The sequence below is a fragment of the Pseudophryne corroboree genome, chromosome 4 (assembly GCF_028390025.1).
Source record: "Pseudophryne corroboree isolate aPseCor3 chromosome 4, aPseCor3.hap2, whole genome shotgun sequence".
Lineage (NCBI taxonomy): Eukaryota > Metazoa > Chordata > Amphibia > Anura > Myobatrachidae > Pseudophryne > Pseudophryne corroboree.
In genome coordinates this window covers 457304922-457377010 of record NC_086447.1, presented here as the reverse complement: position 1 = coordinate 457377010, position 72089 = coordinate 457304922, and positions in this window count along the sequence as shown.

Here is a 72089-nt window from a genome sequence, read left to right as displayed (position 1 = left end):
GAATTGTATTATTTATTATTATATACCTACCACCTAACCGTGGTTTTTTTTTCATTCTTTATACCGTCATAGTGTCATCCTAATTGTTACGAGTATACTACTATCTCTTTATCAACCAGTGTACAGTGCGGTAGTTCACGGCTGTGGCTACCTCTGTGTCGGCACACGGCAGGCAGTCCGTCCGACCAGAATTGTATTATTTATTATTATATACCTACCACCTAACCGTGGTTTTTTTTTTCATTCTTTATACCGTCATAGTGTCATCCTAATTGTTACGAGTATACTACTATCTCTTTATCAACCAGTGTACAGTGCGGTAGTTCACGGCTGTGGCTACCTCTGTGTCGGCACACGGCAGGCAGTCCGTCCGACCAGAATTGTATTATTTATTATTATATACCTACCACCTAACCGTGGTTTTTTTTTCATTCTTTATACCGTCATAGTGTCATCCTAATTGTTACGAGTATACTACTATCTCTTTATCAACCAGTGTACAGTGCGGTAGTTCACGGCTGTGGCTACCTCTGTGTCGGCACACGGCAGGCAGTCCGTCCGACCAGAATTGTATTATTTATTATTATATACCTACCACCTAACCGTGGTTTTTTTTTCATTCTTTATACCGTCATAGTGTCATCCTAATTGTTACGAGTATACTACTATCTCTTTATCAACCAGTGTACAGTGCGGTAGTTCACGGCTGTGGCTACCTCTGTGTCGGCACACGGCAGGCAGTCCGTCCGACCAGAATTGTATTATTTATTATTATATACCTACCACCTAACCGTGGTTTTTTTTTCATTCTTTATACCGTCATAGTGTCATCCTAATTGTTACGAGTATACTACTATCTCTTTATCAACCAGTGTACAGTGCGGTAGTTCACGGCTGTGGCTACCTCTGTGTCGGCAGTCGGCAGGCAGTCCGTCCATCCATAATTGTATTATTATTATAATATATACCACCTAACCGTGGTTTTTTTTTCATTCTTTATACCGTCATAGTGTCATACTAGTTGTTACGAGTATACTACTATCTCTTTATCAACCAGTGTACAGTGCGGTAGTTCACGGCTGTGGCTACCTCTGTGTCGGCAGTCGGCAGGCAGTCCGTCCATCCATAATTGTATTATTATTATAATATATACCACCTAACCGTGGTTTTTTTTCATTCTTTATACCGTCGTCATAGTGTCATACTAGTTGTTACGAGTATACTACTATCTCTTTATCAACCAGTGTACAGTGCGGTAGTTCACGGCTGTGGCTACCTCTGTGTCGGCAGTCGGCAGGCAGTCCGTCCATCCATAATTGTATTATTATTATAATATATACCACCTAACCGTGGTTTTTTTTTCATTCTTTATACCGTCGTCATAGTGTCATACTAGTTGTTACGAGTATACTACTATCTCTTTATCAACCAGTGTACAGTGCGGTAGTTCACGGCTGTGGCTACCTCTGTGTCGGCAGTCGGCAGGCAGTCCGTCCATCCATAATTGTATTATTATTATTATAATATATACCACCTAACCGTGGTATTTTTTTTTCTTTCTTTATACCGTCATAGTGTCATACTAGTTGTTACGAGTATACTACTATCTCTTTATCAACCAGTGTACAGTGCGGTAGTTCACGGCTGTGGCTACCTCTGTGTCGGAACTCGGCAGGCAGTCCGTCCATCCATAATTGTATTATTATTATAATATATACCACCTAACCGTGGTTTTTTTATTGCGCCTCATTGCACCTCTTTTTTTCTTTGCGTCATGTGCTGTTTGGGGAGGGTTTTTTGGAAGGGCCATCCTGCGTGACACTGCAGTGCCACTCCTAGATGGGCCCGGTGTTTGTGTCGGCCACTAGGGTCGCTAATCTTACTCACACAGCTACCTCATTGCGCCTCTTTTTTTCTTTGCGTCATGTGCTGTTTGGGGAGGGTTTTTTGGAAGGGACATCCTGCGTGACACTGCAGTGCCACTCCTAGATGGGCCCGGTGTTTGTGTCGGCCACTAGGGTCGCTTATCTTACTCACACAGCGACCTCGGTGCAAATTTTAGGACTAAAAATAATATTGTGAGGTGTGATGTGTTCAGAATAGGCTGAAAATGAGTGTAAATTATGTTTTTTGAGGTTAATAATACTTTGGGATCAAAATTACCCCCAAATTCTATGATTTAAGCTGTTTTTTAGGGTTTTTTGAAAAAAACACCCGAATCCAAAACACACCCGAATCCGACAAAAAAAATTCGGTGAGGTTTTGCCAAAACGCGTTCGAACCCAAAACACGGCCGCGGAACCGAACCCAAAACCAAAACACAAAACCCGAAAAATTTCAGGCGCTCATCTCTAAATGCTGCAGGAGTGTCTCATTAGGCAATCTAAAATATACCACGACTATGGGTGGGGATACAGTAGGGAAGTTCTGTCACCATAAGCTGTCTGCTGTGTATAGCATATTTCCATCTGAGATGCATTTGTGTGTTTGTAATAAGAAAAAAACATTTTACTGTACATTTAGTGGATACAGTATTTCTCCCCCATAATGACGTATCATACTGTACAGGTACCCTCATGTACTGTACCGTACCATACTGTAAAATTGAATATTTATTGGAAAAACATCAATATTAATGTAAAAATAAAGTATTACAACATCCGATTCCATGTACTGCACTGATCAAAATGTACAGTACTCTTATTCAGGACTTATAAAACTGAAAATAACTGTTCATACAGTACACATCAATAACATTACTACTGTATAATATTCTACATTAGTTTATGCAATAATCAGACAAAGGCAATTTTATCATTTTTTTTAATAATGCACCAATTTAAAATTTTAAACAGAAAATACAGAACTACATATTTGTGGCTTGACCATTTCTTTCAACTACAACAGGTAATACTTTATACAGGTGATTTATATAATTATTACAATGTTCAGGTGTGAGTACTTCTAGCCAAAATTTCTTTATCCCATCCACCAGTTGCTGTTTTGTTGTTGGCTTTGCAACACTCCTAACGTACCTCTTCAATTGAGCCCACACTAATTCGATTGGGTTCATGTCTGGTGATCTATATAAAAATAAAAAAAAAGCGTATAGAAAAAATTAATTACATTACAGTAAATAGAGAAAATTAAACATACAATATTGTACTGTTTATTAAACAAAATTTTTTTTTACAGTACTAGAGTGCTATCCAAAATTTTACTTGTACACTGTTGAAAGAATACTCACTCTGGTGGTGTGCGTTCCCAATTCATACCTTTCTCTTCCATAAATTTGGCTGAGGCGGAGTGTTTAGGATCATTGTCTTGGAATATCCTATGGTGAGTTGGGTAATATTTATTCACAAATGGCACCATACATTTCTCTACTATTGTTTCTTGGAAATATTTCTTATCCATGATTCCTACAGAAATCAAAAAATGTTGTTCATTAATAAGCAACTCCTTTTATTGTGCAGTTACACGTACTCTACAGTACAACATGTATTTTTACAGAACACAGGCACAGAATAAAGTATAGTACTGTACCTTCGAAAAATAATAGGGGACCAGCTCCTAATCGTGATATGCCTCCCCATACATGGACTTTCAATGGATGCTTTGGGCGTGGTTTTAAAGAGATATGGTTACGTTTCCTGAATGACATTCTGGAGAACCGCTCAAGGGCAACAGACGATTCATCTGTGAAAATGACATCATCAAATGTTTCACCACTCTCAATCCATCGCCGTGCCTGTTCCACTCTCTTTTCTTTATTCACATCTCTTATCATTGGAGATATCCTGTGAAGAGCCAAAAATAATGAAATCAGATACAGTTATGAAATTACAGATTTACAGATTACTGTATATACAGTAGACTGTATGTGCAGTATACTGTATTATATACCTACTGTATACATTAAACTGTACATACAGTACATTAAGTTACATACAGAGTAATATATATATATACATACCTGTACTGTACATACACACAAACACACACACACAGTATACAGTATGTAATCATCACAATAAGCCGGCAATGCTTCATTGCTGTCTCTGAGTGCCTATACAGTAGGTATCTCTTTTGGGATAGAATATATACAGTATATACACACACACATACTGTATATAGTATAAAGTACACACTCTATATAATGATTTATGGCATTATTATATCACGTATCAAGGGATTATTAACAGTGCATTTACTGTATGGTTTATACTGCTTTCAGTATTTTACCTTGTTGCGCCAAAGGTCCATCCCATTTTCCGTCGCATCCTTCTGATGCTGGTGGCCGATATGTCCAGGTCATACTTGGAATGGAGAATTCGTTTTATTTGCAGAGCAGTACGCTCATCATCCTCACGAGTTAGTTCCTCCACAATTTGTTGCACTCTCCTACAGTACAATACAGTATGAAAAATATGAATTCATGAACAGCACAATCACAGTTACAATTGATGAAGTTTTTATTTTATTTCAAAAAAATTGTTTATGGTATAAAGCAAGTCATTTAAACATTACAGTAGTGTACAGTACGTACCATGTGCATTTTGTAGGAAATACAAATCTGGGCGTTGTTCTCTCGAATGCATGATAGCGCACCGTTTCTAAAGTGACTATAATGCCACTTTCCTTGAGCCATGCATGGATCTCTTTGATGGTTTTATTTTCTTTTTTCATGTTGGCGATTATCTTGCTCATCGTTTTGTTGATAGTTACTGGCATGTTGTCCAACTATAATTCCTGTATGGAGAGAAAACATTTGTGAATACTGTAGTCTAAAATTTACACATCTGAAAATGCATAAGAGTTTTATGATAGAAGTTAATACTGTACATGTTTACTATCCAGTACCTGATGTTCAAATTTAAGTATTGTATACTGTACAGTACTGAAAATACAACTTCAGTGTTATGGACTGCAATTAGTTTCCTGTATGAAACAGATACAGTACAGTAAATAACCCTCCTTGGAAGTGCATGGGCCCTGTGAGACTTACAGTAGTGTACAGCATAAGGGTCGACTGACATGATGTACAAGCATTACATACAGTACATGTCAGTACTGTATGTAAATTCTTCAATTATTGCCTAACAACAATGCTGCTTACTGTATATTAAATACTGTAGGCCTAGAAATGTGCATCTCAATATAGTAGTTAAAAACACAGGGGCCTATGTGGATAAGCGAGTTCTATGCACACTAAAAATGGCCACCGACCGTGAACCCCCAGCACGTGGCAGCGCTCGTATATGTAGTGAGATACAGTATGGCATACATTTCACAGTTCAGGGGGCAATGCTGAAGGAGCGTCACAATCCCCTAGCTCAATTACATTGGGATAAGCGAGGTCTATGCACATTACGGTATACCGAACTGGATCGCTTAGCAACCTGACAAAATGGCCGCCGACCGTGAACTCCCAGCACGTGGCAGCGCTCGGATATGTAGTGAGATACAATATGGCATACATTTCACAGTTCAGGGGGCAATGCTGAAGGAGCGTCACAATCCCCTAGCTCAATTACATTGGGATAAGCGAGGTCTATGCACATTACGGTATACCGAGCTGGATCGCTTAGCAACCTGACAACATGGCCGCCGACCGTGAACTCCCAGCACGTGGCAGCGCTCGGATATGTAGTGAGATACAATATGGCATACATTTCACAGTTCAGGGGGCAATGCTGAAGGAGCGTCACAATCCCCTAGCTCAATTACATTGGGATAAGCGAGGTCTATGCACATTACGGTATACCGAGCTGGATCGCTTAGCAACCTGACAAAATGGCCGCCGACCGTGAACTCCCAGCACGTGGCAGCGCTCGGATATGGAGTGAGAGATGGTATACATTTTAAAATACACCGGGATAAGTTGTATAGGCCATGGAGCAATGCACAGGGACATTCATCATTTACGTACAGTATATAAATAATTGTAAACCGTAAATGAAAGAATTACCGGTCAAATACTGTATGACGAAACTGTGTCAATGAGCTGGAACAGTATGGCCTGTGAAGAAGTTTTCGAAGGCAGAAACGGAGAGCAAATTATCAGGAGATTTCTGAAAGGTCGGAGAAGATCCACACAGCAAGTCTGCTTACGAGGAAACAGCTTTGCAAAGTGGGTAGCGGGGCGGTGACTGAGACGCTCTTTTATTCACATTCACACAAAAGGAATTCTTACCGCTGTGATTGGTGCCAATATAGGCGCATTCATCCTTACACCAATCACAGAGCATACTGTACTTTTGAATGTGAATAAAAGAGCGTCTCAGTCACCGCCCGCTACCCACTTTGCAAATCTGTTTCCTCGTAGGCAGACTTGCTGTGTGGATCTTCTCCGACCTTTCAGAAATCTCCTGATAATTTGCTCTCCGTTTCTGCCTTCGAAAACTTCTTCACAGGCCATACTGTTCCAGCGCATTGACACAGTTTCGTCATACAGTATTTGACCGGTAATTCTTTCATTTACGGTTTACAATTATTTATATACTGTACGTAAATGATGAATGTCCCTGTGCATTGCTCCATGGCCTGTACAACTTATCCCGGTGTATTTTAAAATGTATACCATCTCTCACTCCATATCCGAGCGCTGCCACGTGCTGGGAGTTCACGGTCGGCGGCCATTTTGTCAGGTTGCTAAGCGATCCAGCTCGGTATACCGTAATGTGCATAGACCTCGCTTATCCCAATGTAATTGAGCTAGGGGATTGTGACGCTCCTTCAGCATTGCCCCCTGAACTGTGAAATGTATGCCATATTGTATCTCACTACATATCCGAGCGCTGCCACGTGCTCGGAGTTCACGGTCGGCGGCCATTTTGTCAGGTTGCTAAGCGATCCAGCTCGGTATACCGTAATGTGCATAGACCTCGCTTATCCCAATGTAATTGAGCTAGGGGATTGTGACGCTCCTTCAGCATTGCCCCCTGAACTGTGAAATGTATGCCATATTGTATCTCACTCCATATCCGAGCGCTGCCACGTGCTGGGAGTTCACGGTCGGCGGCCATTTTGTCAGGTTGCTAAGCGATCCAGCTCGGTATACCGTAATGTGCATAGACCTCGCTTATCCCAATGTAATTGAGCTAGGGGATTGTGACGCTCCTTCAGCATTGCCCCCTGAACTGTGAAATGTATGCCATATTGTATCTCACTCCATATCCGAGCGCTGCCACGTGCTGGGAGTTCACGGTCGGCGGCCATTTTGTCAGGTTGCTAAGCGATCCAGCTCGGTATACCATAATGTGCATAGACCTCGCTTATCCCAATGTAATTGAGCTAGGGGATTGTGACGCTCCTTCAGCATTGCCCCCTGAACTGTGAAATGTATGCCATATTGTATCTCACTACATATCCGAGCGCTGCCACGTGCTGGGAGTTCACGGTCGGCGGCCATTTTGTCAGGTTGCTAAGCGATCCAGCTCGGTATACCGTAATGTGCATAGACCTCGCTTATCCCAATGTAATTGAGCTAGGGGATTGTGACGCTCCTTCAGCATTGCCCCCTGAACTGTGAAATGTATGCCATATTGTATCTCACTCCATATCCGAGCGCTGCCACGTGCTGGGAGTTCACGGTCGGCGGCCATTTTGTCAGGTTGCTAAGCGATCCAGCTCGGTATACCGTAATGTGCATAGACCTCGCTTATCCCAATGTAATTGAGCTAGGGGATTGTGACGCTCCTTCAGCATTGCCCCCTGAACTGTGAAATGTATGCCATACTGTATCTCACTACATATACGAGCGCTGCCACGTGCTGGGGGTTCACGGTCGGTGGCCATTTTTAGTGTGCATAGAACTCGCTTATCCACATAGGCCCCTGTGTTTTTAACTACTATATTGAGATGCACATTTCTAGGCCTACAGTATTTAATATACAGTAAGCAGCATTGTTGTTAGGCAATAATTGAAGAATTTACATACAGTACTGACATGTACTGTATGTAATGCTTGTACATCATGTCAGTCGACCCTTATGCTGTACACTACTGTAAGTCTCACAGGGCCCATGCACTTCCAAGGAGGGTTATTTACTGTACTGTATCTGTTTCATACAGGAAACTAATTGCAGTCCATAACACTAATATTAAGCCCACTCCATTATCCACTCCTCCCCTGTGTATTAAACACCCCCTACCACCCTGGAAGTCATGTACCAGGGCCCCTTCATTCAGCACAATGCCCCCTTCTACAGTTTAGTGTTCTCCTTCCTGCCCCATCTGTGCAGTAAAGGAATAATTAGCAGAAATTATTTCTCCAGGTCCTACTGTACATACTGAGCGAAAGATAGAACCCCCCCTATCCCCCGCGGAGCATCAAAGCTGCCGCTGATAGCTCCCCCCACCCCTTCCGCTGGTGAGTGGGTAGGGGCCCCAGTGCATTGCTGTGTCCAGGGGCCCACACTGCTGTTAAGATGGCTCTAGTAATTGAGCTAGGGGATTGTGACGCTCCTTCAGCATTGCCCCTGGACTGTACCATACTGTATCTCACTCCATATCCAAGCGCTGCCACGTGCTGGGAGTTCACGGTCGGTGGCCATTTTGTCAGGTTGCTAAGCGATCCAGCTCGGTATAACGTAATGTACATAGACCTTGCTTATCCCGGTGTACTACAGGTATGTGCAGTAGTACTGAATGATTGCTATCACTTGTGGTGAAACACCTATCTTATCAAATACAGTAACTACTGTACAGTATAGTTGTTCGCACAGGTGATGGTAATCATACTGTATATTTAAACTGAAGTCCGTAACAGAGCATTCTGTCCCTCCTGCAGAGGTTCTTGTTGGGAGGCACAGGGAAAAAAGGCAAATACTGTACAGTATTTGCACTTTACTGTTGTGCACTTTATTTGAAAATGTACAGTTGTTTGCTATTTTTAGCATGCTGTGCTTTACATGTTTTCTTATTGTGGTTTTTATATTTTTAGACAAAAGACAAAGAATGCAGACTACCAGATTTTACGGGAGTGCCAAAACCCACCCATCAGTGGCACAGAAACTTGCTGCATTAGTCCCACAAAAGAAGAAGAAAACTGCCAAGGCGGCTCAGAAAGAAAATGTGGTGAAACCACGAAAAAATGCCAAGGCAAAGAATAATACGTTGGAGATGATATGTGGTGTGGCAAATGATGTAATTGTTCCATCTCCTGCAGATCACAGTGTTCAGCCAATGAATCTGGAAATACCGGTGCTAGAGGACGTGACAAACACGCTGCATCAGGAAGCTTCTTTTTTGGACCATGTAGCCACCCCTGGACAAGAAGACATGACACATTCACCACGAAGAAGGTTGCATTTCACAGATGTGAACACCAAAGTGCAGGACTGCCAGTGTACCTGTCCTGTTTTACTAAAGGAGCTACTCAGTAAGGTGACCAATATGGAGTCAGAAGTTGGTGGACAGGTCAATCAGCTGCAGACCGATGTGGCTGGCCTTAAAGAAGGCATAAAGGAACAGATGGTAGAAGCCATGAAGAAAGTCATTGAACAAACGAGGGAAGAATGGCAAGTTGGAGTTTGCCGCACCATCATTGCAACACACCACCAAGCGGTTCAAGTCAGCGGCCTGGACGACCGAGGCCTGGAGGACCGCAGAGGAGGCCTGGAGGACCGCAGAGGAGGCCTGGAGGACCGCAGAGGAGGCCTGGAGGACCGCAGCGGACTGGACGAAGTCAGCGGCATGGACGACCACAGAGGAGGCCTGGAGGACCGCAGAGGAGGCCTGGAGGACCGCAGAGGAGGCCTGGACGACCGCAGAGGAGGCCTGGACGACCGCAGAGGAGGCCTGGACGACCGCAGAGGAGGCCTGGACGACCGCAGAGGAGGCCTGGACGACCGTAGAGGAGGCCTGGGGGACCGCAGCAGCGGACTGGACGAAGTCAGCGACTTGGACGACCGCAGAGGAGGCCTGGAGGACCGCAGAGGAGGCCTGGAGGACCGCAGAGGAGGCCTGGACGACCGCAGAGGAGGCCTGGACGACCGCAGAGGAGGCCTGGACGACCGCAGAGGAGGCCTGGGGGACCGCAGCAGCGGACTGGACGAAGTCAGCGACTTGGACGACCGCAGAGGAGGCCTGGAGGACCGCAGAAGAGACCTGGATGACCGCAGAGGAGGCCTGGACGACCGCAGAGGAGGCCTGGACGACCGCAGAGGAGGCCTGGACGACCGTAGAGGAGGCCTGGGGGACCGCAGCAGCGGACTGGACGAAGTCAGCGACTTGGACGACCGCAGAGGAGGCCTGGAGGACCGCAGAGGAGGCCTGGAGGACCGCAGAGGAGGCCTGGAGGACCGCAGAGGAGGCCTGGAGGACCGCAGAGGAGGCCTGGACCACAGCAGCGGACTGGACGAAGTCAGCGACTTGGACGACCGCAGAGGAGGCCTGGAGGACCGCAGAAGAGACCTGGAGGACCGCAGAAGAGACCTGGAGGACCGCAGAAGAGACCTGGAGGACCGCAGAGGAGGCCTGGAGGACCGCAGAGGAGGCCTGGAGGACCGCAGAGGAGGCCTGGACGACCGCAGAGGGCTGGACGACCGCAGAGGCCTGGATTCAAGTGTGCTGTTGCCAGGAACACCAATGATGACCAGCACACCTGCTCACAGGCCACTTCGCAATACATTCGGAGGCTCTCTGAACAATATTGCCCTGGCTGTCATCTCAACTTCCCTGGACGACCATCTGTACAGAGCTTCAAATGGACATATTCAGAAATATGCATATTCTCTGTTCCAGCACCATGTACGGTACGACAAATACTTGACGTGGGCCAATCGTGTGAACTTTGATGGTTCCAAGGGCAAACTTCCGCTGCCCAAAAATCTGGTACATGACATCATGGCTAGGTGTGAACGCCGCGTGAGGATTGGTGATCCAGAAAAGAGGAAGATAAGGGATACCATAAACTCTGTGCTGAGAACGAAGAGGAAAATGACTTGGAAGCTCGACTATGATGAAACCAGATCATTACCTACCTCCTAGCTTCAGCACATCAGCTTCACACAGCTGAAGCTAAAAAATTGTGTCAATGTACCTGTATGACCTGTACATTTTCTGGGGCTGCATGCACTGTGCTGAATCCACTTGGAGCAGCTTGGTTACTCAAAGGGGAGTGCATGAACTTGGCTCACCACATTCCTGGTAATGTAAGGGCCTGTTACAAGTTGCCCCTTTTATTCCTGTTGATTTTTTGGGCGCTGCTGTATCTATCCAGTAGCAGCCGAGTCCATTGTGCTGTGTCCATCTGGGGCCTTGGGCTGCGTTTCCATCCAGGGGCTGCTGTTGTCAGTCCTCTATTCTGGTGTCCGTATGCGACAGTGTTAAAAAGCAAAAGACAAAAACGAAAAATAATTCAAAAAAGCAAAACCTAAAAATAAAGTACAAAAACCATTACCCCGCACCACCACCACAAAAAAATAAATTATAAAAATGTTAAAGTTGATATTGTTACTGTATTTGTGCTGTTACCTTTTGATTAAAGTACCGTACAGTATGTGTGATGTTGGCTTTATTACAATACAGTACAGTATGTGTGATGTTACATGTTCCAAATGATTTTGTCCGTAAATAAAGTGTTTCTTAAAATAAACATGACGTGGTTTCCAATGTTTGTATTCCCAACTTCCTGTACTGTATAAATTAGTACTACTGTACTGTATGATGGGAATTCAATTAAGAGTGGTATACTGTATGTAAAACAACTTGGTTAGGCATCTTGCATTTCATATTTTAATAAAAACCACAGGAAACTTCTATTTTTAAAAGTTTATTGAAGAAAAAAAAGGTGTTTTTTTTTAAATAAAGTTTGAAAGTTAATTAAAACAAAAAAGTAGTTTGTTCTTCGTTACATTCTTTTCTTGTGTATATAGATATCTGTGGGGAAAAAAAAAAAAAAGTATTAAAGTAAAGACACTCATGCTGGGCTGTGTGGTTCCACAAAAGGCATGCGGTCCAAAGTGAAATAGTGGTGTCAGTGGTCAGCACTTTGACACGCTAACATTTGTGGAACCACACAGCCCAGCAATAAGTCATGCTGGGCTGTGTGGTTCCACAAAAGGCATGCGGTCCAAAGTGAAATAGTGGTGTCAGTGGTCAGCACTTTGACACGCTAACATTTGTGGAACCACACAGCCCAGCAATAAGTCATGCTGGGCTGTGTGGTTCCACAAAAGGCATGCGGTCCAAAGTGAAATAGTGGTGTCAGTGGTCAGCACTTTGACACACTAACATTTGTGGAACCACACAGCAATGCCTGACACACATAAAATGCCTGACACACACAAAATGCCTGACACACACAAAATGCCTGACACACACATGCTGGAGGGAAAACACATGTTTGCCAAACAGTCGACAGCACATGTCGGCCAGATGGCCGACCAAACTTGCTCCAAATCACCCCAAACTGGACAGAAAGCACGCCAGCACACTCAGGAGGTACACCACAGCTAAATTACGAGAGAATTTCATTACAAACAGCCAGATCTTGCAGATTATCTGCCAGATAATTGTATGGTGTACAGTATGCCTATCTTATACAGTAGAAAAAGATACTATACAATGGAGTACAATAACAAACATTTATTAAAAAAAAAAAAAACATTTAAAATGATCTTAACAACAAATTAAAAAAGTGGTCCACTAAGAGGTGGACCACCACCCGCAGGAGCAGAACGGCACGCTGCAACTGTTCTGTGGGAAAAAAAGGACAGTATTACAAAACAAATACTGAATACTTTACAGTGTAGTAATGGCAATACAGTACTTTACTCTATATTAGACAATCTTGTTATTTACAATGTACAGTACTGTATTGTCAGTACAGTAAATCAAACACTACTGTATGCTGTCGAGGTAATTTAAACATTGCTTTAGTTTACCTCTTGTATAAGTGGGCTGCTGCCTGCCCGCTTCTGGGCCAGCCCACCTATCTTGCCCCTGTCTGGGGCCCCCATAAATCATTGGCACTATATTGGAGAAAAAAAAACATTTAGTCACATTCAAATACTATACAATTATTACTGTATACTGTAGGTACAGTATTATACTGTATTGCTGGTATTCAAAATATAAAGTACTGTACAAGAGTTTAGCTTCAATAGGTCATAAACAAATTGTCAAAGGAATAAAACACCACAGTACAAATACTGTAGACATTTACTGTATGTATTAGCAGTCATGACATTTCATGACCGCTTCAGAAAAAAGAGGGTTACAGTACTGTAGGTGGTGTTGTAGGGAGTACTATCAATAATAGTGGACTGTACTCAGAGCCAGCCATAAATATTATGATTCCCTAGTCAAGTTTTTGGATGCTGCCCCCTTGCACAGACGCTATTTCCGCCTCTGATCCTGTACCCCTTTCCCAGCACCATCACCCCTCAACCATAGCAGTCCTCATTTTGGTGCTCCTCCAACCTACAGTACTGTATGTTTAAAATAGCAACAGTGTGCACATTCGATGTGCATCCCAAAACGGTGCATGTTCTTGCTGGGAAGGGGCATGGACACACAGTAATTCCCCAATCTGAAATGACGCCACACAGTACTGCAACTTTATTCACAACATATCATGCAATAGTGTCTCTTATTCTCGTTATGCTTGCTTCGCTCGCCATGCGGTGGGCACGGTGCCTCGCTACGCTCTGCACACTATTATATCAGTAGTCAGGAAAGGCAGCATGCATTTGTGGAGTGAAGAGGGTGAAAAAAGAGAGAAAGTACAGTATGTACTGTAAGGTTATGTCAGAGGGTGTGAAGATGATCAGCTCAGTGTTATACATGTTACAGTAAGTTAGAATACAGTACAGTGCATTATGTATTTATATTTTATTACCAGGTGTCTCCTCCACTGGTTGGCGACGGACTGTAAAAAGATAAAATACAGTTAGTCATATCAGTTTGACTTAAAATAATGTTGGAGAAAAAAAATACTGTAATTACAGTACCAACTATTGCTACTGTACAGTATATTTACCAAAAATGTATTCTGGCTCGTCGTCTGTGGGTAAAAGAGAAGAATATTATAAGATACAGTATACAGTAAAAAGTATAGTAATAGTACACTAGTGTCCAGGCCCAGTGTCAGGTGGGTAAAAAAAGGTATGCTTGTGACAGGCATGGTGATTCCAAGGGACCCCACCGAGACCATCAGAAAATTTGTGAGTGACCCGTATGCCGGTGATTATGACTAGAATAAGGTAGCAACTCTTTTTTCTTTTGAATTATGTATACTGTACAGTACTGTATGTGCATATTGTACAGTACACTTAAAATATTTAGCAGTTACTGTAGTGGTCATTTTTGGGATGACAGTATTAGCATACTGTAAGCATCCAACTGAGGCCCCCAAACAGATGCCGCCACTAGGTACAGTACGTGCCTCTCGTGCCTAATGGGAAATTCATCACTGACAGTATCTAGAGAGATGAATGGAGAGACAGTGACAAGGGGTGAGAGAGAGAGAGAGAGAGAGAGAGAGAAATTGAGTAAGATGGGTGTTTTTTTTAGAACAGGATGTTGTCCATACAGTAGCAACCAATCAAATATTACCTACTGTACTGTATTATCGTCTGTAAGTGTAACTAGATACTGTAAATGTTAATGTGGGATGTGATCGGTTGCTACTGTATGGGCAATATCACCAGTTCAAACAAAAACAATTTTCATCCGATTTCTACGCATTTGCCAGAAAAATCTGATGAAAAGTGCTACTCTGATGGCATCAGATCAATGTCAGTAATAATTCTTACCACTAAATGCAGCAGCATCATCATCATCATCATCCTCCTCCTCCTCCATGGCCTGTTCCAGTGTAGGGCCTGTGAAAAAAAACATTAATGTGAAAAAAAAAAAGGTTCATTCCAGGAAATACACATACCCTCCAACATGACCCGCCCCACTAGGTACAAAATGCTCTGGTTCTGGACTTCCCTCTTAATTTATTATTGCCATCACCTGTGAAGAAACAGCTTTCTTATCATATAACTAGTTCAACACAGGTGATGGAAATCATAAATTAAGAGGGAAGTCTAGAAACAGAGCAGTGCGGCGGGTCATGTTGGAGGGTCTGCATACAGAAACATAGAATTTGATGACAAATACTGTAAGAACCACTTTGGCCATCTAATCTGCCTCTTTTTTTTAACCTTTTTTTTACATCAAACCTTATTTGATCCTTATTTCTTTGTAAGGATATCCTTATGTATGTCTCTTCCATGCATGTTTAAATACTGTAGCTCTACTGTTTTAGGCTCTATCACCTCTGATGGGAGGCTATTCCACTTGTCCACTGCACTTTCTGTGAAGTAATTTTTCTTAAAATTCCCCCTGAACCTCGCCCCCCTCCAGTCTCCGTGCACATCCTCGTGTCCTATTGTGTTTGCTTTTGGATTCGGACTTGTTTTGGATCCTGGTGCTTTTTTCCAAAAGCCTCTCAAAAACAGCTTAAATCGTAGAATTTGGGGGTATTTTTGATCCTACTGTATAGTGTTATTAACCTCAATGACCATAATTTCCACTCATTTCCAGTCTATTCTGAACACCTCACAATATTATTTGTAGTCCTAAAATTTTCACCGAGGTCACTGGATGACTAAGCTAAGCGACCCAAGTGGCCGGCACAAACACCTGGCCCATTTAGGAGTGGCAGTGCAGTGGCAGACAGGATGTCACTTATAACAATTTTCCCCAAACATCACATGATGCAAAGATAAATAAATAAAAAAAGAGGTGCAAGATGGAATTGTGATTGGGCCCTCCCAACCACCCTTATGTTATATAAACAGGGTCTGCCACACGACTGTGGCTGAAATGACTGGTTGGTTTGGGCCCCCACCAAAAAAAGAAGCAATCAATCTCTCCTTGCTCAAACTGGCTCTACAGAGGCAAGATGTACCGGACTGGACTTACTTAATGGGTGCAGTGAGGTGATGGACATAGAGTCCTCCGCCACCGCCTGTGACAGTGTAGGGCCTGTGAAAGCAAAAATTCCATGAAATATACTTTTGTATTCTGTGTTGAATACAGTAAAGCAAAAATTCAGTCAGGAATTGGAGGAGGAGAGTAGATTTCGCACACAGAGACGAGAATGTCGAGGCCAGAATCAGGGGGTAGTGGAGGAGGGTTAGGATACCGTACCTCACCCTGTTGGGATTGCTGCAATCAGGATGCATCAGGATCACCCTGCTGGTCATGCAAACCCAACCCATTGGTTTAACACAATGTACAGTACAGTACAATACTTTAGTTTACTTACCAAGTTGGGGAGAGGGCTTTTTCTCCCCTTCCTCATCACTGTCAATAATTACTGAGTGGAAAATAAAAAAATATTATAAACAAAATACAGTAGAGTACAGTTACTACAAAATTGCACAGTAGTACAGTGCTACAGGAGGCAGAGATATATTCATAATACAGTAGGAGCAGAATGACTGTCCAGTGGTAGGGGACATACAGTACTGTACTGTGCCTGTATTTAACTCGTGTTGGAGGAGAGGCGATTTCGCACACAGAGGCGAAAAGGGGTCTTCACAGTGAGGGAAATACTGTACAGTACATGTTTGGAATTCCCTGCCTGAAAAGTAATAAAAGTGGACTTGGTCAATACTTTTAAGAATGGGCTTGAGAAAATCCTACTGTACTTACTATACTGTGGCGGCTCCTCCGACGACTCAGAGTCCACGTAAGTGACATCTGTGTTGAATATAAAAAAAACAAAAAGAAAAGTCAATGGGATTTCTGCAATCAGGATACCGCTGTCGGTCACTTGACTGCTGGAATCCTGACCACTGGTCACGCAAACCCAAGCCATTGGTACTGTTAATAAATCAATGAATGTAGAATGTAGAGTACTGTACAGTAGATTACAATTCTTACCAGGCTGGCCTGAAGGCTCCCCCATTTCCTCCTCCTCGGTATCAATAACGAGGCGGTCTGTGTGTACAAGATAACAAGTATTGTAAAATAAAAAAATTACAGTAATACTGTAGGAAACTAGTGTGTCTGTAACAAAAATAATGATTACCACTTCCAGAGCTCTGCTGGTCAGACGGTGTTGGTGGTGGTGGTGGTGGTGGTGGTACTGTGAGAAAAAACAACAGTGCTGTAAGTGAAGCTGTCAATTTGTAACATGTACTATACAGTATCCAGGACACATGTACAGTAGTGTAACAACGATGACAGTCACACCAGAATTCTCGTTACACAATACCTGGCAGCGCAGCAGGTGGTGGTGGTGGTGGTGGTGGTGTTGTTGGTACTGTGGGAAAAAAAATAACAGTACTGTAAGTGAAGCTGTCAATTGGAAACATGTACTGTACAGTATCCAGGACACATGTACAGTAGTGTAACGATGACAGTCACACCAGAATTCTCGTTACACAATACCTGGCAGCGCAGCAGGTGGTGGTGGTGGTGGTGTTGTTGGTACTGTGGGAAAAAAAATAACAGTACTGTAAGTGAAGCTGTCAATTTGAAACATGTACTGTACAGTATCCAGGACACATGTACAGTAGTGTAACGATGACAGTCACACCAGAATTCTCGTTACACAATACCTGGCAGCGCAGCAGGTGGTGGTGGTGGTGGTGGTGGTGGTGGTGTTGGTACTGTGGGAAAAAAAATAACAGTACTGTAAGTGAAGCTGTCAATTGGAAACATGTACTGTACAGTATCCAGGACACATGTACAGTAGTGTAACGATGACAGTCACACCAGAATTCTCGTTACACAATACCTGGCAGCGCAGCAGGTGGTGGTGGTGGTGGTGGTGGTGTTGTTGGTACTGTGGGAAAAAAAATAACAGTACTGTAAGTGAAGCTGTCAATTGGAAACATGTACTGTACAGTATCCAGGACACATGTACAGTAGTGTAACGATGACAGTCACACCAGAATTCTCGTTACACAATACCTGGCAGCGCAGCAGGTGGTGGTGGTGGTGGTGTTGTTGGTACTGTGGGAAAAAAAATAACAGTACTGTAAGTGAAGCTGTCAATTTGAAACATGTACTGTACAGTATCCAGGACACATGTACAGTAGTGTAACAACGATGACAGTAGCACCAGAATTCTCGTTACACAATACCTGGCAGCGCAGCAGGTGGTGGTGGTGGTGGTGGTGGTGGTGGTGTTGGTACTGTGGGAAAAAAAATAACAGTACTGTAAGTGAAGCTGTCAATTGGAAACATGTACTGTACAGTATCCAGGACACATGTACAGTAGTGTAACGATGACAGTCACACCAGAATTCTCGTTACACAATACCTGGCAGCGCAGCAGGTGGTGGTGGTGGTGGTGGTGGTGTTGTTGGTACTGTGGGAAAAAAAATAACAGTACTGTAAGTGAAGCTGTCAATTGGAAACATGTACTGTACAGTATCCAGGACACATGTACAGTAGTGTAACAACGATGACAGTAGCACCAGAATTCTCGTTACACAATACCTGGCAGCGCAGCAGGTGGTGGTGGTGGTGGTGGTGGTGGTGGTACTGTGGGAAAAAAAATAACAGTACTGTAAGTGAAGCTGTCAATTTGAAACATGTACTGTACAGTATCCAGGACCAAAAAGGGGTCCGGCCAATAAACAATCTGCATCAGAGAAGCAAGATACAGTATGCTTAAAGTATACAGTACTATATACTAGATCGCCAACAAACGTAAATTAACAAACAACTATCACTGGAATTTACCATCCTCATCCCGTAGCGAAGCACGGGTATTCAGCTATCTACAATGTTATTTATACTTTGTGTTTAATATTTACATTTAGTTTTGTAAACAGACATTCTTAACATTAACGGATTGCAGCGAGTTATCTGTGATGGTCAGGACAGGGGGTTGGGACTATAGAAATCACTATGTACTGTACACTACTGTATTTGACAATACTTACCAGCTTGGCGGCGCCTGTCCCGCCTCCTGTGACGTCGTGCTACCAGCCCTGTAAAAATATATATACAGTATAATGGCAGCATACTGTACAGCCAATGAAATTTAACATTGACAGCATCTTTATGACATCACAATAAATGGAATTGTTCATTCTAGTACCCTGCACCTAATCACTCAGGAGGGCATAGTGTACTGTACTGTCTTCAAAACTTAAGGGGCACATTTCTAAATGTGACATACAGTACACTTACAGTATCGCTACAGTACAGTAGGTCCAGGGTATTAGACAGAACACTACCTTTATACTGTAGACATTGTAACACACATAAGCATTGCCCTTATAAACATTATGACACACATCAGCATGCAGCCCTCCCACCCTTAACCATCTCAGTACTGTTCATTACATTACAAATTGATTTCATGACAGATGATGCAGTACTCACCTGAATTCATCTTATTCACGTCATGTCACAGTAGTGCAGTTTATTCACGTCACAGTACTGTCCTTGATTCACGTTGTGTCACACAGTAGAGCACCGTATTCACGTCACAGTACTGTCCTTGATTCACGTTGTGTCACACAGTAGAGCACCGTATTCACGTCACAGTACTGTCCTTGATTCACGTTGTGTCACACAGTAGAGCACCGTATTCACGTCACAGTACTGTCCTTGATTCACGTTGTGTCACACAGTAGAGCACCTTATTCACGTTACTGTACTGTACGTCACAGTAGTGCAGTAGTATATCCACATTACGTCACAAAGTAGAGATCTGCCAGTCATGAACCTTATGCAAGAGTAATGCACGTCAGAACACATTAGGCCACTGTAACATCCCTTAGAATAATTTCTGCCAAAGTAACATCCCTTAGAACACTGTACTATCTGAAACACAAATTTCGGCACACTGCACGACACACTGCAATTAAACCACACAATGCACTGCACGACTGCATAGTGTATGCACTGCGTGATATGACAAACTGCACATTTCCCTGCAAAATATGATACAATGTACACTACACAAAAAACTGCAATTACCACATGTGTATACAGTACACTGCACGACAGTGCTGGCCCTAGCCAGGTACAGATACAGCCGCAGTCACGCAAAATATAGGCATGCCGCATATCATTTTAATCAGCAGAAGCTGCTGGTGCCCCTAAGCATAGCAAATGCCCTAGGCATTTGCCTACTGTAGTTTGCCTATGCCTAAGGCCGGCTCTGCTGCACGATGTGATTCACTATGTATTACACTCACTGCACAATACCATATACTGAATGTACACTGCATGACACGCTGCAATTACGCAGCACGATACACTGTGATACATTGCATATACTGTACACTGCATGATACTGTACACTGCACAATCGTAGACCACCTGGATTGTAAAGAACTACTGTATATACACAAGTTTAAAAAAATAACAATTGTTTTTGTAAAACGCATGTCGATCTTTTTCCATGTCAACTTAACGACCATGTCAACCTACAGTAACTGGTGTCAACCAATTTCAAAAGCCGCATCATCTAGGTCGACGCAAAAAAACAAATTGACCTTTTGACCCGGGTTAATGTTTGGTCCTTGTTTAACCATTTGTTTACCACAAATACTGTACAGTGCTGTATAGACCGGATACCTGCTGCTACAGCAGCCCCTGCTATAATGTACTGTACCTGTAACTACAGTAACTTAAAGTACAGTAATCTACAGTAATGTACTGTACTTACAATCCCTTATGGCCTGCAGGCGTCGTGGGGTCCTCCTCACGAGGTCGCTCCATCTCCTCTGGAGAGACCTCACCGTTCTCCTCCGGTTGTAGGTCTGGAGGATAGCCCTACTTGCCCTCCTATATGCTCTAACTTTCTCCTCGTTGCTGGCGAGAGTTCTGTCCCGCCAGCGAACGAGGAGACGCAGCTCACCCAGAGCATAGGGACGGTCACGTACAGCAGCCATGCTTATGCTCAATGAGCGATCCAGACGTCGTGCGTCTCAGACGTCGTGCGTCTCAGACGTCGTGCGTTCCAGGCATTCAACGTACAGTACTGTAGTTACTGTACTTTGTGACAGTTTCCCTTAGTTTTAAATATGCCCTTTCTTTGACCACAGTATTTTCCACTGTCTTGCCCTACGCCCTTCCCTCCTGGGAGCCTTCACAGGTCCTATGCTATACACAAATACCGAAGATGCACAGTCCGTCAGAATACACTCATTTCATTCACGCTGTTTGGGTGCATTTAGCGTAAAGAATCGCTCCTGCAGATGTACTTTGATTTATGTGAAACCTGTGTGCATCCTTCCATTGACTGTCTTACAATGTAAATAAAATAATACAGTGCATTATTACAGAAAAAAAAAAAAAAAAGAAAGAAAGCACATCATGTCTCGAACCCTGGACCCCCAGTGAGGGAGGTGGGAGCCTTCACCCCTAGCCCACGATGCCTCATGAGAGATTTCTAATTTCATGTGTGAAAGTACTGCAAACAGCGCCCGGCCCTCGCCCCATTGCTGTTGGTTTATGCCTTAGAGGACTCGGACGCTCGCATTTGTAAAGCACGGTGTTTTCCTCCGCCTCCTGCTAGCCTGTTGCCCTTCCCCCATGGGAGCCTGCACAGATCATGCAGTAGACAGGGAGGGAATGCAGGTCATGTGCAATACACAAACGCCCACTGTAGTACTATTTTGCTCACTTACAGTACCATACTGTAGGTTGCATTTAGCGTAAAGAATCGCTCCTGCAGATGTACTTTGATTTATGTGAAACCTGTGTGCATCCTTCCATTGGATGTACTGTATTGGAGAGAAAAAAAAAAATGTTAAAGTGAATGTCACGGGAACACATTAAAAATAAGGTTGGCACTTCCTTCCCATTGGTGTTGGTTTACAGTATGCCGTAGTGTACTCGGACGCTCATGTACTGTAATTGCATTTCAAAGGCACAGTATTTTCCATCGTCTCCCCCCTACCCCCATCGCCCTTCCCCCCTGGGGGCCTGCACAGGGAGGAAATTCAGGTCCTGTGCAATGCACAAACGCTGAAGATCTACAGTACTGTTTTGCTTAGTTGGTAGCGTCAGAATACACTCATTTCATTCACGCTGTTTGGGTGCATTTAGCGTAAAGAATCGCTCCTGCAGATGTACTTTGATTTATGTGAAACCTGTGTGCATCCTTCCATTGACTGTCTTACAATGTAAATAAAATAATACAGTGCATTATTACAGAAAAAAAAAAAAAAAGAAAGAAAGCACATCATGTCTCGAACCCTGGACCCCCAGTGAGGGAGGTGGGAGCCTTCACCCCTAGCCCACGATGCCTCATGAGAGATTTCTAATTTCATGTGTGAAAGTACTGCAAACAGCGCCCGGCCCCCGCCCCATTGCTGTTGGTTTATGCCTTAGAGGACTCGGACGCTCGCATTTGTAAAGCACGGTGTTTTCCTCCGCCTTCTGCTAGCCTGTTGCCCTTCCCCCATGGGAGCCTGCACAGATCATGCAGTAGACAGGGAGGGAATGCAGGTCATGTGCAATACACAAACGCCCACTGTAGTACTATTTTGCTCACTTACAGTACCGTACTGTAGGTTGCATTTAGCGTAAAGAATCGCTCCTGCAGATGTACTTTGATTTATGTGAAACCTGTGTGCATCCTTCCATTGGATGTACTGTATTGGAGAGAAAAAAAAAAATGTTAAAGTGAATGTCACGGGAACACATTAAAAATAAGGTTGGCACTTCCTTCCCATTGGTGTTGGTTTACAGTATGCCGTAGTGTACTCGGACGCTCATGTACTGTAATTGCATTTCAAAGGCACAGTATTTTCCATCGTCTCCCCCCTACCCCCATCGCCCTTCCCCCCTGGGGGCCTGCACAGGGAGGAAATTCAGGTCCTGTGCAATGCACAAACGCTGAAGATCTACAGTACTGTTTTGCTTAGTTGGTAGCGTCAGAATACACTCATTTCATTCACGCTGTTTGGGTGCATTTAGCGTAAAGAATCGCTCCTGCAGATGTACTTTGATTTATGTGAAACCTGTGTGCATCCTTCCATTGACTGTCTTACAATGTAAATAAAATAATACAGTGCATTATTACAGAAAAAAAAAAAAAAAAGAAAGAAAGCACATCATGTCTCGAACCCTGGACCCCCAGTGAGGGAGGTGGGAGCCTTCACCCCTAGCCCACGATGCCTCATGAGAGATTTCTAATTTCATGTGTGAAAGTACTGCAAACAGCGCCCGGCCCTCGCCCCATTGCTGTTGGTTTATGCCTTAGAGGACTCGGACGCTCGCATTTGTAAAGCACGGTGTTTTCCTCCGCCTCCTGCTAGCCTGTTGCCCTTCCCCCATGGGAGCCTGCACAGATCATGCAGTAGACAGGGAGGGAATGCAGGTCATGTGCAATACACAAACGCCCACTGTAGTACTATTTTGCTCACTTACAGTACCGTACTGTAGGTTGCATTTAGCGTAAAGAATCGCTCCTGCAGATGTACTTTGATTTATGTGAAACCTGTGTGCATCCTTCCATTGGATGTACTGTATTGGAGAGAAAAAAAAAAATGTTAAAGTGAATGTCACGGGAACACATTAAAAATAAGGTTGGCACTTCCTTCCCATTGGTGTTGGTTTACAGTATGCCGTAGTGTACTCGGACGCTCATGTACTGTAATTGCATTTCAAAGGCACAGTATTTTCCATCGTCTCCCCCCTACCCCCATCGCCCTTCCCCCCTGGGGGCCTGCACAGGGAGGAAATTCAGGTCCTGTGCAATGCACAAACGCTGAAGATCTACAGTACTGTTTTGCTTAGTTGGTAGCGTCAGAATACACTCATTTCATTCACGCTGTTTGGGTGCATTTAGCGTAAAGAATCGCTCCTGCAGATGTACTTTGATTTATGTGAAACCTGTGTGCATCCTTCCATTGACTGTCTTACAATGTAAATAAAATAATACAGTGCATTATTACAGAAAAAAAAAAAAAAAGAAAGAAAGCACATCATGTCTCGAACCCTGGACCCCCAGTGAGGGAGGTGGGAGCCTTCACCCCTAGCCCACGACGCCTCATGAGAGATTTCTAATTTCATGTGTGAAAGTACTGCAAACAGCGCCCGGCCCCCGCCCCATTGCTGTTGGTTTATGCCTTAGAGGACTCGGACGCTCGCATTTGTAAAGCACGGTGTTTTCCTCCGCCTTCTGCTAGCCTGTTGCCCTTCCCCCATGGGAGCCTGCACAGATCATGCAGTAGACAGGGAGGGAATGCAGGTCATGTGCAATACACAAACGCCCACTGTAGTACTATTTTGCTCACTTACAGTACCGTACTGTAGGTTGCATTTAGCGTAAAGAATCGCTCCTGCAGATGTACTTTGATTTATGTGAAACCTGTGTGCATCCTTCCATTGGATGTACTGTATTGGAGAGAAAAAAAAAATGTTAAAGTGAATGTCACGGGAACACATTAAAAATAAGGTTGGCACTTCCTTCCCATTGGTGTTGGTTTACAGTATGCCGTAGTGTACTCGGACGCTCATGTACTGTAATTGCATTTCAAAGGCACAGTATTTTCCATCGTCTCCGCCCCTACCCCCATCGCCCTTCCCCCCTGGGGGCCTGCACAGGGAGGAAATTCAGGTCCTGTGCAATGCACAAACGCTGAAGATCTACAGTACTGTTTTGCTTAGTTGGTAGCGTCAGAATACACTCATTTCATTCACGCTGTTTGGGTGCATTTAGCGTAAAGAATCGCTCCTGCAGATGTACTTTGATTTATGTGAAACCTGTGTGCATCCTTCCATTGACTGTCTTACAATGTAAATAAAATAATACAGTGCATTATTACAGAAAAAAAAAAAAAAAAGAAAGAAAGCACATCATGTCTCGAACCCTGGACCCCCAGTGAGGGAGGTGGGAGCCTTCACCCCTAGCCCACGACGCCTCATGAGAGATTTCTAATTTCATGTGTGAAAGTACTGCAAACAGCGCCCGGCCCCCGCCCCATTGCTGTTGGTTTATGCCTTAGAGGACTCGGACGCTCGCATTTGTAAAGCACGGTGTTTTCCTCCGCCTTCTGCTAGTCCTCCATTCCCATTATGCATTAGCGAACTCAGACGCTCATATATTTTAAAAGCACGGTGTTTATACATTGTACTGTACATTCTTCCTTTTACACAATTACTGTAGTTGCGTCTCCATACACATACAGTACTGTACTCCATACTTTTTCCACCGCCTCCCGTTACGCCTACAGTATTGCCAGAGCTGTAGATCAATCCGCCGCTATACTGTACGATCGAAAGTACTGGATTAGTGGAGCATTAGCCACACAGTGGTGGAGATGTGTAATGCATGATGAGTATCTAGATCGTCTCAACGCGCCTGCCTGTGATTAAACTCAGCTATCGCCTTAGCGTGGCTAAACGCCCGTCTCGGCGGAGAAACAGTCAAGATAAAGGTGGCTACATCTGTACATTTCGAATTCATGCCATATGGCTTCACGGGTAATGAGTAAAGTGTATAGTTTTGACCTAATCTAAGTGGTCTTTCTATGACAAAATTCGTATACTGACCTCCTCTTCCGGTCCCATTAATACAGAACATCTGTACTGGTCAGGAGAAACGGGTGTCAGACTATTCAGTGTCTGCAGCCTTTCTAATCTTTCTCTCATGATTAATAGACCAGAACATTCCTAATATTTTCTCATATTTTTGGATCGTAGATGGGTAATTGTTTTAATTTAGATTAATAAATATATGTTTTAACATAATCTTTTTTCAATTGAAGAATTTCTCTTCCTTTCCAAGAGTACGCCCACACAAGAGCTTTCTCTCTCTCCCCTTGTTAGTACAAAAACAAGGTCTGTAAGGTCTCTGTACAGACTCCTCAAAGTACGTGTACAACTCTTTCACTGCGCCTCATTGGGGCACACACAGTAAAGACATTTTGACCCATGGGTTACACAATGCAAAGAAATAAGAGAGCAAGATCATGCCATCTATCTGCTTTAGGAACAAGAAACCAATTGTCTGCTTTTAGAGTGGTAGAGATATCAGTGACTTGTACACATTGATATGCCAAGTTTTGATCACTATAAATATACTACATTTTTCAACAGAGACACTAGTAAAATCCCATATTTCAAGCTTTCCCATACTGATGAAACAGACACATGGTCACCCGTACAACCCATTTTGTTGTGCATATCATCTTTGCCCTTACGGATTCTGTAATATGAGAAAGATGGATAGACATTTCAAAAACATATACAGTGGTGATGCAGCGTTCCTCCAGCAGAGCAGCCAAAGAAGGCAAGTTCAATGATCAACCAGCAATTACAAATTTCAAAGCACTGAAACAGTTTAATCTCTTTGAGATACAAAATCATTGATTACATCTCTCCACTAAGCTGAAAAGGGAATAGAGTGGATCTATTTTTGAAACTTGAAAGATGATGAATTTTTAAAAGCAACATAAGCTTCCCTAAAGGGCCATGGGGCCTGTTTATCAAAATCATGTAAAAATAGCTATTCCGCAATATTAAGGCAATATTTTTGTCAAGGCTATTTAACAATTGGCTAAAGTATTAGTCTATGGCCACTATACTGCATTGTGGTAGGTAAACAGATCTACTCAGTTCTTCCTCCTGTCAAGTTATTAGAATAAAGCTTTCATCTCTGTAATAAGCAAGTGGCAAAAACATTCTCATTGGAGATGTTTTCTTCAGGGCAGCCTCTTACTGGAACCTCTGTCCTGTCATGAATAGGATCAGAAATTGATATGAAAATGTCTTACTGTAATACTGTAATCAATGGCGATTATCTATTGTTTCTACAGAGAAACTTCTTTATATGTTGTCACAGATTGGTTTTCATTGTTAGGTTGGATACTATGGGGGAAATTTACTAAGCTCCCGATTTTGACCGAGATGCCGTTTTTTCATCAAAGTGTCATCTCGGTAATTTACTAAACACTAATCACGGCAGAGATGAGGGCATTCGTAATTTTTTGCAAGTCCAAGTAAAAAATTACGAATGAATACACCATCGGTCAAAACGCGGCTGTTTAAGTATGAATCTCGGTCATTTACTAAGAAGTGCAAAGCAAAAAACAAACAAACACTGCCGTGAAAAATTACAACTCGTAAAAAAGTGCTAAAAAAAACAGACCTTTTTTTTTTATTCGTGATTGGATAGGCATGCACGGATCCATGAGATCCGTGCATGTATATCAGTGGGAAGGGGTGGGAAAGTGCTTATTTTTTCAAAAAAAATTGCGTGGGGTCCCCCCTCCTAAGCATAACCAGCCTCGGGCTCTTTGAGCCGATCCTGGTTGCAGAAATATGGGAAAAAAAATGACAGGGGTTCCCCCATATTTAAGCAACCAGCATCGGGCTCTGCGCCTGGTCCTGGTCCCAAAAATACGGGGGACAAAAAGAGTAGGGGTCCCCCGTATTTTTAAAACCAGCACCAGGCTCCACTAGCTGGACAGATAATGCCACAGCCGGGGGTCACTTTTATATAGTGCCCTGCGGCCGTGGCATCAAAAATCCAACTAGTCACTCCTGGCCGGGGTACCCTGGGGGAGTGGGGACCCCTTCAATCAAGGGGTCCCCCCCCCCAGCCACCCAAGGGCCAGGGGTGAAGCCCGAGGCTGTCCCCCCCCATCCAATGGGCTGCGGATGGGGAGGCTGATAGCCTTTGTTGTAAAAGAAAAGATATTGTTTTTAGTAGCAGTACTACAAGGCCCAGCAAGCCTCCCCCGCATGCTGGTACTTGGAGAACCACAAGTACCAGCATGCGACGGAAAAACGGGCCCGCTGGTACCTGTAGTACTACTACTAAAAAAATACCCAAAAAAAGACAAGACACACACACCGTGAAAGTATAATTTTATTACATACATACACACATACATACATACTTACCTTAAGTTCCCACGCAGGTCGGTCCTCTTCTCCAGTAGAATCCAAGGGGTACCTGTTGAAGAAATTATACTCACGAGATCCAGGGGTCCAGGCTCCTCGGGAAATCCAGGGGTAATCCACGTACTTGAAAAAAATAACAAAACGGTATCCCGACCACGAACTAAAAGGGGACCCATGTTTGCACATGGGTCACCTTTCCACGAATGCCAGAAACCCACTTTGACTTCTGTCTAAGTGGGTTTCTTCAGCCAATCAGGGAACGCCACGTTGTAGCACTCTCCTGATCAGCTGTGTGCTCCTGTCCTCACTGACAGGCAGCACACGGCAGTGTTACAATGTAGCGCCTATGCGCTACATTGTAACCAATGCTGGGAACTTTCTGCTCAGCGGTGACGTCACTTTAGGTCAACCGCAGGGCAGAAAGTTCCCATCATTGGTTACAATGGAGCGCATAGGCGCTACATTGTAACACTGCCGTGTGCTGCCTGTCAGTGAGGACAGGAGCACACAGCTGATCAGGAGAGTGCTACAACGTGGCGCTCCCTGATTGGCTGAAGAAACCCACTTAGACAGAAGTCAAAGTGGGTTTCTGGCATTCGTGGAAAGGTGACCCATGTGCAAACATGGGTCCCCTTTTAGTTCGTGGTCGGGACACCGTTTTGTTATTTTTTTCAAGTACGTGGATTACCCCTGGATTTCCCGAGGAGCCTGGACCCCTGGATCTCGTGAGTATAATTTCTTCAACAGGTACCCCTTGGATTCTACTGGAGAAGAGGACCGACCTGCGTGGGAACTTAAGGTAAGTATGTATGTATGTGTGTATGTATGTATGTAATAAAATTATACTTTCACGGTGTGTGTGTCTTGTCTTTTTTTGGGTATTTTTTTAGTAGTAGTACTACAGGTACCAGCGGGCCCGTTTTTCCGTCGCATGCTGGTACTTGTGGTTCTCCAAGTACCAGCATGCGGGGGAGGCTTGCTGGGCCTTGTAGTACTGCTACTAAAAACAATATCTTTTCTTTTACAACAAAGGCTATCAGCCTCCCCATCCGCAGCCCATTGGATGGGGGGGGACAGCCTCGGGCTTCACCCCTGGCCCTTGGGTGGCTGGGGGGGGGGGGGCCTTGATTGAAGGGGTCCCCACTCCCCCAGGGTACCCCGGCCAGGGGTGACTAGTTGGATTTTTGATGCCACGGCCGCAGGGCACTATATAAAAGTGACCCCCGGCTGTGGCATTATCTGTCCAGCTAGTGGAGCCCGGTGCTGGTTTTAAAAATACGGGGGACCCCTACTCTTTTTGTCCCCCGTATTTTTGGGACCAGGACCAGGCGCAGAGCCCGATGCTGGTTGCTTAAATATGGGGGAACCCCTGTCATTTTTTTCCCCATATTTTTGCAACCAGGATCGGCTCAAAGAGCCCGAGGCTGGTTATGCTTAGGAGGGGGGACCCCACGCATATTTTTTTATTATTTTACAGTGTTTAATAAAAAAAAAAAAAAAAAAATAAACCCCAGCACGGATCACACAGATCCGGCCGAGATTGATTGTAAAAAAAGTCGGCAGTGTTTTGCTAATCACTGCCGTAAAAATAGAAAAAAACCCACGAATGACATCGACATCGGAACAAAAGAAAAACCCGAATACGACAGCTTAGTAAATTAGTCGTAATCAATTCAAAAAGTTGCAGTTTTACACTTTCGATGTCATTCGTGATTGAACTTTGACCTGAAACGGGAAAATACGAATCTTAGTAAATTTACCCCTATGTCTGTTCTGTGGTGTGGTGTGCTGTATACCACATGGGTCTGATTCATATGTGGTTGGAGTAGCTATTACTGTTGCTTACATGGAAGCAGCAGTGATAGCACTAATATGGTAATGCAGCAGAAGCTGTCATACCTCATGCAAGCATCCTTGATCCTAGGATGCAGCATAAGATCAACTGTGACACCATTGGCTGGGAGCATGACCCTGGTCAAAAGTGACCAACACAGTCAGGTGTCTCCAACAACTTCCCCAACTCTAGCTTCTTGTTCTAAGGGGTTTATTATCAAAACCTGGTACTTCTGATTGTTTATGCCCAACATTTGAAAGGGCAATACTTTTACTAGCAAATCATTGCTAATACAATTATTGGCCCTCATTCCGAGTTGTTCGCTCGTTCTTTTTCATCGCATCGCAGTGAAAATCCGCTTAGTACGCATGCGCAAAGTTCGCACTGCGACTGCGCCAAGTAACTTTACTATGAAGAAAGTATTTTTACTCACGGCTTTTTCTTCGCTCCGGCGATCGTAATGTGATTGACAGGAAATGGGTGTTACTGGGCGGAAACACGGCGTTTCAGGGGCGTGTGGCTGAAAACGCTACCGTTTCCGGAAAAAACGCAGGAGTGGCCGGAGAAACGGTGGGAGTGCCTGGGCGAACGCTGGGTGTGTTTGTGACGTCAACCAGGAACGACAAGCACTGAAATGATCGCACAGGCAGAGTAAGTCTGGAGCTACTCAGAAACTGCTAAGTAGTTAGTAATCGCAATATTGCGAATACATCGGTCGCAATTTTAAGAAGCTAAGATTCACTCCCAGTAGGCGGCGGCTTAGCGTGTGTAACTCTGCTAAATTCGCCTTGCGACCGATCAACTCGGAATGAGGGCCATTGTCCTTTTACATTTTGGACATGGAGATCAGAAGCGCTGGGATGCACAACCCAATGCCTTGTAAATAGAAAGGTGACTAGTGTCATTTCCAAAACAGACATACCCATAACCAAAAATAACTCTGAGGATGATGAACAAACTGTGCGTTCACAGAAGACTTCAGAGGAGAAAAAGGCATTGATGAGTGGCATGTTTGTGTCAGACAGATCACATCTGAAAATGTGATCAATTCTGGGCAGCATTCTACCACAATATCTAAATCATCTGAAAATGTGAGGATGAGTAGTACTGAGGAAGATTTAGAAATTGAGGATAGAAATTTTGATTTTATTAATCTGCAACAGATTGATGGTGATAATAATTAGAGATGAGCGCCGGAAATTTTTCGGGTTTTGTGTTTTGGTTTTGGGTTCGGTTCCGCGGCCGTGTTTTGGGTTCGACCGCGTTTTGGCAAAACCTCACCGAATTTTTTTTGTCGGATTCGGGTGTGTTTTGGATTCGGGTGTTTTTTTCAAAAAACCCTAAAAAACAGCTTAAATCATAGAATTTGGGGGTCATTTTGATCCCAAAGTATTATTAACCTCAAAAACCATAATTTACACTCATTTTCAGTCTATTCTGAATACCTCACACCTCACAATATTATTTTTAGTCCTAAAATTTGCACCGAGGTCGCTGTGTGAGTAAGATAAGCGACCCTAGTGGCCGACACAAACACCGGGCCCATCTAGGAGTGGCACTGCAGTGTCACGCAGGATGTCCCTTCCAAAAAACCCTCCCCAAACAGCACATGACGCAAAGAAAAATAGAGGCGCAATGAGGTAGCTGACTGTGTGAGTAAGATAAGCGACCCTAGTGGCCGACACAAACACCGGGCCCATCTAGGAGTGGCACTGCAGTGTCACGCAGGATGTCCCTTCCAAAAAACCCTCCCCAAACAGCACATGACGCAAAGAAAAAAAGAGGCGCAATGAGGTAGCTGACTGTGTGAGTAAGATAAGCGACCCTAGTGGCCGACACAAACACCGGGCCCATCTAGGAGTGGCACTGCAGTGTCACGCAGGATGGCCCTTCCAAAAAACCCTCCCCAAACAGCACATGACGCAAAGAAAAAAAGAGGCGCAATGAGGTAGCTGACTGTGTGAGTAAGATAAGCGACCCTAGTGGCCGACACAAACACCGGGCCCATCTAGGAGTGGCACTGCAGTGTCACGCAGGATGGCCCTTCCAAAAAACCCTCCCCAAACAGCACATGACGCAAAGAAAAAAAGAGGCGCAATGAGGTAGCTGACTGTGTGAGTAAGATAAGCGACCCTAGTGGCCGACACAAACACCGGGCCCATCTAGGAGTGGCACTGCAGTGTCACGCAGGATGGCCCTTCCAAAAAACCCTCCCCAAACAGCACATGACGCAAAGAAAAATAAAAGAAAAAAGAGGTGCAAGATGGAATTGTCCTTGGGCCCTCCCACCCACCCTTATGTTGTATAAACAGGACATGCACACTTTAACCAACCCATCATTTCAGTGACAGGGTCTGCCACACGACTGTGACTGATATGACGGGTTGGTTTGGACCCCCCCCAAAAAAGAAGCAATTAATCTCTCCTTGCACAAACTGGCTCTACAGAGGCAAGATGTCCACCTCATCATCATCCTCCGATATATCACCGTGTACATCCCGCTCCTCACAGATTATCAATTCGTCCCCACTGGAATCCACCATCTCAGCTCCCTGTGTACTTTGTGGAGGCAATTGCTGCTGGTCAATGTCTCCGCGGAGGAATTGATTATAATTAATTTTAATGAACATCATCTTCTCCACATTTTCTGGATGTAACCTCGTACGCCGATTGCTGACAAGGTGAGCGGCGGCACTAAACACTCTTTCGGAGTACACACTTGTGGGAGGGCAACTTAGGTAGAATAAAGCCAGTTTGTGCAAGGGCCTCCAAATTGCCTCTTTTTCCTGCCAGTATAAGTACGGACTGTGTGACGTGCCTACTTGGATGCGGTCACTCATATAATCCTCCACCATTCTTTCAATGTTGAGAGAATCATATGCAGTGACAGTAGACGACATGTCCGTAATCGTTGTCAGGTCCTTCAGTCCGGACCAGATGTCAGCATCAGCAGTCGCTCCAGACTGCCCTGCATCACCGCCAGCGGGTGGGCTCGGAATTCTGAGCCTTTTCCTCGCACCCCCAGTTGCGGGAGAATGTGAAGGAGGAGATGTTGACAGGTCGCGTTCCGCTTGACTTGACAATTTTCTCACCAGCAGGTCTTTCAACCCCAGCAGACTTGTGTGTGCCGGAAAGAGAGATCCAAGGTAGGTTTTAAATCTAGGATCGAGCACGGTGGCCAAAATGTAGTGCTCTGATTTCAACAGATTGACCACCCGTGAATCCTTGTTAAGCGAATTAAGGGCTCCATCCACAAGTCCCACATGCCTAGCGGAATCGCTCCGTGTTAGCTCCTCCTTCAATGTCTCCAGCTTCTTCTGCAAAAGCCTGATGAGGGGAATGACCTGACTCAGGCTGGCAGTGTCTGAACTGACTTCACGTGTGGCAAATTCAAAGGGCATCAGAACCTTGCACAACGTTGAAATCATTCTCCACTGCACTTGAGACAGGTGCATTCCACCTCCTATATCGTGCTCAATTGTATAGGCTTGAATGGCCTTTTGCTGCTCCTCCAACCTCTGAAGCATATAGAGGGTTGAATTCCACCTCGTTACCACTTCTTGCTTCAGATGATGGCAGGGCAGGTTCAGTAGTTTTTGGTGGTGCTCCAGTCTTCTGTACGTGGTGCCTGTACGCCGAAAGTGTCCCGCAATTCTTCTGGCCACCGACAGCATCTCTTGCACGCCCCTGTCGTTTTTTAAAAAATTCTGCACCACCAAATTCAAGGTATGTGCAAAACATGGGACGTGCTGGAATTTGCCCATATTTAATGCACACACAATATTGCTGGCGTTGTCCGATGCCACAAATCCACAGGAGAGTCCAATTGGGGTAAGCCATTCTGCGATGATCTTCCTCAGTTGCCGTAAGAGGTTTTTAGCTGTGTGCGTATTCTGGAAAGCGGTGATACAAAGCGTAGCCTGCCTAGGAAAGAGTTGGCGTTTGCGAGATGCTGCTACTGGTGCCGCCGCTGCTCTTCTTGCGGCGGGAGTCCATACATCTACCCAGTGGGCTGTTACAGTCATATAGTCCTGACCCTGCCCTGCTCCACTTGTCCACATGTCCGTGGTTAAGTGGACATTGGGTACAACTGCATTTTTTAGGACACTGGTGAGTCTTTTTCTGACGTCCGTGTACATTCTCGGTATCGCCTGCCTACAGAAGTGGAACCTAGATGGTATTTGGTAACGGGGGCACACTGCCTCAATAAATTGTCTAGTTCCCTGTGAACTAACGGCGGATACCGGACGCACGTCTAACACCAACATAGTTGTCAAGGCCTCAGTTATCCGCTTTACAGCAGGATGACTGCTGTGATATTTCATCTTCCTCGCAAAGGACTGTTGGACAGTCAATTGCTTACTGGAAGTAGTACAAGTGGGCTTACGACTTCCCCTCTGGGATGACCATCGACTCCCAGCAGCAACAACAGCAGCGCCAGCAGCAGTAGGCGTTACACGCAAGGATGCATCGGAGGAATCCCAGGCAGGAGAGGACTCGTCAGAATTGCCAGTGACATGGCCTGCAGGACTATTGGCATTCCTGGGGAAGGAGGAAATTGACACTGAGGGAGTTGGTGGGGTGGTTTGCGTGAGCTTGGTTACAAGAGGAAGGGATTTACTGGTCAGTGGACTGCTTCCGCTGTCGCCCAAAGTTTTTGAACTTGTCACTGACTTATTATGAATGCGCTGCAGGTGACGTATAAGGGAGGATGTTCCGAGGTGGTTAACGTCCTTACCCCTACTTATTACAGCTTGACAAAGGGAACACACGGCTTGACAAATGTTGTCCGCATTTCTGGTGAAATACTTCCACACCGAAGAGCTGATTTTTTTGGTATTTTCACCAGGCATGTCAACGGCCATATTCCTCCCACGGACAACAGGTGTCTCCCCGGGTGCCTGACTTAAACAAACCACCTCACCATCAGAATCCTCCTGGTCAATTTCCTCCCCAGCGCCAGCAACACCCATATCCTCCTCATCCTGGTGTACTTCAACACTGACATCTTCAATCTGACTATCAGGAACTGGACTGCGGGTGCTCCTTCCAGCACTTGCAGGGGGCGTGCAAATGGTGGAAGGCGCATGCTCTTCACGTCCAGTGTTGGGAAGGTCAGGCATCGCAACCGACACAATTGGACTCTCCTTGTGGATTTGGGATTTCGAAGAACGCACAGTTCTTTGCGGTGCTTTTGCCAGCTTGAGTCTTTTCAGTTTTCTAGCGAGAGGCTGAGTGCTTCCATCCTCATGTGAAGCTGAACCACTAGCCATGAACATAGGCCAGGGCCTCAGCCGTTCCTTGCCACTCCGTGTGGTAAATGGCATATTGGCAAGTTTACGCTTCTCCTCCGACAATTTTATTTTAGGTTTTGGAGTCCTTTTTTTACTGATATTTGGTGTTTTGGATTTGACATGCTCTGTACTATGACATTGGGCATCGGCCTTGGCAGACGACGTTGCTGGCATTTCATCGTCTCGGCCGTGACTAGTGGCAGCAGCTTCAGCACGAGGTGGAAGTGGATCTTGATCTTTCCCTAATTTTGGAACCTCAACATTTTTGTTCTCCATATTTTAATAGGCACAACTAAAAGGCACCTCAGGTAAACAATGGAGATGGATGGATACTAGTATACAATTATGGATGGACTGCCGAGTGCCGACACAGAGGTAGCTACAGCCGTGGACTATTGTACTGTACTGTGTCTGCTGCTAATATAGACTGGATGATAATGAGATGTAGTATGTATGTATAAAGAAGAAAGAAAAAAAAACACGGGTAGGTGGTATACAATTATGGATGGACTGCCGAGTGCCGACACAGAGGTAGCTACAGCCGTGGACTACCGTACTGTGTCTGCTGCTAATATAGACTGGTTGATAATGAGATGTAGTATGTATAAAGAAGAAAGAAAAAAAAACCACGGGTAGGTGGTATACAATTATGGACGGACTGCCGAGTGCCGACACAGAGGTAGCTACAGCCGTGGACTACCGTACTGTGTCTGCTGCTAATATAGACTGGTTGATAATGAGATGTAGTATGTATAAAGAAGAAAGAAAAAAAAAAACCACGGGTAGGTGGTATACAATTATGGACGGACTGCCGAGTGCTAACACAGAGGTAGCTACAGCCGTGGACTACTGTACTGTGTCTGCTGCTAATATAGACTGGTTGATAAAGAGATGTAGTATGTATGTATAAAGAAGAAAGAAAAAAAAACCACGGGTAGGTGGTATACAATTATGGACGGACTGCCGAGTGCCGACACAGAGGTAGCTACAGCCGTGGACTACCGTACTGTACTGTGTCTGCTGCTAATATAGACTGGTTGATAAAGAGATGTAGTATGTATGTATAAAGAAGAAGAAGAAAAAACCACGGGTAGGTGGTATACAATTATGGATGGACTGCCGAGTGCCGACACAGAGGTAGCTACAGCCGTGGACTACTGTACTGTGTCTGCTGCTAATATAGACTGGTTGATAAAGAGATGTAGTATGTATGTATAAAGAAGAAAGAAAAAAAAACCACGGGTAGGTGGTATACAATTATGGACGGACTGCCGAGTGCCGACACAGAGGTAGCTACAGCCGTGGACTACCGTACTGTACTGTGTCTGCTGCTAATATAGACTGGTTGATAAAGAGATGTAGTATGTATGTATAAAGAAGAAAGAAAAAAAAACACGGGTAGGTGGTATACAATTATGGATGGACTGCCGAGTGCCGACACAGAGGTAGCTACAGCCGTGGACTACTGTACTGTGTCTGCTGCTAATATAGACTGGTTGATAAAGAGATGTAGTATGTATGTATAAAGAAGAAAGAAAAAAAAGCCACGGGTAGGTGGTATACAATTATGGATGGACTGCCGAGTGCCGACACAGAGGTAGCTACAGCCGTGAACTACCGTACTGTGTCTGCTGCGACTGGATGATAAATAATGATATAAAAAATATATATATATCACTACTGCAGCCGGACAGGTATATATTATATAATGACGGACCTGCTGGACACTGTCTGTCAGCAGAATGAGTTTTTTATAGAATAAAAAAAAAAACACCACACAAGTCACACGACGAGTGTTTAACTTTTTCAGGCAATCACAATATAGTATACTACTAACTATACTGGTGGTCAGTGTGGTCAGGTCACTGGTCAGTCACACTGGCAGTGGCACTCCTGCAGCAAAAGTGTGCACTGTTTAATTTTAATAATATGTACTCCTGGCTCCTGCTATAACCTATAACTGGCACTGCTCCCCAGTCTCCCCCACAATTATAAGCTGTGTGAGCACAGTCAGATATATACATAGATGATGCAGCACACTGGGCTGAGCAGTGCACACAGATATGGTATGTGACTGAGTCACTGTGTATCGTTTTTTTCAGGCAGAGAACGGATTATATTAAATAAAACTGCAATGTCTGGTGGTCACTGTGGTCAGTCACTACTAAACTCTGCACTCTCTACAGTACTCCTAAGCTCCAGTAAATCAAGTGTCTCTGTCTCAAATCAATCTCACTCTCTCTCTTCTAATCTAAATGGAGAGGACGCCAGCCACGTCCTCTCCCTATCAATCTCAATGCACGTGTGAAAATGGCGGCGACGCGCTGCTCCTTATATAGAATCCGAGTCTCGCGAGAATCCGACAGCGTCATGATGACTTTCGGGCGCGCTCGGGTTAACCGAGCAAGGCGGGAAGATCCGAGTCGCTCGGACCCGTGAAAAAAAACATGAAGTTCGGGCGGGTTCGGATTCCGAGGAACCGAACCCGCTCATCTCTAATAATAATGTGTCAGACAATGATGATAACTATGCAGTGTGTGAAAAAGATGAGGATTGTGATTAATGTCTCCAAGTGAGGCTGCCACAGCATCTTCACAAAACACCAATGTCTCTATCTACAATAGTCGAGAGTGTAGCAAGAGGAGATGTCTCCTCAGTGTCTGTGAGAGAAAGTAGGGTGGCGACCTGCTATTTTGTGTCATTCCAGTGCTGTCTTGTGCTGCAACAGTCCAGTGGTGGAGTCTTGTGCTGCATCAGTCCAGTCACAGTGGTGGTGTCCAGTGCTGCCATAACTCCAGTGCTGCTGTATAAGTCCAGTGCAGTGCAGTGGTGCTGTCTTGTGCTGCATCAGTCAAGTGGTGGTGTTCTGTGCTGCCATAGGTCCAGTGGTGGTGTACTGTGCTGCCATAAGTCCAGTGGTACTGCTGTATAAGCCCAGTCCAGTGGTGCTGTGTTGTGCTGCATCAGTCCAGTGGTGGTGTCCTGTGCTGTCATAAGTCCAGTGGTGCTGTCCTGTGCTGCCATAAGTCCAGTGCTGCTGCCGTATAAGTCCAGGGGTACTGCCGTATAAGTCCAGTCCAGCGGTACTGCCGTATAAGTCCAATCCAGTGGTACTGCTGTATAAGTCCAGTTGTACTTCCGTATAAATCCAGTGGCGCTGCCTTTTAAGTCCAAGGGTACTGCCGTATAAGTCCAGCGGTACTGCTGTATAAGTCCAGTCCAGTGGCACTGCCATATAAGTCCAGGGATACTGCCGTATAAGTCCAGGGGTACTGCTGTATAAGTCCAGTCCAGTGGTACTGCCGTATAAGTCCAGGGGTACTGCCGTATAAGTCCAGTCGAGTGGTACTGCCATATAAGTCCAGTCCAGTGGTACTTCCGTATAAGTCCAGTCAAGTGGTACTGCCGTATAAGTCCAGTCCAGTGGTATTGCCATATAAGCCCAATGGTGCTGCCATATAACTCCGTATAATCCCAGTCCAGTGGTACTGCTATATAAATCCAGGGGTACTGCTGTATAAATCCAGGGGTTCTGTTGTATAAATCCAGTGGTCCTGCCATATAAGTCATGGGGGACTGCAGTATAAGTCCAGTCTAGTGGCACAGCTGTATAATTTCAGAGGTACTGCCGTATAAGTCCACCAATATTGTGCATGCATTACATCTGTGCAAATTCCAGCATGTCCCATGTTTTGCACATACAATTAATTTGGTGGTGCAGTATTTTATGAAAAATGACAGGGGTGTGCAGGAGAAAAATTGCGAGCCACTTTCGACATTCAGCCACTGCATGCCACTCCTAGATGGACCAGCTGTTTGTGCCACACACTGTTTGGGGCCTAGTTTTTAAAAACACCATCCTGTCTGACACTGGAGTGAAACTCCTAGATGGGCCAGGTGTTTGTGCCGCACACTTGTGTTGCTTAGCTTAGTCATCCAGCTACCTCATTGCACCTCTTTTTCTTCTTTGTATGATGAGCTGTTTGGGGCCTAGTTTTTAAAAATGCCATCCTGACACTGCAGTGCCACTCCTAGATGGGCCAGGTGTTTGTGCCGCACACTTGTGTCGCTTACCTTAGTCCTCCAGCAACCTCAGTGCACCTCTTTTTTTCTTTGCATCATGTGCTGTTTGGGGCCTAGTTTTTAAAAGTGCCATCCTGTCTGACACTGCAGTGCCACTCCTAGATGGGCCAGGTATTTGTGCCACACACTTGTGCTTCTTAGCAAAGTAATCCAGCTACCTTGGTTCAACCTTTTGGCCTAAAAACAGTATTGTGAGGTGTGAAGTGTTCAGAATAGACTGGAAATTAGTGGAAATGAATGGTATTTAGGTTAATAATACTGTAGGATCAAAATTACCTCCAAATTCTGTGATTTTAGCTGTTTTTATGGGTTGTTGTTTTTTTTCCAAAAATCATCCAGATCCAAAACCAAACCCCAAAAGGGTGGTTTTGGCAAAACCAATCCAGATCCAAAACACGAGCGGGGATCCAGATCCAAACACAAAACACAAAAAGTGCCTGCCGCACATCTCTACTATATAGGTTTTAAAACTGATATTAAACTGCTGTGTGCTTACAGTATGCCACTTTTCTATCACTAAGTTCAGACAGCCTGCTCTCGGCACCCTTTGTGCAACATTGAGGAAAAACATAAAATATTCAAAGTTTTCAGGTTTTCATTTATAAAATTGAATGTAAATTACTATAAATAAACAGTAATAATATTAATAGGAATGTAGGAACTAAAAAAATACAAATTACATGATTTTGTATATTTTTGCTATTTTTAATGAAAACTAATACAAGGAATTTTGGGCTAAGCCAAAATCAAAGCTAAAACACGATAATGGTTTTAGAGTCAAAACCAAAACCAAAACACAGGGGCCCATGCTTATCTCACAGTATATTTATGGTTTATGATACAAATAAAACACAAAAAATGTACAATCTCAGAAGTGTATGTTAAGATCATTAAGAAAAAGAAAAATAATAGGGCCACCGCCAGACAGAGCATTTAACTGTGTTCAAATACCCCTATTGGTCTTTAAAGTGCATCTATGGGTGTACAGTAGTCTCACTTTCCAGTTTGTTAAATGTATCTGTAAATGTAGTCAACAGAACCATTTATGGGATTATGAACTCAAATGCAAATGTGAATAGAGATGAGCAGTTAGGATTACCTTAAATCTGAACCACTCCGAACTTGGGGATCTGAGTCAAATCAAAATCCTGGTTCAGATTGTCCCACCAGGCTCAGATTTCAAATTGAAGTCGGAGTTTAGCTCTGGAGTTTAGGCCTAAAAATCAGCATCCTCTGTTCATTTTTGCCTGCTACACCTCACTCCACATCAGAGTCTAACCTGGAGTACTGACGTGACAAGGTCTGATCACCTGACCATGAGCTATCCAATCCTGTTCCAGCCTGAGACTCCATGAATCATCTGACTCTATTCACCAATCACCAAGGACCAAGAGGTATAAGTGGAGAGACCTGTGTTTCAGAAGCTGCCAGTACATTGAGTCACACAGCTCAGTGTGAGCTTAGTAGCTGAGCTCCCTAAGAGATAACACTAATTACCTTAGTTCCTGTAAACCTCTGCTCTTTTGCTACCCAGTCCAGATTAGAGTTGTGTTACCAGTTATACCAGTACCCAGCCCGGTTCACAGTGCATTACCAGTTATATCGGTACCCAGCCCGATTCACAGTGCGCTACCAGTTATACTGGTACTCACCCCAGTTCGCAGTGCATTAACAGTTATACTGGTACCCAGCCAGATTCACAGTGCGCTACCAGTTATACTGGTACTCAGCCCGGTTCACAGTGCATTAACAGTTATACCGGTACCTACAGATGTGTCCTGATATATCGTTGATGCGTACCGCATAGCGGGCGCCATGGAACTCGCACCAGCTCCTTGCGCTATAGCTCAGTTCACAGTGCATTACCAGTTATACCGGTACCCAGCCCAGTTCACAGTGCATTACGAGTTATACCAGTACCCAGCCCAGCTCACAGAGCGCTACAGTCATATCCGGTAACCAGCCTGGTTCAGTCATATCCGGAACCCAGCACGGGTAAACTCAGATACGGTAACCAGACCGGTTTGGTCAGAAATTTGGTAATCATCCCGATTCAGTCATATCCAGTAACCAGCCCAGTCCAGCAGCGTATCATCAGCCGAACCCTGTTCATCATTGTAGTAGTTCATTTCCACCAATACATTCACCATCCTGCAATCAACACCAAGTCCCTGGTGTTCCAGTGGTCAGGATACTGCTAGCTCCGCCAAGGCTCGGGTTTGACTCCCGGTCAGGGATTTCTTCTTGCAGCTTCTTCACACTGTTTCCCACAGTCCAGTCAATTACACACATAGTCATGAGCATCTGTCTGAGTATGGCCTCCAATGTGAGCGATGCAGCATCTTTATATGCAACCACTATCAGCAACACTCCACTGTCACTCCAATAACACTCCAATACTATGTTACATCTGCATCTGATTAGCCAACCCCCTGTAACCAACCAAAAATGACCAACACATCTCTTACACTCCTTTGTGATTGTGCATCTGAATCTGTGCTGCAACTCCCAATACAGCCCATTATGAAAAGAAAAGTGGTACAAGATGGAATTGTGCTTGGGCACTCCCACCAACTTTTATGTTGGATGTTAAAAGGACATTCACAGTTTAACAAAACAAGCATGTCAGCAACAGGGACTGCCATTTTTTGTGGCTGAAGTGTTTGGTTTGTTTTGGGCCCCAACCAACCAATTTTTTGGAAGTACTACTTCCGATCACTAATAAGGTGACTTATGATGATGAATGTGTTAATTACATTATAATCTTGTAAAATAAATTTCATGAATTCACAGCAAATTATGTAACATAGAGGAGATGCCTAGATGGTTATCGTCCCTACCTCTACTAACTTTGCCTTCACAAATGGACCAGATGTCTTCATAAATATTGCCAAGATTTGGGTAAAAATAATCCCACACCCTATTTCCTGGGCATAGACTATTTTTGTCTTATGCCCAGGAATGACAATCACTTTTTTGTATCAAGGGCAAGAACTGCAGCCACTGGTGGCTGAAATACACAAACAATATCATCAACATCCTCATGCTCAGTGTCAGATAGTAGTAGTACACATATATATCCCCCTCATCCTATTCCACTTCCACACAAGCATCCTCAATTTCTATTATGCGTTCATCACCATCTTTACTTGTACTTCTCCCCACATGTGTAGCTGATGCAGAAATGGTGGAAGCAGGTGAAAAAGGCTTCTCTATGATGACAGTGTGAGATATGTCAGACTCACACAAAGCTAATGTGGACACCCCTAGACTCTCCTCAGGGATATGTGAAGGGTCTGAAAACACAGTTTGTTCTACTGCCTTGCTGGTTTTAATTTTTTGACACCTCTCCTAGACGCTACGTGAGAAGGTCTTACATTGTCATGAGAGGCAGAAAATGCCTCACTGACCATTTCAGAACCACCACTTATAAACAAAGACCAAGGCCTCAGCCTTTCCTTGCCACTGCAAGTGGTGAATGATATGTTGTCAATTTTATGTATTCTGCACTAAACTTTCCCATTATTAGAGGTGCTTTTTACTTTATCACTGTAATATATATATAGTTTTTTTTATTTCAGATGCCCTGACTTAAACCCTGTATGTCCTTAGGCATTGACTTTAGGATATGATGTTAAAGGACTAATGGCACCGGCAGCTGCTGCAGCGCTAGTATTTGGTTGCTGCTCCAATAGAACAATATGCATTTTTTTAATAGTTCCTCACAAATTACAGCACAAACTTCAAGGAATCACAGTGTTTAAGGATATATGAACAAATGGGTTGAATACATAAAAGTAGTACTAACAATTGAACAATATAATATATATTTTTACTACTTTAAATTACAGCTCAGACTGTGGGGTATCACAGTTCTTATATGTATACAAACAAACAGGGATAATACACAGTAGTAGTGCAAGCAATAGAACAATATATTTTTAATAGTTTTTCGAAAATTACAGTTCAAATTGTGGGCTATCACAGTGCTTATATGTATGCAAACAAATGCAGTGGGGCACAGCACACACAATAATTTGTACAAAAAAAAACTATTTTTTACTTTTTTAACTTTTTATTAATTTTATTGCAAATCATACTGCAGCCACACTGAGTGAAGTGGATGGACAGGTTACACAGCACAATGGAGACAGCACAGCAGCAGCTACTGACTAAACTGTATGGATGGACACAGTACAATGGAGACAGCACAGCCTGGCAGCCATTGACTGGAGTGTATGAGTGGACACAAACAATGGAGACAGCACAGCCCAGCAGCATGGACAGTGAGAAATGGCACCACCCAACCCTGTAACTACTGTACATTATGTGCATAATTTTTGTTAGATAATAAAATGTTATTTATTTTTCATTGATAAGTTTATTTTAAGAACTGCAGATGTTCAGAAAGCTCAGAAAAAGAAAAAAAACATTACAGGCTATTACTGGCTAATGTTCTGCAGATTATGAGACAATTTGAAGATTTTTAGATGTTTTGGTAGAAGCAGTATTCAAATGAGAAACTGTGAGGTTCTGCATGATCCAAGTTTAATAGTTCAGCAATTTTAACTTCTGGCTGTTTATAGGGCTATAATGACACGACAGTCTTGCTTCACTAGTAATAAATGAAGCCTACATCCAAGGGAAGCCAGGAGAATGCCCTTGTTTAGATAGTTCTGGGTTATAACAATAACAAAAGGTAATGTCTAAAAGAAACATTTGGAGGAAATATTTATTATTTATATACTGTACCTATTTAGATATAGCTATATATGTAAAGACAAAATTTATAGAAATGCAATTATGTTTAGTAGCCCTCATCTTGCCTTACAAAAAATCCAAGCAGGAGGCACTCAAAGGCATTGTATGACTGAAACATTGGTATGTATGTGAAATCTAATATAATGATTACATTTTTGCACTGTAAGGTCCTCCTGCTTCTCTTTTTACATATGTTCAAATGCCCAGAGAAGTCTCTTATTATGAGAGGCATACAGGACATACTTGCATACTCTTTTGGAATGTCTAGGAGCCTCACAAATTGTGTGGGATTCTCCCCTACTCCCGGAATTGTAGACCAACTTCCTAGGCCTTGATTATTTTGCAACACTGATATGCTTCATGGCACCACAGCCCCAACTATAACTTCCAGTCCAGGATCTTTAGGAAGGAACCATTGAAAAGTCAGTATGTATGATACATGGTGCACTGGCGTTAGGTTTTATTATTTTTTCTTACATTTAGCTTTGGTATGACCCAGAATTATAGAACATTTTAACATCATGACACAGGTCAAGTTGTGTAATTATGTGATTTTACAGTGCCCCATTAAAAATTCATGATCTGAAAATGTTATATACTGTACTTAGGAAAGAGGAGGTGCTGCACACAGAGGAACACTTTTTCCATTCACAGCAACATTGAGGAAAAGGTGAAACATACTTAAATAGCCTTGAGTGGTGTTTACATTAATGTAGCACAGTCCTGTGCAGTGTGTGAATGGGAACTGGCTAGTATAATAATTTGGTTAGATGGACATTAAAATTTAGAACTACTTAAATGTAAATGCTGTCATTGGTTAGTATCAGTAGCGGATCTTGCTACGGGCACACAGGATTTTTGCCCGGGGCGCAACCTTCCGGAGGGCTCCAACGCCTTCCGGAGGGCGCCGCACCATGACAAGATCCGCTACTGTTTGGCAGTGCCCCCCGCTGTGCCCCCTGCTCTGAAGGAACTAGATGCTACCCATCTAGTTTCCCTTCGTGGAGAGGACCTTTGCTGTGCGGTGCGCGATGACGTCATCACGCACCGCACAGCATTGTGGGACTGGCACAGATTCTAGGGGTCATAATTGACCTCTAGTGTCTATCTATGCTGTGCTATGGGAGAGATGTCATGACGTCTCTCCCATAGATCTGAGAAGCGGTGGCGGCGGAGGTCTGCAGCGGAGGATAGCAGCGGACGAGAATCAGGAGCGGGGATAGTAAGTATTAATTATTATTATTTTTTTATGTAAGCGGCGCAACTCTAAAGGGGCACAACTCTACAGAGGGCACAAATGGGGGCACAACTCTACAGGGGGCACAAATGGGGGCACAACTCTACAGGGGGCGTAACTGACCACGCCCCTGTATGAAACCACGCCCCTATTTTTCCCTTGGGCATCACAAGGGCTAGAACCAGCCCTGTTTAGTATATTACTAGAATTTGCAATAGATGTACAGTATAGTAGTCCTGCAGATGTCCACTAACCTTAAAAAAAGGTGACACATTATCCAAAGAAATATATTCTTATCTTTAAAAACATCTGAGCACACAATTTAAACAAGTACTACAAACTACAAAAACCTGACAATAAATCCAAGCAGCTAGAGACAACATGTGAAGGCTTGGTGTGCCACATGCAGAACACCAGTTGTTCATCAATGCTGTAGGCCCATTATGGAATACTTTTTAAATGTAGCTTACAATTATTATGTTACAAAATTGATGGATCCTAATGTTCCATGCAACTGCTTTGTCACTGCCCTGTTTCCAATCCTAACTGACAATTTCATGGAAAGAGAGATCCAGACAACTTCCATCTGAACAGATTAGGACATATACACTGTATGATAAAACCAGTGTTGGACTGGGGCATGAAGGACCCACCGGGGGAATGCAATGGTAGGGGCCCATATTTGGGGTGTGGCCAGTCTCTAGGGGGGAGTGGGGGTGGCCAGCTGCCACAGAGGCTTGGCTAACCATTAGAGCAGGCATTCCCAACCATGGTCCTCAAGGCACACCAACAGTGCAAGTTTTAGTGATGTCCAGGCTTTAGCACAGGTGACTTAACTAGTAGCTCAGTTATTTTGATTTAACCATCTGTGCTGCAGCCTGGATATCACTAAAACCTGCACTGTTGGTGTGCCTGGAGGACCGTGGTTGGGAATGCCTTCATTAGAGAGTGCATGGTTTGGGCCCCTTGATAAATAGATATAGTAAATGCTGATAGCGCATGCATGAAAATGTACCACATTAATAACTGCAATGCACTATAGAAAATACACCATAGTAGTGTGCAGTATAAGGTAACATTTATAATGTATAATTCAAGAGCACAGTCTGAAACCTGACCCCTAGAGGAGGAGGTGGGGCCCCAGGCAGTAGGGACCACCGGTAGTTTCCCCTGTACCCCTGTGGGCCAGTCCAACCCTGGATAAAACTACCCATTTGCTGCAATACACAGTCAGTCACATAATATGCTAGCATGTGATAGCTTACAAAACATTCCTGTTATGTGTATTGAAATGTGAAGTGAAAAGCAGAGGATGTAATCAATGGTGACACTGGACAGTGAAGTTCGGTAGTGGGGAAACTTTGGTATTGTTTACAGAGAGAAAGATTTGAGGCTCAGGAAAGATGATAAGCTCTCTTTTGGATATTTTGAGCATTTAAGTAGTGCTAGAACATCCATGTGGAAATAGCAAAATGTTTTTCATGCAATATTTAGGGGTTTAGGTCAAGGATGGAGAAGTGCATCATGCACTGTCAGCTGACAATGGAGAGGAAATGAATTAATCAGTTCAGCTAGTGAAAAAGTTTACAGTAAAAAAAAAGAAAAAAGGAAAAGGCCATTAAAAGAGGCTTTAATTTGAGGATGACAGGATGCCAGAGGTAAAGACATTGGAGAGCAGTGGGATAGGTAGAAAGTGTACCAGGAAAGACATTCAGTGGGTGTTATTCAAATGATATATCAGGGCCAATGTCCTTTCTAAAGTGATCCCCGTTATCGCGCATATCGCACCCATAGTAAACAGGTTTAGCTGCGTACAGGGGTAGGGCGCCCTCGCTACCCCCAAATGATGATACCACACCCGTCAGCAGAAACACAATGGGTGTGGAAGGGGGTGAAAAGAATTGAATGCCGCTCAATATGTCACAAAGGGGGTCATTCCGAGTTGATTGCTCGCTGGCAATTTTTTGCAGCGCAGCGATCAGATAGTCGTCACCTATTGGGGAGTCTATTTTAGCTTTGCGAGTGTGCGAACGCTTTTGCAGCTGATGGCACAAAAAAGTTTTTCCCCGTTTCTGAGTAGCTCTGGACTTACTCAGCCACTGTGATCACTTCAGTCTTTTTGGTCCCGGAATTGTCATCAGACACCCGCACTGCAAACGCTTGGGCATGCCTGTGTTTTTTCAAACACTCCCAGAAAACGGTCAGTTGACACCCACAAACACCCTCTTTCTGTCAATCACCTTGCGATCGGCTGTGCGAATGGATTCTTCATTAAATCCATCACCAAGCACCGATCCTCTTTGTACCCGTACGATTCGTCTGCGCAATGCGGTGCATACGCATGCGCAGTTTTGCCGAGATTTTACCTGATCGCAGCACTGCAAAAAGTTGCTAGCGAGCGATCAACTCGGAATGACCCACCAAGACTGATGACATGTTGAAAGCTGCAGAGGGATCCAGAGATCCAGGAGGATTAGTGTCGAGAATATACTCTTAGAGTTTTGTATGGTAGATTCAGTGAAGTGCCCAAAACCTCAATTGAGAAGGGAGTGAGAGGAGATAATTTGATATATGTAGTTACATACAAGCTTCTTGAGTAGTTTGGAAGCAAAAACAGGAGATAAATAAAGTTGTATTTGGAGACAGTGGCTGGGTCAAGAGATTAATTATTGATTGATTGGTTGGTTGATTGGTTGATTGATTAGATGAGCACATTTTTAAAGGAGGATTTCAATATATCAGTAAAGAGAGATTGGTTAAAAAAAAGTGTGCTAAATGAAGCCACTGAGTGTCAGAGAGGAAGTGGATAAATTAAAAATTGGAAAGTAATTAGCATTAGGGTGCCGCATGACATTATGAGATGAGTGCAGGGACTTCCTCAGTTATGGTGGATGGTAAACTAAGAGTGTATTGGGGGCTGTATGAGAAAGTATGTGAGATCTGTCAGTTTCACAGGAGATTACTTGTTGAATGCTGTTGGTTTTGTATTTGATGCATGTGGCAAAGTCATGCACTGTGAAGGAGGAAGGGGAAGTAGTGCAGGTGAACAGAAAGCTGAGTTGACAAAAGAAGCTAGAAGATTGGATGGATATTACATAGGTAAAGTAGGCTTGCTTGACAAGGAAAAGTGCAAAGTTGTAAGGTGAAATCATGAATATGATAAGTTAGTATTAAGGCATTTCAATGTTCATCAGTGCAGGGGTGAATGAGATTTAGATTGCCAGAAACTAATGAACATATGTATTAAAGTTAGTCTGCTTGAAATTCCCTAGATTAGCCTGCTAAAGCCAGAACAGAGTGGTCATTTAAGAGATGAGAAGTTTCAGTGAAAATGAAAAATAGAGCATTAAGATGTCAAAGTGTGCATGTGGATTTAGAAGCAGGGATGGACCATGGGTTTGACTGAAGCTGAAAGAAAGGTAGTTTGTGGGAAAGCAAAATAAGAGAAATGAGTCAAGACATTCTCTAGCCCATACCTCTAGAGCTTCTTACTGTAGCTTCTGTTTTAAGCAAAGTTTTAAATACTTTAGACAAATCAGCCAGCTGTGACATACCAGGTTTTTCTCTTTGTAGACACAAACAATGATTTTTTATATGAGCCTTTACTTTAAGTGTTGACAGTTCAATGCCTTTATTTCATCTAAGTTCATAAAGGTTTAGTACGTTTCACTGTACAAATATGTAGCTAACATCTCAGTCCATTTCTCCAGTGGCCATTTTTCCCATTTAGTGATCCTTTCAAATGCTATCAGATATGCCTTAATGTCATCCGCTGGCATCATTTTCTGCAGAGTGTGCTGCATCACCTGATTCTGTTTTGTCTGTATTGACAGGTTTATCTGTACATGTAACATAATTGCAGTCTACTTCTGGGCATTAGCTACATGGAAAACACCAATTCTTGATGAATAGCAGTGATTTCCAAAATGCTTTTTAACCTCTATTTAGACAGGAAGCAGAATGTGTGTTCCCTAAACATCTAATGATCACAGTACTTGTGGCACTAACATCTCCACAATAAAAAAACAATGTATGTACTGTATCACAAGCTTGCAATTGATTGTCAGAATGTAATTTAAACACGCATCCACGTTTCCATTGTCAATACCTATCACTAGTGTGCAACAAAAACCTAAAAAGTGGCCTTGTAGCAAAATTAAGTGAATGTCAAGCTTAATTTCTGTATTGACTGTTTGTCAGGATCTGTGGTTTGTCTGGATTCGTGGCAGGGCCCTAAGTAATGTTATGTATGAAAAGAGATGTGGAGGTTTCTCCTCATAAAGGAATGGACTTTATTGGTCACAAAATACAAATTTCAGGACACATCAATGGTCTCTGATTCCCAGCAGTGCTGGCAAATATCATTGGCAGAGTGACTGTGGAATGTCTGATGATGTATGTAATAAGATTCCCGGAGGAATAATAACAAGTAACTAGGAGTGGCCTGATGATACAGGAAGGATGCCTTTGAAGGATCTTTGGAAAATACACTGAGCATATAGGTGTCACAGCAGTGATGCAGAGAATGGGGAGGGCTCTCAGGAACTCTAGGACACAGCAATGCTTAGAAGATTGGCAGTATCTTCAGGATGTAGCACTGCAGAGAAGATGATACAAAAGAGTTCTGGTAAGTACTATAGTCTGGAGCAACAAATGATTCTTAGAAGACCGGATGGTACTTCAGGAGTTAGCACACTGGAGTGGGATATATGGAGTGGATAGCACTGGTGCAATATAGTTTACTAAGAATACAGCTGGTAATCGCAGGAATGAGAACAGAATGCAGCAGGGCATGCTGGAAGTAAAATGTAACTTAGCAGCAGCTGGAAGTTGTACTGTGCAGCCAAACTGTGGAATCTGCAGTCAGGATCAGGTATCAGCACAAGTTGTATTGGTAATGAGAAGTGAGCAGGGAGAGACTAAAACATGGTGCCCTAGCTTCAGATTGAATACAGTAGTCATGTGCTGGAGATCACAGGTGGAATTGGAGAAACATTGATCAGCATACTCTGGACAACTTGGCGGAGCCCATGTCCAGGCGGCATCAGCTCCATATGGAAGAAACAAATAATCTAAATGATTCTTAGCACTTGAGACATGTTATAAAACTACAGATAAGTGACCACTGTTATGAAGAGAAAAAGTACCTGGTGCAGGAGCATGTCTTATTAGTCCAATGTGTAACACTGTTCATGTGTGTTTCCCCTGTGTTGTACTGTACAAAGTGAAAGTACAGTACATTGGGACACCAGAACAGATTTAGGTTGGGGATGGCCAAGATATAATTTAATGTTGGTGCCCCTGCCCAGATGTATTAAAAATCAGATAGGAGCCCATCCCTGTGACATATAAAGTGTAGTGATCACATTAGTGATCACTATCTTTATACTGTGAACCTACTGCACATGTGCAGTTATTAGACATTGCAAGCTTGAGTGGCTGTTATCAGGGAATGACTTAGAGGATGCCTCTCCTGGTAAACTATGCAAAATGTAGATTATAGTCTACAATGGATAACGTCATCACTACTTCCCATAGGCAGATCAGATCCCTCTGAGCAGATCCCTCTGCCGCCTTGCACTTAGGCCATGCACATACAGGTTGGCAAAGGTACGAAACACTGCTGCTTCTGTAACAGTGCTAGGGATTGCAGGGACAGCTGCCTTCAGAGCAGCTGTCCCCACACCAGTATTAGAAAAAAGATGAGATAGCCTGTGTCGAAATTGATCACAGTATTAAAACAGTATACAGTATATGAATAAAATTATGATTCCTTTTATTTTAGTTAATCTGCCTGGCAGAGAAACCACAATAAACTTCTCCTATTAATAGAAGATACATTTATTCGTATAGAAACATAAAAACATTTTCCACAATTATGTAACTGTCCACAATTATAAAGCTGGAATATTAGCTGCAACATGCACAACTGTAATATTTAGCTGCTTTTATAGCTACTTAACAGAAGAGATGTAACAAGGGATGTAATAAGGAAAACAGGAAAAGAGGGGAAGTTGGCCATCTCTGTCTTGGAAGGGGTCTTAAAAGAATGGGGATATGTTAAACAGTTTAGATGAGTATTTATGTGGGGCAAATCAAAAACAGCATTGCTCCCTCTTAGAGATTATCAGCCTCATGATGAAAAGTGTAGGTGCTAAATTATAGGTGCTCACCTGAGCAGTTCTCAGTCTTGGGTAACAGAATAATGGGAAAAAAAAGACTAACTTTAGAGGCACTTATTCTGGTATTCAGTTGAGTTGCTTCCAGGATCCCGACCGCTGATAATGCTGCCAGACGGAATCCTGGCTAACAGGGGCTATTCCCACTCGTGGGTGGCAACAACACCATAAAGTGGGAATAGAACCTTTGGCGAGCCCAGCGAGCCATTGAACCCCCACCATGGGAACTCTTTGTGCTCGCCCCATTGCCACCGAGCCGCAGCATGGGGACTCTTTGCGCTTGCCTCATTGCCAGCATACTGACAATTGGGATGCCATTGTCGGCATACTGCAGGCCGGCATCCCAATTGTCGGTAAATCATACTGATCCCATTATTCGACCCCAGCATACCCAAGATCCATAACTACTTGCCCAAATGGGCTTTCCATTACACAGTTGCAAATGATGCGACCATGTCAGAGTAGCTAATCTTCTAGCAGCTTCTAGGCGCAGCCCACCTAACTGACCCCTCAGTTGCTATGGAAACCTCTGTGCAGTCTCCTCCTGCTGGACAGACTATGGGGTCTATTCATGAAGCAGTTAAAAGTGTGGAGAAGTTGCCCATGGTAAGCAATCAGTGTTGAGGTAACATTTATAAAATGTATTCTATAAAATTACACATAGCAGCTGATTGGTTGTCATGGGCAACTTCTCTACTGGCTCACTTCTCCTCACTTTTCACTGCTTCATAAATAGACGCCATGTACAGAAAGAAGGCAATTCCCTTCACTTCCCCATCTTACAGTCATTGCCAGGGGGCAGCTGCAAGGTGTGATCTAGGATTTCCCACCAGCCTGTGTCAATTGCATAGTAGCAGCCTGGCCTTCCCTGACCACTCCTCCTCCCAGCCAGCAGTCATGTGCGATCCTTAAGATCACCTCCTGCTGCTGGCTGATCTTCTTGCATGATTATATGGACTAAGCAGTCCGGCAAGAATTTAGTAAATATTGGTAAATAAAATTATACTTAATCGGGTTCAAAAATAGCTAAACTTATAATAAAACAAATCGACAATTTTGGGGACATTTGTTGGAAAAATGATTAGTTTGTTAAGTGTTTTAAACCCTGGCATATTATACAAAAACTGATTATAGAAGATAGTAAATAATACAACACATCTTTTACAGATAAAGTTTAACTAAAATACTCCCTTAAGACTTTACCAGTATTTAAAAAAAGACAAGGGCCCTCATTCCGAGTCGTTCGCTCTGTAATTTTCTTCGCATCGCAGCGTTTTTCTGCTTAGTACGCATGCGCAATGTTCGCACTGCAACTGCGCCAAGTAATTTTGCTATGAAGATAGGTTTTTTACTCATGGCTTTTTCTTCGCTCCGACGATCGTAGTGTGATTGACAGGAAATGGGTGTTACTGGGCGGAAACACGGCGTTTTATGGGCGTGTGGATAAAAACGCTACCGTTTCCGGAAAAAACGCGGGAGTGGCTGGAGAAACGGAGGAGTGTCTGGGCGAGCGCTGGGTGTGTTTATGACGTCAAACCAGGAACGACAAGCAGTGAACTGATCGCAGATGCCGAGTAAGTCTGAAGCTACTCTGAAACTGCTAAGTAGTTTGTAATCGCAATATTGCGAATACATCGTTCGCAATTTTAAGAAGCTAAGATTCACTCCCAGTAGGCGGCGGCTTAGCGTGTGTAACTCTGCTAAAATCGCCTTGCGAGCGAACAACTCGGAATGAGGGCCAATATTCTTTCTCAATGTAGTATACTGTAATATGAATTCTGCTTTCTTGATAATCCACAGTAAACAAACACAAAATGTTATGATGAAATGTAAACTGCTCCATTTTGAGGCTAACACCGAATGTCATTGGAAGTCTGTGTACTCAATTGAATAGGAGGGCAATAGCTTCTTAGCAGTTTCAAGGTACTGGATTATAGTTTAACATACTTTAGGTAGACAGTCATTAGGTTGACTGCATAGGATCGACAGACACAAGGTTGACATGGACAAAAGATAAATGTTGACATATGAAAGGCCCACCTGCAGCCTAACCTTCCCTGGTGGTATCTAAACCTAAACCCCTTCCCCATAGCCTAGTCTAACCCTCCCCAGCAGTCAAAACCTACCCCCCCCCCCCCATCCCTCCGCCCCTGTACACAGCCTAGCTGTCCAGCAGCATGGCAAACACTCGATCAGGATCCCGGAGGTCAGGATTTTGGTGCTGGTTAGTGTCCCTATAATTCGATATAATTATGTCACATACATTATTTTAAATACTAGAATCTGTTTAAATAATAATTTGATTTAGTTTCAGGACAATTGATCACTTCCAGCTAAAGTAAAGCTGGGTATACAATGGAGCGATGTCGGGCTGATATGCCATTTCATAACGACATATTGCATATATATCATTCGGTCCTTAGCAAGATTGCAGTGTGTGTACACTCAGTATCTCTTGTTCTGGGCTCAAGGGAAATAATAAGTGAAGTCAGAATGGTCAACGGTCTCTCCAGTATGTCATGCTGTCATACAGCACTAATGTCAGTTTGGACCACACTCCAGAAATTTCAAGTACTGTGTAAGACACTGGAGCGACTGCTAATTGTTACGACTTTACTGACTATTTACCTTGAGTCTAGAACAATCGATATTGAGTGTACACACACTGCAATATTGCTAACGACTGAATGATACTGTATATCACATTGCATGGTTGCCATTGCTCCTGTACACACTAGAACAACATTCATGCCACTGTGTTTTAGTGACTAGTATGTCAGTGAAGTCAAATCAGTCTGACATATCTTTTGTCGTCTGGTTTGCCATGTAGCGGCAGCAATCACAGTCTAAAGCCCTTTGTGGAGTGTGAATGCACAGCGAACGCACTGCGCATGCACACCCTGGGAGCCCAGTGAGATGCTAAAAGCATCTCAGGTCTGCAATTGCCTCTGTCTGATTGACAGGCAGAGGTGGTTGTGGTGCGTGCCAATGGCATTAGAACACCATTGGAGGGGCGCAGTCCGGACAGTGCAGGCGGAGTCCGGACAGCGCAGGCAGAGTTCAGACAATGCAGGCGGAGTCCGGACAATTCGGACCATTGCGTGGGGTGGGCGCAGTGACCCAGGATAGGCTACGCAGGCAGGGAGCTACTCACCGGGTGCAAAAGCATCGCCGATGTGTGGTGCTTTTACACCCGTGTGTGTGTGTGGGGGGGCAGAGCCAGACATGCGGGGCAGACTAGCCCTGTGCTGGGTGTCCCCCCGCATGTCTGACAACTGATCATAGATGTGCTAAATTCAGCACATCTACGATCAGATCTGAATTACGCCCCTTGCACCGAAGTTTCTGATTTTCATGGTTGTAAATATAAATGAGTGTTAAAAATTTGGTAAATCTATAGAGCTGTAAATTTGAGAGTGTAAGTAATGTAATGTAAGTTAATGTAAGTAAATATTAATCCATGGTTCTTGGCATTTCCGGAGGTGCACCCATAGCACATACAGTAAAAAGTGACTGGACCATTTTTGTAGTTTAATAAATTCTACACACAATCCAAATTTTGACCCAATTGTCCATTTGGGCATTATAGTTCATGCAACGCAAGCCACAAATCGGTAATGGCGTAATTATGTTAACACCATTTTAATCACCTTCGGGGAGGTTTTCTATAATTCTAATTAGTAGTTTTCCTATTTCCCACCTGCAGAATAACTATGCAAAATTTCATCTTCCTAACATATTTGGAAGTAAGAGAATTATTGATGAGTGAGTGAGTGAGTGAGTGAGTGAGTGAGTGAGTGAGTGAGTGAGTGAGTGAGGGCTTTCACATTTACATATATATATATAATTATGATTTTCTGTTTATTTTTATTCTGCAAAATAAATTTGTGATTTGAAAAAAAAATATTATTACTGTTGATAGTTTCATTACCATTAAATTACTGTCAATTACATTAAATTAAATTCAACTGAAAGTTATTGAAGCATGCACGTTACCTATTTATTATTTAAAGTGTACTACAAAGAAACTAAATTCATCATTTGACTGAGCACAGATTTTATCACCTCAATATATGCGGCACAGTATAGTAAGCAATCATTTTTTTAAAGAAAAACTAAGCATAGAGTTAATATTTCTCAAGACATCATTTATATTGTAAATATTCTTTTTAACTTATCTTTCAGTGTAAGATTTGCAGTCAGACATTGATTTTATTTTACCCTCCATTACACACCCTCTAACTCAATTATGCGTAGCTTATATATGAGCAAAAGCACTTTTTCACAGAGGATAAAAACTCTATAACATTCAATCTTTAACAGCAAGGTACATAAATAGTAGATTCAGCTTGACATTTTGGTCATTATGGCCCTCAGGAGTTGTGCTATAAATGTCAGTAGTTGTTGTCAGACAGTAACAGGCTTTATATTCCACAATCTGCTATGGCTAGACCTTATTTAATATAGCAGTTTACACCAACAGCAGCAAAAAAAGCCCATACATTTTCGAACAAGATTAGTGTAGGCACATATAATGTCCCCCCAAGGCTAATAATACATAATTTAGATGCACACCAATACTAAACACAGCAGATCAATATATCTGAGAGATGTACTGTGTAAGGCTAATGTAAATTATATATAATGTAAAGTATCTATTTTATGAAAAAATACTGTTCAGAGTATAAAACTGAAGAGGTTCTAGAATTCTAACATACACATAAATAGTATATAAACTTTTGAATCAAATGTCATGTTTTAGCTGTGGAGCATTTATCCCAAAGCCTTTTCTTGTGGAAAGTACATTTGAAAAGTCAAGAAGTAAAATTCTTCAGTGTCTAGGATGGTGTCTGAGACAGGGATTAAGGGTTTTTGATATGCAGTAATGTAATCTTATACATGCACATAATGATGTCACTGTGTTGTGCTGAGATGCTGTGAAGGGAAACCTTTCCAAAATGTTTCAGTTTAGTTTGACCTATGTTCTCCTCTTTTATCCCTTTTTTTGTAGCCAAACTTACACCATGTTTAAATAAAAGATCCTCTTGTCCTTGTCCTTGAAACATTACAAACAAAAAAATCATAGAGCACTGACGACAGGTAAAAGCTCGATGACCCATCTGTTTGGTTAATTTGTCTAGTGATCTCTTTGTCCTCAGGATACACACATTTATCCTCCATATTTAGTGAGATCTCTGGAAGTTGTTTGCAGAAATATAATAGTCTATACTATTCATATACATGTCCTGTATTACTCCTTAGCCCACCTCCATTGCCATAAGTCTGCCGATGTACTGGTATTTTACTTGTTTGGGTAAATATTATTAGGATTATTTATGTTCTGGTGAAAGCTTCAAGTAATAAAATGTTTTAGTAATTTCACTCCATTTTTTTCTGCACTAGACTGTATATATTTATGGGAGAAATGTAGCTACACATAGGAATAAGGTACTGTAATTCCCACTAGTCATGATTAAAGCAGGGTTATCCTGATTAAAGGCCATTAAAATGATAGCACTTTGAGTAGGGCTTTATCAGACTGAGGAAATAATGTAGTTCGGAAATTAGAAGCCTTCAGTGCTAGTACCTTGCTGTGTTATAGCATTCTTATGCTCCAGCATTGCTGCTCAGCCTGCCTCATGACCTCAGCTTGTGACCTGTATTCTGTCTTGTTTGTTTTCTGGACCTACATCATGCATTTAACTCATACTATTAGATTGTCTATGTTATGGCTAGAGATGTGCATCGGAAATTTTTCGGGTTTTGTGTTTTGGTTTTGGATTCGGTTCTGCGGCCCTGTTTTGGATTCAGACGCATTTTGGCAAAACCTACCTGAAATTTTTTTGTCAGATTCGGGTGTGTTTTGGATTCAGGTTTTTTTTCAAAAAAACCCTCAAAAACAGCTTAAATCATAGAATTTGGGGGTAATTTTGATCATATAGTATTATTAACCTCAATAACCACAATTTCCACTCATTTCCAGTCTATTCTGAACACCTCACACCTCACAATACTATTTTTAGTGCTAAAATTTGCTTCGAGGTCACTGGATGACTAAGCAAAGCCACCCAAGAGGGCAGTACAAATACCTGGCCCATCTAGGAGTGGCACTGCAGTGTCAGACAGGATGGCACTTAAAAAAATTGGCCCCAAACAGCACATGATGCAAAGAAAAGAGAAAAAGGAGGTGCACTGTGGTTGCTGGACGGCTAAGCTAAGCGACACAAACACCTCAATATCACAGGAATTATTTGTTCTAATCAATGGTATTATTGGTCCAAATCACTGGAAGAAAATGACAAAATCACTGGAATTAAATGGCAGTAATGTCGGGAATTATATCAAATGGCAGTACCACTGGACATACACGGAAGTTTCAGACAGGATGGCACTTAAAAAAATTGGCCCCAAACAGCACATGATGCAAAGAAAAGAGAAAGAGGTGCACTGTGGTCGCTGGACGGCTAAGCTAAGCGAAACAAACACCTCAATATCACAGGAATTATTTGTTCTAATCAATGGTATTATTGGTCCAAATCACTGGAAGAAAATGACAAAATCACTGGAATTATTCGTTCTAATCAATGGTATTATTGGTCCAAATCACTGGAAGAAAATGACAAAATCACTGGAATTATTCGTAAACATTTGTAGAAAGTCGCTGCTTTCTGATTACAGAAATGCTCAGATATTCCTGCAAATCCACAATCCCTTCCCAGAGGAAACAGAAATTGAGAAACCGTTGTTTGAGAACGTTTGTTCTCTTTCCCTTACAAAGGAACAAACCACTTACCAGAAGACTGACGTTTTGGGGATTATGGAGACATAATGTTTTTGAATATAAATCCTAAAGCAGGTGGTGTATTAGAGCAAAAGAGTGCAAGAGACCAGCCATGCAGTTTCTGAAATATTATGACAAAATGTTACTGTATTTCATAAGCACTCATTCCTAACTCTGCTAAGTACTGTTTGGTATACTGTATCTGGCTTCCATGAGGTAGTTGTCCATTATTTCAGCTTCCATTGACCTTTTTGAAAGTGGTAGAAGTTATCGATTCTTTTTTTTTTTATTTCCCCCTATTTTTAATTTTCTCCTGCATAGCCCAGTAAAATGTTGCAATGTTAAGTACTGACTTGTGCCTTCTGGGGGTCCGTTTCTTCACCAAACCCAGCCAAATCTCATACTAACCCTCTGTTCCACGTTCTCTATGTACCCCATCTGTGTCACCCATGTCTGTCTACCCCTCACCTTTAGATTGTAAGCTCTCACGAGCAGGGCCCTCTTCCCTCATGTGCTTATCCTTTGTCTTACTTTAATAATCTTCAACTGTACCACATCCAGCAGTCTTCTACCACCTGATACTTATTCCAGTGTCATCTGCTGATGTAACTATGTGTATTTACCCTGTACTTGTCCTATACTGTCATCAACTATAAGTTGCTGTTTTCCTGTTTGATTATTTATGTACTCTGTGTTTGGGCGCTGCAGAACCCTTGTGGCACCAAATAAATAAAGGATAATAATAATAATAATAATAATAATAATAATATAGGGTGTATAATCCAAAGGTGTATCTCACACATCGCTCAGTACAGATTACAGGATGTATAATCACCAGGTGTATAACACACGTCGCACAGTACAGTATACATACTGGTCACAACAATGCAGCAGATATTGAGCACTGATCAGGATACTAGAAGTGACACAGACCTGCAAGATACAGCAATGGCCTACTGTACTGTACTATATATGTATACTGCTGGTCACCAAAATGCTGCACTGTACTACTATATACTGCTCACAAAAATGCAGCACAGATAATGGAATGGATACTTGCAGTGACACAGAGCTGCAAGATACAGCAATGGCCTACTGTACACAACTATATACTGTCGGGTCACCAAAATGTTGTACTGTAATACTATATATACTGCTCACAAAAATGCAGCACAGATATGGAATGGATACTTGCAGTGACACAGAGCTGCAAGATACAGCAATGGCCTACTGTACTGTACTACTATAAGTATAATTATATACTGGTGGTCCCCAGTCCCCACAATTAAGGCACACTGAGCACATATATTTGCAGCACACTGAGCATGGATATGGAGCGTTTTCAGGCAGAGAACGTAGATATTTTCAGCACACTGAGCACAGATATTTGTAGCACACTGAGCACAGATTGCAGAGCTTTTCAGGGAGAGAACGCAGCCACGTCTTCTCCGTTCAATCTCCAATGCACGAGTGAAAATGGGGGGCGATGCACGGCTCTTTATATAGAATAAGAATCTCACGAGAATCCGACAGCAGGATGATGATGACGTTCGTCCGCGTTCGGGTTAACCGAGCAAGGCTGGAAGATCCCAGGCTGCCTCGGAACCGTGTAAAATAGGTGAAGTCCAGGGGGTTCGGATCTTGGAGAACCAAACTCGCTCATCTAGTTATGGCATGTTTTTTTAGCATTCCATTATTGAGTAGTGTATGTTAATTTCCATTGGTGCTACATCGTGCATCTCTCCAATGGTATGTTGGGGTGATACTTGCAGGTCACTTAATTGTATGTGCTAGTATCTACAGTATCTTCTGTAAGCTACACCTTACAAATTATCACAGCTGGTATTTTAAGTTCTGGGGACAACCAATTACCAGTGAACAGTAGAGCTTTATGGGAAGGTTTGCTAAAGGTTAAAATATCTTCAAGATCAGTGGGATAATTTAACTTGCACATGTGATTTTTAACGCTAAATAATGGTTACTGCTATTTGCAGGGCTGTAAAGTAGATATTTACTGATTGACTCAAACTTACGGCCCTGCAATAAGCAGTAATCCTTATATAGTGTTACAAATCTCATGGCAAGTTCAATTATCCCACTGATCTTGAAGATGACAGGGACATAGCCAAAAAATGTAATGGGTTTTTCTCATATGTATTAACAAGAGAGGATAAAATGGCAAGATTGGTGCATAACCTCAGCAATGATAGTGTCCCACTGCTTAATGCTTATTTAAGTGAGGAAATAGTCTGTGACTGATTAAAAAAAGTAAGACTACTAAATTACCTGGTCCCGAAGGAATTCACCCAAGGGTTCTCATGAAGATACACTCCGAATTAGCAAGACCCATATGTTTGATTTTCAATGACTCACTTACATCAGGCATGGTCCTCGAAGACTGGCTTATAGTGGAAGTAGTGCCTATATTTTAAAAGGAAAGTAAATCTGAACCGGGTAATTATAGACCAGTAAGTCTTACATCTATGGTGAGAAAGGTACTGGAAGTTATTTTAAGGGATAGAATACAGGAGTTCCTTGAAACAAATAAGGTCATTAAAAGGAACCAACATGGATTTGTGAAGGATAGATCATGTCAAACTAACTTAATAGGCTTCTATGAAACAGTTAGTGCAAACCTAGACCAGGGTAAAGAGGTTGATGTAATCTTTTTATACTTTGCTAAAGCTTTCTATACAGTACCTCACATGAGACTTATCTACAAATTAAGAGAAATAGGGCTAGGAAACAAAATATGCACTTGGGTTAGCAATTAGTTGGAGAAAAGGAAGCAGCGCGTGGTGGTAAATCGAATGCTTTCAAATTGTACTGAGGTGGTGAAGTGGTGTGCAACAAGGGTCTGTACCTGGACCACTGTAGTTCAACATCTTCATAAATGATTTAGCAGTATGTCTAGAGAGCACAGTGTCAATTTTTGCAGACGACACCAGACTACAGTATGTAAGGTTATAAATTCGGAGTAGGATGCTGAGTCTCTTCAGAACGACTTATTTGAACTGTAAGCATGGGCAGCAAAATGGAGAATGAGGTTCAATATAGACAAATGTAAGGTAATGCACTTTGGTAGCAAGAACAGAAACACTACCTACATACTAAATGGGGAAAAACTAGGGGATTCTGTACTGGAAAAAGATTTAGATGTATTCACATAAATAACAAACTTAGCAGTAGTAGCCAAGGGAGGTAAGCAGCAAAAAAGGCAAATAAGGTATTAGCATGCATAAAGCAGGGAACTGATGCAAGGGATGAGAGTGTTATACTCCCATTATATGAATCACTAGGTAGGCCGCATCTCAAATACTGTGCGCAATTATGAGCACCATACTACAAAAAAATATAGCCTGGAGCTAGAAAAGGTTGAGACGGGTGACAAAATTGATTAAGTGGATGGAGACTCTAGAATACGAGGAAATGCTTGATAGGCTAGGCATGTTCACATTAGAAAAGAAGAGATTAAGAGGGGACATGATTAACATTTACAAGTATATAAGGGGTCAATGTACAGAGCTAGCGGGGGATTTGTTTTTGGTAAGATCGTCACACACTTAGGTTAGAGGAGAAGAGAATTTGCACACAGAGACGGAAAGGTTTCTTTACAGTAAGGACAATACATATTTGGAATTCACTGCCTGAGAGTAGTAAGGGTGGGCTTGGTCACTACTTTCAAGAATGGGCTAGATAAATTCCTAATGGATAAGGATATACAGAGTTATGGTGGGTAAATCATGCACTATAGTAAAAAAAACAGGAGGAAGTGACATAACAGCTATAGTACCACAGTTAAAATTAGTCTAAAAATAAAATTAAATATTACAGTGTAGGAGAACACCAACAGGTTGAGCTTGATGGACAAATTGTTTTTTTTCTACCTCAGCAGCTGTCACGATCCGGGTATCTGGACGCCATTTCTTACCTATCAGATGCCTCCTAAGGCTGGCTCAGCGCTCCAGGACCGGATCCCATCTGTCATCCTGATGTGCACATTCCCGCATCCTCGCCTGTCTCTCTGGACGCAGTCACAGTAACGCCTTATACATCTGGCATGGCGTCTCCCGCGGCCTCCGCCGCCGTCCCTGAGCTTCTGCATTCAGAGTGGCGATTACGTCAGCCGCGGCCTCCGCTGTGTCCGCGTGGTTGGATGTGCATCTGTCAGCCTGGCGTCTCCTGTCTCCGGTGGCCGGCGCCGCCATTACTGTTTTCCAGACCACATGGATTACAATCCAAACTTCCCTCCAAGTGTCTGTATGGGCGCAGCCATCTTGGATTCTGTCAGCTGATCATTCCTACCAATCCGTTGTCAGTATTATTAATTTGCATAATTGCCTAGCCAATGCCTTCCTTGCTGCAGGTATAAATAGGTTGTGCCTCAGCAAGGAAGGCGTCAGTGCTTTTGTTGTCAAACCTAGTTCCAGTTTGTCTCTCTTCTGTGAATGTCTTCCAGGTTCCAGCTCCTATCTCCAGACTTCTGCTATAGAGACACGCACCAGCATTCCATCTGCGGTGTAGCCTGACTCTCCGATCCATTCTGGACTCACCTGTTTCCAGCTACTACATCACCTGCTTCCAGCTCAGCTTCCAGCAGTGTACAGCTTCTCTTAAAGGGCCGGTGTCCTTTCTGCAGTTTACCACTCTCCACCGGTATTATTATTTCTCCGCTCTCAAATTCTACATTTCATCTATATTGCATCGCTCTCAAGCTCTATTTATTATTTAACTGGTTCCAGCCAGTATCCACTCCGTGCCAACACCTGTCTGGTTCTAACCAGTACCCACAGCAGCATTTTATCTACAGCAGTCCAGCTTTCCCTGGAACACCAGCTGGTACGACCCTGGGCTTTCCTCATTGCTACAGTTGAGCCTGGTAAGGACTTTCCAACTTGCAGATAATAAGAACTGTCTCATACCACCAGAGCTCTGTGGCCCCTGCCATCCTGTAGTACCCAGGAACTGTATTATTATTTCTCTGCTGATTTTTATGTTACTTTTTACTGCTACTGTGATGCATGGAGTTTGTCATAAATAAATATCATTGACTTTTACTCAAGTTGTCGTGGTCACGCCTTCGGGCGGTTTCTCTTCATGTTACTTACATGTCCAGGGGTCTGATACAACCTCCCAGGTTCCGGTACATCTCAGCCCCTACAACTGAGGCTGCCTTCCGTCAGCTCAGGCCCTCAGTTGTGACAGTAAGCACTGACCTAATGAATCCAGCCGGAGACCAGGATCAAGCGGCCAGGCCGATGCAAGAACTGGCAGCCCGACTTGAACATCAGGAGGCTGCACAGGGCCACATCATCCGCTGTCTCCAGGATCTCTCTACTCGGCTGGATGGGATTCAGACAACTCTCCGTGGATCAGGCGCATCTGGGGCGTCAACCACAGTGACTCCAACTATAACCCCACCCACCTTACCCGTTTCTGCTCCACGTCTTAATCTTCCAACGCCAGCAAAATTTGACGGATCTCCAAGATTCTGCAGGGGATTTCTCAACCAGTGTGAGATTCAGTTTGAGCTACAACCTGGCAATTTTCCCAGTGACCGTACAAAAATTGCCTACATCATCTCACTTCTCAGAGGCTCAGCCCTTGACTGGGCATCACCGTTATGGGAGAGGTCCGACACCCTGCTATCTTCTTACACTGCATTCGTGTCAACATTCAGGCGCATCTTCGACGAGCCAGGCCGGGTAACTTCAGCTTTGTCTGAGATTCTCCGTTTACGCCAGGGATCACATACTGTAGGACAATATCTTATACAGTTCCAGATCCTGGCATCTGAACTGGCATGGAACGACGAGGCCCTGTATGCTGCATTCTGGCATGGTTTATCCGAGCGTATTAAAGATGAGTTAGCTACCAGAGACTTACCCTCCAAGTTAGATGAGCTAATCTCACTTTGTACAAAAGTTGACTTACGTTTCAGAGAGAGAGCAACTGAGCGTGGAAGATCATCTGCTCCAAAATCTTCTGCTCCTCCTCCTCGCCAACTGTCACCAACTAAAGATGAACCCATGCAAATTGGCCGTTCCCGTTTAACTCCTGCTGAGCGCCGAAGACGTCTCTCTGAGTCTCTCTGTCTGTATTGTGCAGCTCCGTCTCACACTATTAATGCCTGTCCCAAACGTCCGGGAAAACTCCAAATCCTAGCTCGCCAAGGAGAGGGCCGGCTAGGAGTAATGATCTCCTCTCCATCTCCTCAAGATTGTAATCTCCCAGTCTCGCTTCAAGTTGCTCAACGTTATCAGAACATCATTGCCCTCCTGGATTCCGGAGCAGCTGGGAACTTTATTACCGAAGCCTATGTTAAACGGTGGTCCCTACCCACCGAGAGACTTCCTTCCTCCTTTTCCTTAACTGCCGTGGATGGCAGTAAAATTTTTGATACAGTTATTGCTCTAAGGACTCTACCAGTTCGTCTGAGAGTGGGAGTTCTTCATTCCGAACTTATTTCACTTTTAGTGATTCCAAGAGCCACACATCCTGTGGTCCTGGGCCTTCCATGGCTCCGTCTTCACAATCCTACAATTGATTGGACGACTACGCAAATCCTGGCATGGGGTTCCTCCTGTGCTGAGACATGTTTGTTTAAAGTGTTGCCTGTCTGTTCTTCCTCCCCCAGGTCGTCTGATGTTCCACCTCCTCCATATAAAGATTTCACGGATGTGTTCAGTAAAGCTTCTGCTGATATCCTTCCTCATCATAGAGAATGGGACTGCCCGATTGATCTCGTTCCAGGGAAGGTTCCACCTCGAGGCCGAACTTATCCGTTGTCTCTGCCCGAGACGCATTCTATGAAGGAATACATTAAAGAGAACCTAGCAAAGGGGTTCATTCGACCTTCTTCTTCTCCAGCCGGCGCAGGCTTCTTTTTTGTAAAAAAGAAAGATGGTGGTCTGCGGCCGTGCATCGACTACAGAGGTTTGAACGACATTACCATCAAGAACCGCTATCCTTTACCCCTGATTACTGAGCTCTTTGACAGAGTTAGCGGAGCTACCATCTTTACAAAGCTGGACTTGAGAGGTGCATACAATCTCATCCGGATCCCTGAGGGTGACGAGTGGAAGACCGCATTTAACACCCGTGACGGACATTATGAGTACCTCGTCATGCCCTTCGGATTGAGCAATGCTCCAGCTGTCTTACAGCATTTCGTCAATGAGATCTTCAGAGACATTCTATACCGTCATGTCGTGGTCTATCTAGATGATATCCTCATTTTTGCCAACAATTTAGAGGAACATCGTTTTTGGGTAAAGGAGGTTCTGTCCCGTCTCCGTGTCAATCATCTCTATTGCAAATTAGAGAAATGCGTCTTTGAAGTCAAGTCCATTCCGTTTCTAGGGTACATTGTGTCCGGTTCCGGACTAGAGATGTATCCTGAGAAACTACAAGCAATCCAGAATTTGCCGGTACCCTTAACCCTCAAAGGGGTCCAGAGGTTCTTGGGGTTCGCCAATTATTACCGAAAGTTTATACAAGACTTTTCCACCATTGTGGCGCCTATTACTGCTTTCACCAAGAAGGGTGCTAACCCGTCCAAGTGGTCTGAAGAAGCCATGCAAGCTTTTCATCTTTTAAAACAGAGGTTCATCTCTGCGCCTGTCCTGAAACAGCCTGACATCGACTCTCCTTTCATCCTAGAGGTGGATGCCTCCTCCGTTGGAGTAGGAGCGGTGTTATCTAAGAGGGCTAAAGATGGCCATTTACATCCTTGCAGTTTCTTCTCACGGAAGTTCTCCCCAGCGGAGCGCAACTATGCCATTGGCGACCAGGAGTTGCTAGCCATCAAGCTCGCTCTAGAGGAGTGGAGATATCTGTTGGAGGGAGCTTCTCATTCAATCACCATCCTTACAGACCACAAGAACCTTCTATATCTGAAAGGCGCACAATGTCTCAACCCTCGTCAGGCCAGATGGGCACTTTTCTTTTCCAGGTTCGACTTTAAACTCCAGTTCTGTCCGGGCTCTCAGAATCGCAAGGCCGATGCCCTTTCCCGCTCATGGGAGCAAGAAAATGAGTCAGAGTCTTCAGACAAGCATCCTATTATAAATCCGTTGGCATTCTCCACGGTAGGGATGGACTCTACGCCCCCATCAGGGAAAAGTTTTTTGAAGCCGACACTAAGGAAGAAGCTCATGCATTGGGCCCATGCTTCCCGCTTTGCCGGACATACAGGTACCCAAAAAACCCTGGAGTTTATCTCTAGGTCCTATTGGTGGCCAACTCTGAAAAAGGACGTTTTGGAGTTTATTGCATCTTGCCCAAAGTGTGCTCAACATAAAGTATCCCGCCAGTCGCCTGCGGGGCAACTGGTTCCACTATCTGTTCCCCGTCGACCATGGACCCATTTGTCGATGGATTTTATTACAGATTTGCCCATGTGCAACAAGTTTAATACCATCTGGGTGGTAGTTGACCGGTTCACCAAGATGGCACACTTCATTCCTCTCACCGGTCTTCCGTCAGCTTCCAAGTTGGCTCAAGTATTCATACAAGAGATCTTTCGACTCCACGGTCTTCCAGAAGAAATTATCTCAGATCGAGGAGTTCAATTCACAGCCAAATTCTGGCGAAGTTTATGTCAAGCCCTCCAAGTCAAGCTAAAGTTTTCCACGGCTTACCATCCTCAGACCAATGGTCAAACTGAGAGGGTGAATCAGGACTTGGAGTCCTTCCTCCGCATCTATGTGTCCTCCTCTCAAGATGACTGGGTTCAATTACTTCCCTGGGCCGAGTTCTGTCATAACAACCAGTATCATTCTTCATCTTCTTCAACACCATTCTTCATCAACTTTGGATTCCACCCTAAAGTCCCTGAGTTCCAACCGCTTCCAGCAACTTCTGTTCCCGCAGTGGATATCACCTTGCATCAGTTTGCCAATATCTGGAAGAGCGTACGATCAGCTCTGCTCAAGGCATCGTTCAGGTACAAGAAGTTTGCGGATAAGAAGCGTCGAGCAGTTCCTGCTCTCAAGGTGGGTGATCGGGTATGGTTATCCACGAAGAATTTGAGGTTAAGAGTTCCCAGTATGAAGTTTGCACCTCGCTACATCGGTCCTTTTAAAATTGATCAAGTCATCAATCCTGTTGCTTACAGACTCCAGTTGCCTCCCTTCTTAAAGATACCCAGGACATTCCATGTTTCCCTGTTGAAACCGCTAATCTTGAATCGGTTTCATTCCTCACTTCCTCCAACTCCGAAAGTCCAAACTCAACGAGGCGTTGAGTATGAAGTAGCCAAGATCCTGGACTCACGTCACCGTTACGGTCAACTTCAGTATCTTATTGACTGGAAGGGTTATGGCCCTGAGGAACGTTCATGGACCAATGCTTCTGATGTCCATGCTCCTGCCTTGGTCCGGAGATTCCATTCCAAGTTTCCTCAAAAGCCAAAGAAGTGTCCTGGGGCCAATCCTAAAGGGGGGGGTGCTGTCACGATCCGGGTATCTGGACGCCATTTCTTACCTATCAGATGCCTCCTAAGGCTGGCTCAGCGCTCCAGGACCGGATCCCATCTGTCATCCTGATGTGCACATTCCCGCATCCTCGCCTGTCTCTCTGGACGTAGTCACAGTAATGCCTTATACATCTGGCATGGCGTCTCCCGCGGCCTCCGCCGCCGTCCCTGAGCTTCTGCATTCAGAGTGGCGATTACGTCAGCCGCGGCCTCCGCTGTGTCCGCGTGGTTGGATGTGCATCTGTCAGCCTGGCGTCTCCTGTCTCCGGTGGCCGGCGCCGCCATTACTGTTTTCCAGACCACATGGATTACAATCCAAACTTCCCTCCAAGTGTCTGCATGGGCGCAGCCATCTTGGATTCTGTCAGCTGATCATTCCTACCAATCCGTTGTCAGTATTATTAATTTGCATAATTGCCTAGCCAATGCCTTCCTTGCTGCAGGTATAAATAGGTTGTGCCTGAGCAAGGAAGGCGTCAGTGCTTTGGTTGTCAAACCTAGTTCCAGTTTGTCTCTCTTCTGTGAATGTCTTCCAGGTTCCAGCTCCTGTCTCCAGACTTCTGCTATAGAGACCCGCACCAGCATTCCATCTGCGGTGTAGCCTGACTCTCCGATCCATTCTGGACTCACCTGTTTCCAGCTACTACATCACCTGCTTCCAGCTCAGCTTCCAGCAGTGTACAGCTTCTCTTAAAGGGCCGGTGTCCTTTCTGCAGTTTACCACTCTCCACCGGTATTATTATTTCTCCGCTCTCAAATTCTACATTTCATCTATATTGCATCGCTCTCAAGCTCTATTTATTATTTAACTGGTTCCAGCCAGTATCCACTCCGTGCCAACACCTGTCTGGTTCTAACCAGTACCCACAGCAGCATTTTATCTACAGCAGTCCAGCTTTCCCTGGAACACCAGCTGGTACGACCCTGGGCTTTCCTCATTGCTACAGTTGAGCCTGGTAAGGACTTTCCAACTTGCAGATAATAAGAACTGTCTCATACCACCAGAGCTCTGTGGCCCCTGCCATCCTGTAGTACCCAGGAACTGTATTATTATTTATCTGCTGATTTTTATGTTACTTTTTACTGCTACTGTGATGCATGGAGTTTGTCATAAATAAATATCATTGACTTTTACTCAAGTTGTCGTGGTCACGCCTTCGGGCGGTTTCTCTTCATGTTACTTACATGTCCAGGGGTCTGATACAACCTCCCAGGTTCCGGTACATCTCAGCCCCTACAACTGAGGCTGCCTTCCATCAGCTCAGGCCCTCAGTTGTGACAGCAACTATGTTACTATGTGATAGGCAGAAAAATGACAAATATAAACTGTGAAATATAATGTTTCTTACCTGCTTTTTTTAATTTGTAAGCAGATACCTAATGTGGTTTATAATACAGGTTTTAATTTGCATTAAAAAAATGTATTGTGCCTAATAATGGTCACAAAAGTGTCTATATATCTCTTTGTTTAAGCTCTAGCAACCGCCAGCTTTAACTGGTGTGTATCTTCCCTGCTTCAGGGATTATGCCCTTGTGGCCAACTACAGATATGCATTAGAAATTCGGTTTGGGGGTACTGCCACTTATACTGATTATGAAATGGACCAAGCTTTTAGTCACGATATAAATCTCATCTTATACACTGGATGTGGTCCTATGCCAAGTGCATTTGTTTTTTATGATGTTGCAGAACTATATCCAGAGTGACATGGGTATCTCTATTTCACTGACAAACACATGGGTACTATGGAACATTTATCCCCCATCCCCCTCCTCTGTTCTGACATGCTGCAATAAACTTCTTGCTAGAGAGGCAGCAGCTGCAAAGAAGACCATACTCTCTCAATGGACCTCACCTGATGTCCCTAGCCTGTCTCCCCTTCTGCCGCATATGTCTCGCCTCTTTTATATGGATTGGACAGAAATATCCATAGATAAAGAGAGCAGGGCAAAAAATGTTTTCTATATGACCCCCTTATGTACTCACCCTTTTTTGTAATCTTCCCCCATACAGTCTAAACTCCGGGCTATATATTAATGTTTACATTTATTGCATGTTCCTACTTAGGGCCTGATTCATTACCAATTGCAAATGTGAGATTGCACGCAGTGAGAGATCATCAGCAAACTGCACATGCACTGCAAATGCACAACGTGTGTGCGCGATGGGCAAAATGCGATTGCATTAACCATTTGTGGGTGGTAACATGGAATTTGTGGGGAGTGTATCTGATGTCATCTTCAAACGCTGCATTCAAAAACATGGGCCCCGGAGCAAATGCATTCTCATTGATTTGAGTATACCGGGGTCAGCCGCAAATGTCAATGGTGTCCTATTTTTGCGTATGCATTGTGAATCTGCTAATGCCTACACTGATTTGAAAATTCATCAGTGCTCGTCTTTATCCTTTCTGGGTGGCTCTTCACATGCAAATTTTAGCAATAACAGATTTGTGAACATCGCTATCTCAGCCTTAAAAGCGATCTGTAATGAACAGGCCCTTATTTTGCTATTTATTGGTAATAACTTTAAAGGGGGGTACACACTAGGCAATTTTAGACTTAAAAATCAATGATAATGACATAAATGCTGTTATCGTTTATTTTTAGGCAGAAATCATCCAGTGTGTATGGGGCAATATTGGTGACCGATGAACGATACACGCTCCTGCACAATGTTCAGCGATCACCAATAATGAGCTGACATGCAGCTCATCCCATCAATGTCGGGCTGAGCTGCATGTCCAGAAATGCTGGCAGTGACGTCACTGATCATTATCACTATGCTATTATGCTATATCACTCAACGATATAGTCATTCATTGCCGGCATTTACAGATCAGGTAATGTGTACCCACCTTAAGTGGATTACAAAGTAATGTCTCATCATTGATGTTTCATATTTTCAATTGACATGTCTCTCTTTGTTTAACAATAAAAATGTTGCTATTTTATGTGTTTTGTTCATGGATCTTATTTCATTCAATAAAAAATATATATAAAAAAATAATATTGTTTGATTCTCATATCACTTACTGTAGCTGTGCTATGCCTCTCCATGTAAAGTATCTGAGTTATAGGTAATAATAATTTATATGTTGATCTTATGCTTTATATCATCTCTTGCCTTACTAAGGAGATAAACCACATACATTAATCAGCATCTTATTATAATTTAAAAATGTTGTCTCTAAATTATTTTGTTATATTTACTAATAGTAGCCCTAAAATAGTATGTGAATATATTGGGTAGACACATGCCTAGGGAGTAGTGCTAAATGGGATCCAGTCTATAGGTCGACAGTAACTAGGTCGACAGTAACTAGGTCAACCACTATTGGTTGACAGTAACTAGGTCGACAGGGTCTCTAGGTCGACATGTTCTAGGTCAACAGGTCAAAAGGTCGACATGAGTTTTTCACAAATTTTTTCTTTTTTTAAACTTTTTCTTACTTAATGATCCACGCGGACTAAGATTGGGAATAGTAACCTGTGCCGAGCGCAGCGGTAGCGGAGCGAGGCACTTTGTACGAAGCATGGTGAGTGAAGCGAGCCATGCGAGGGAACACGGTGCACTAATTGGGGTTCCCGGTCACTGTACGGAGAAAACAACACCAAAAAACCCAACAAAAACTAATTTTGACCTTTTGACCTAGACCATGTCGACCTAGAGACCATGTCGACCTAGTTACTGTCAACCAATAGTGGTCAACCTAGACACTGCCAACCTAGTTACTGTCGACCTTTAATACCACACCCATGCTAAATACATGTGGGAATTAATTTTGCTTTGAGTATGAAAACAGCACATCATTTTAAACATTTTGTATATAGTATAGAGAGAGAGAGGAGGAAGAAGGGGAGAGTGAAAAAGAAAGATATACAACAAACTATGATACAATATCTATTGTCATTGGCAAAAACAGAATGAATTGGCAGGTGAAATTACATTGTACTGTATCTTAATTGGATAGTACTTTCTGATCTCTGTACTTAATATTCATATAATGTACGAGAATGACATGCAATTAGTTACATGGGCACAAACCAACACCGACTGGCAATACTGGTACATTGTCCAAGTGTGTTTTTAACTAATCCTTCAAAGTTTGTATGGCTTAATAACAAGTTTATCTATGTATACACTATTCAGACTAATGTTGTAGATTGCTTTTATATATATATATATATATATATATATATATATATATAAAATATTTTGGTGTATATGACTTTAAGATCACAGCTTTGTTAAAGCACCCATGTAATTCTAATTCTACTTATGCAAATAAAAACATATAACACAATATGATTCTGATAATCTATTTGAAAAAGAAAGACAGTGTAGAGTGTTTCATAATCCAACAAAATCACTGTAACATAAAAAAGATACAAAGAATAGTATGTCAAACATCACTGTGAACCTTCAGTTATGTGCAAAAGTTTAGTAACTGCAGTGGTAATATATTCATATGCAAACAATACATCTACAGTAATAAAAAAAACCTTCTCACTGGCTGAAAGTTACATATACAGTAATCAACATAGTCAATAAAAGTGTACATATTGGGGGTAATTCTGAGTTAATCGCAGTGCACATGGTTT